We start from the raw sequence: 72,089 nt of genomic DNA on the forward strand, positions 1-72,089 counted from the left end.
ATTTATGTCGATTTGTGCGGGCCAATGCAAATAAAGTTTCTTGGTGGAAGCTTTCATTTCTTGCTTTTTACAGATGATTATAGTCGTTTGAGTTGGGTGTATTTTCTAGAAAGTGGCATTTGAGAAGTTCAAGCACTTCAAGGCAAAGGTGGAAAAGCAAAGTGGCATGTTCATCAAATCTCTTCACAGTGATAGAGGTGGAGAATTCTTGTCCAACAACTTCAACCATTTTTGCAAAGAACATGGCATCAATAGGGAGTTAACAACACCTTACACTCTGGAGTAAAATGGGGTAGCCGGAAGGAAGAATCGAATCGTGGTGGAAATGGTGAGAAGCATGTTGCAAGTAAAAGGCCTTTCAAATGTTTTTTGTGCTGAAGCAGTCTCGACTTCCATCTACTTACTGAACATCTCACCAATGAAGGTAGTCATGAATACGACTACGTTTGAAGTTTTGTGTGGCAAGAAACCCAATGTAAGTCATTTACGAGTTTTTGGTTGTATTTCTTTTGCTTTGGTACCCTCTCAAGTTTGTAAAAAACTTGATAAAAAATCTGTAAAATGCATTTTTGTTGGTTATTGTACTCAATCCAAAGCATATAGATTGTATAACTCTCTTAATCGCAAAATTCTCACAAGAAGAGATGTAGTGTTTAATGAGAATGCTAGTTGGGATTGACAAAATAATGAAGAACATGTTTCCTTGGTGGGTGGTGAATTGACAAATGATGGAGAACAAACGGTGGTTGAAAACTTGGATGGATCCTCAATGGAGACACCTCCATCGAGTGCTCCATCAACACCATAAAGCTACCACTCTTCATCAAGTCATAATGAAACATTGGGTGAACTGTCATCTCAAAAGTTCCGATCCATGAAAGATATCTATAATTCTTCTCAATTTTCTCTTATGGTTTCTGACTCGGTGTGTTATGATGAGGCAACAAGCAAAGAAGAATGACAGCAAGCAATGAAGGAAGAAACAACAACGATTGAGAAGAATGGAACATGGAAAATGGTAGACTTACTGAAAAGAAAAAGAGCAACTGGCTTGAAGTGGGTTTTTAAGACGAAATTTGCTGTAAATGGGAGTATAGAGAAGCACAAAGCTCGTCTTGTGGTGAAAGAATATGCGCAACAATATGGTATTGATTTCGAGGAAACTTTCTCTCCGATAGCCAGTTTATTAATTTGATGTCAAGTCAATCTTTCTCAATGGAGAATTGTAAGAAGAAGTCTATGTTGAACAGCCGGAAGGTTTTGTTAAAAAGATAGTGAAGAAAAAGTGTATAAGTTGACAAAGGCATTGTATGGGTTGAAACAACCTCATTGGGCGTGGTATAGTAAAATTAACGGGTATTTTAGCAAAACGGATTCAAAAGGAGTGCAAACGAGCCTACCTTCTATGTGAAAAAGGGAGGCAAAAATGACTTCATCATTGTTTGTCTTTATATTGATGATTTCATTTATACTAGTTCCTCTAAATCTCTTGTCGCTAAATTCAAATCACATATGAAGAATGAATTCAAGATGACAAATTTAAGTTTGCTACATTCTTTCTTGGTTTAGAAGTTTTTCAAATTGATGGTGGGATATTTATCTCACAAAAAAAGTATGTCAAGGTTCTTCTAAAAAATTTTGGTATGCTTAATTGCAAGCCGACAACTACACCAATGAATTTAAATGAGAAGCTGCAACAAAATGATGGTGCGGAGATGGTCGATGCGTAGCGATTTAGAAGCCTTGTTGAAGGCTTGATTTATCTAACACATACTTGTCTCGATATTTCGTATTCTATTGGAGTGGTTTCCAGGTTTATGCAACGTCCTTCAAGGGGCCATTTCGGAGCAGTGAAGCGGGTTATGCGATACATTGTTGGAACGATGGAATATGGCATTTGGTACTCTAAAGTTTTTTATATCAAATTATGCGGGTTCACAAACAGTGATTGGGCGAGCTCTTTGGATGATAGGCAAAGTGTTTCAGCAAATGTTTTCACTTTCAGGTCAGGAGTTATCACTTAGAGCTTGAAGAAACAAGCAACTGTTGCTCTATCATCTTCGAAAGCAGAATATGCTGCAGCAACTTCAGTAGCATGTCGGGCAATTTGGCTGCGAAGAATACTAACGAAACTCCAAAATGAACAAGAGGGAGCAACTGTGATATTCTGCGACAACAAAGCAGCGATCTCAACGACAAAAAATCCGATGTTTCATAGTCGAACAAAGCAAATTGATATTTGCTTCCATTTTATTTGTGATTTGGTTGCAAAGAAAGAGGTTTCTCTGTCATATTGTAGCACACATGAGTAGTGGGCTGATATACTTACAAAAGCTTTGTCAAAGGAGAAGTTCTGCTACTTTAGAGCTATGATGGGCATTAGCAAATTTGAATCAAGAGGGAGTGTTGAAGACTGATTCAATATGATGTGGTTATAATTTTAGTTTAGATCATAAATTAATGGTTTTTTTATTATTTCTATTAATGGGTTGTTAATTAAATCAAGTTTGTGGGTAAGTGGAGTATTAACGTGGTTTTTTTATTTTTAGTAAGAATCTGTTATTGTAAGCCTATATAAGGAATTTCAATTGTTTATTCATTCGATGATATAAAAATTTAGTCAAGTAATTTGCTTCTGTTTTTCAGTTGTCTCAAAGTTTCCAACAAGTTCTTGTGAGATCAATTTAAAACTTAGTGCTTCAAATCCTTGACTATTCAACTCTATTTTTTTTCCTTCTTTCGCTCCGCCGAACCAAATTTCGTTGTGAATGGCGATCTCAATATCCTAAAAGGTAAATTTCCTATCCCCATGCTCCTCCTTACTGCTTGTTGATAAGCGATATCTCTACCTCTAGCCTGTTATTCCAAGAATAATTAGTAATGCACATTTTCAATATGATGACATACATATAATAAACATTTGAAATATACATGCAGTAATTGTAGCAGTCCTAACAGCTACAGGTCTTTGAGCAGGTCTTTTTTCCAATTTTTTCTTCTACATAAAGCACATAATACATAATTTATAATAAGTTCAAACTCTATATATATTAAGAAATAATAACTATAATGACTAAATTACTTACCTTCTTTTTATTGCTTCTTTCTAAATTTTTTCTACTTCATTAATTAGGATAGTGATGACTACATCATCAAGCAAATCATTTTATCATCCCTGATCATCTTCATAATTAGTATGTAATATACACATTTTTAAATTACAAATAAAAGTATATAACTATCTAATATACCTCTCGTCCTTCATTTTCTGTTTCATCGTTTCCATCTTGATCAGAATTAAAGTTAGTATGCAAAATATACGTACATATATGTCTAATATACAGATGAATTCATAAATAATAATATAGAGATGAATAGAAAATCTACCTGTTGATTATTCTCATCCCTATCAACTTTACCTCGATCATTTGAATTATTTCTATCCCCTTCACCTTCATTATAATTGTCATTCATTTGTATGGTTTCATTATTTTCCACTGTTTCCCTTTCCTTCTCTTTCAACATATTTTTGAGACCTTCGACCTCTAGAATAAGTTTGTCAAATTTCATGTTTAAACATTGATTGTAGGCCATCATAATTTCTTGAAATTTGAGGAAGTATTCAGGAACTTTCTAATTGGATTGCTCAGGTTGCCATGAGCATTCACCTCTCTCAAATCTGTCATCAGTTTCCTCCCTCATTTTCGTTTCATGGAACGTGTTTCGTTCCATGAAATCATTCTCAGGAAACATGGCCTTGTATTGAAACTGTTTCAGAATTTACATTTAGATATGAGTTTATACTATATGCATATACATATAAAATATTCTCGGTAAGTATAAAATATGCAGTTCCTATCAAACCTTTTCATGGTTGAAGACCCTTTTTGCTAGTTCTTTTCATTTTATATGGCTGTCAACTACCCAATTCAGCATGCATATCTTATTGTCATCAATTCTTTGTGCACAAAATATTGAAGGATTGATCAACAGAAGGATGCACTCATACACCCATACTATAGAGAGTAAGCAAATCCAGAAATTTCAACAGCTAGCGCAGAAGGGTTTTTTTTTTTTTATAGATTTCTTAATAGAATCGATCAGTACGTTATACCCTATCCTTTCCCATGGATACGCATCAAATTGTTTTTCATCATCTAGTAGTTTGATGTGTTCCAAATCACATCCGGTGGTGAATTATTTTCCAATGAGGAAATTCTTTAAGAAGTATATTTTGGCCATTTTTATTTTATCTTTCTTCTTCAGTTTTTTTGATTCATTAAATAAAAATGAAACCCTTGACCTTGATATAGGATCTTCATTCTTGAAGTACTTTGAAAAAAAAAATTATCCTTCACCTTAGATTGGCAATGGACTACAATTCAAACCAGTTATTGCCTCGAATTTCCTAATGCCAAATTTGGCTATAGTTCCTTTGAAGTTAAACCACAATTCATCGTCCTTCGTCAATGTACATTGACGTCTAATTATGCGGTATATGAGTTGACTCTGGAATTTGGAGAATTTGAGGTCTAGAAAACTACCAAAATTCGTATTTCTAAATACTTCTATTTTCCTACTATTTAATTTTCTTTTTGTATTTCTAATTACTTCATAATTTTCCTCATACATCTGTTGTATTTTTCCTCTTCTTTTATCCTCAGCTGATTTTTGAAACAATATTAATAATGTACATTTTAAATTATAAGATCATTTGTTGGTGATAACTAACTGCACTTTACTCAACTTAAATATAATATACATCTATTTTATATACCTTTTTAATTGATTTTCTTGCTTCTTTCTTCACATTTGTATTTCATTGTTTTTCCTTCTCTTCTTTCTTATCACTTTTTTTTTTTTATCTTCTTACTATTGTCCTTCTTTTATTCCCTTGGTTTCACAACTTTCTCTAACTTCCTCTTCTTAGATACCTACATTTTATATAAACAATCAAAACGTTATAGTAATGTAACGATAGTTATTTACATACCTACATTTCTTATACGTACATTTACAGTTTCAGTTTCCTTCCCTTTCCCCTTCAGCACACGTTCAAACAATCTCCGTTTGGCTTTTGGTACATTGTTCTAAAGATAATAAAATATCATTAACGTTAGTTTCTATTCATATATAAAACTGAATATCATTTGTACAACAAACATTTATCAATTTGTATTCATCATAAATAAACCTTATCAGACTCCGACGAGAAGTTTAGTTGTACATCATACGAAGTTTTTCCTTCATTAATCTACAAATAAATATAATTATATCATCAGCAGAAATCATATAAAATATATATACATCAGTAAATATAACATATACTTACTGTTTTAGATTGTTTTCCTTTGTTGTTTTTTGGCATTTTTGCTTCTAGAGTTTCGAACACGACATCCGTTTTCTTGAACTTCTGATCTTGGTACACAACAATCTGTGTACCTATCGATCCTCTTAATTCTTCTTCATCATCCTCTGGATACACTACTAGAAAAAAAGTCTTTCTTGACGGTTTTTCAAAAAAAAAACGTCAAGAAAGGGATGATTTAAAAGAAAAACCGTCAAGAATTTTTATGAAAAGGCGGAGATAGTCAATTTTCAGCTTTCTTGACGATTTTAAACCGTCAAGTAATATGCACTTTTCCTTGACGATTTAAAACTGTCAAGTATTATCTATTAAATTCTTGACGTTTCTAAAACGTCAAGAAGTCGACATTCTTGACGTTTTTTAAAACGTCAAGTAAGATAGTTTTCCTTGTCGTTCAAAAAACGTCAAGAATTACTAAATAAGTGAAAAGAAAATAAAAACCTAATTTCTTTTTTTTAAAAAAACCTAATTTCTTTTTACTTTTTAAATGAAAACCTAATTTCCTTTTTTTAAAAAAACCTAATTACTTTTTACTTTTTAAATAAAAACCTAATTTCCTTTTTTTAAAAAAACCCTAAACCCCTAATTTCCCTTCTCACAACCCACGACCAATATCGCAGCCGCCACACTCCCATTCGCAATCGTCGTAGAACGCAACTCACCCATCATCCGACTGTCGAGGAATGCCGAAGAACGTCGAAGAAAACTGAAGAACTCAATGAACACCGCTGAGTGCCACCGAATCTGCTACCTTTGGAACGTCGACAAACGTTGAACGCCATTGGAACGCCGTCGAACGCCATTTGAAACGCCAACGAAAGTGCTGCCATTGGAACGCCATTGGAACGCCAACAAACGTTCTGCCATTAGAACGCTGCTACCTTCTGGTAATTTATCATTGAAACTTCTTGTTGATTGTTTAGGATTGATTGTCTGAAGTTTTATTGAAACAAATTTTAAAAAAAAACAAAACAAAACTATAAGGTGTTTAAGTATTGAAGACAATAATATCATTATATTGTAGCTAGATATATGTAGAGGTTGTGTGTGTTTGTGTTTGTGTGTGTGTGTTTTTTTTTTAATTTCACAAGAAAAAGATTGATGTGTTTTTATTCCTTGGATTGGAAGTTTAGTTAGAGAAGCTGAAGTAGTCAAGCTTGTATGTATTTGGTAAATTGAAAAGTTTAAAAGTGGCGGCCCTCATCCATTATACACTACATTAGTAAGTGTATAATCCTATTAGATGTTTACTTTAGATTTACATAATTTGTTTCAATATTCATATGTGTTACCAATGTATATTAGCTAGGATGAAACAAAAGTTTGATGGTGATGATGGTTATTATTATAATTATTATTTATGGAGAAGGAGCATTGTTGAAGGGAAAATAATAAAAGACGATGGGTTAATTTAGGGAAAAAAATATATACTAGTGCTTAACCATTGCGTTTGGTAATTTAGTTTTGTAAAAAGTGTCTGAAGAGTGCTTTTCTGGGATTCTCTCTAATAATCAATCACCTTTTATGCTTTCTATGGATGTTGTTTTGAGACATTTTTTGTTAAATGAATAAATTTTTGTTACCACAATTATGTATATAGATTATTTACATAAGAAAACAAATTACAAAGTAATAGTTAGAGAACAGAATTTATAAATTGTTACGACAGTTTAGGGACTTAGGAATAGAGCAAAGTATGAGGTGGCCCCTAAAGACACTGTAATCTTATTTATAAATAGTTTTAAGTTCTTTATTTGGTTAGTTGGTGGAAATTTAGTCTTATTAAGCGAATGTTTGTTTAATCTTCATATTTGTTTTCTCTTTAATTATCTCAACAAGACTTTTTGAACTAATTTAATTTACTTTATATGTCAATAGATTTATAATTATGGATAAATCATTGATGCACAAAAGTAGATTATCCAAAGAATATGAGTTGGGTGTGGAAAATTTCATCAAATTTGGATTTTTTAATACAAGTACCTCCTACATTCGTTGTCCTTGTTTGAAATGTGGAAACTGTGAAAAGCATAGTAGAAAGGGTATTAGAGATCATTTATATGTTAATGGTATTGATGAAAGTTATAAAATTTAGTTTTGGCATGGTGAAGAACTTCCTAACTCATCTTTCTATGGAGAATGTTCAAAGTTTGACACACATACATGTGAAGAGAATGATGTTCGAAGTGTAAAAGAAATTATTGAAGTTGCTCACGAGGAGTATTCAAAAGACCCAAATGGATTTGAGAAGTTGCATATTGATGCTGAAAAATCATTGTACGAAGGATGCAAAAAGTACACCAAGTTGTCTACTCTAGTTAAATTGTATAATTTAAAAGTTAGATATGGATGAAGTGATACCAGTTTTTCAGAATTACTTAAAATTTTGAAGGAAATTCGACCAACAATGAACTCCCAAATTCATTGTACGTAGCAAAGAAAACATTAGGTGCATTAGGAACGGAATATGAAAAGATCCATGCATGTTCTAATAATTGTTGTCTCTATAGGAAAGAATTTGCTAATACAACCGAATGTCCTCAATGTGGTCATTCGAGGTGGAAAAACGTTAAGGATAGAAATGAAGAGAGAAAGCAAATTCCCTTAAAAGTGATATGGTAATTCCCACCTATTCCACGATTCAAAAGGCTATTTAGAAGTATTGAATGTGCTGAAAACCTAACTTGGCATGCTAGTGAAAGAATTGAGCATGCTAGCGGACTCTCCAGCATGGAAGTTAGTAGACTTTAAATGGCCAGACTTTGGTTCTGAACCTAGAAATCTTCGTTTAGCATTGTCAGGCGATTGAGTAAATCCTCATGGTGACATGAGTTCTAAATATAGTTGTTGGCCGATATTGATGGTTATTTATAATCTTCCACCATGGTTATGTATGAAAAGAAAGTACATGATGCTATCAACGCTAATTTCAGGGTCAAAACAACCGGGGGATGATATAGGCACATACTTAGCACCACTAATTGAAGACTTAAAACTTTTATGGGAAAATGATGTTGAATGTTATGATGCTTATTGAGAAGACGTATTCAACTTAAGGTCGGTTTTGTTGTGGACAATCAATGATTTTCCTACATATGGTAACCTCAGTGGATGGTGTGTTAAGGGGTATAAGGCATGCCCAATTTGTGGAGATAATACAAAATCTATAAGGTTACGACATGGAAAGAAAATAGCATACCTAGACATCGAAGATTTCTAGCACGTAATTATTCGTACTGACGACAAAAAAAATCATTCAACGGTAAAAAAAGAACTTGGTACAATTCCAGAACCACTTTCTGTGGATGATGTGTACTAAAAATTGAAAGATCTTGAATTTCCTAAAGGAAAGAAGATCCATAAGAACCTATCGATGAACAGAAGTGAAAAAATTTGTTGGAATAGGTTATCTTCCTTTTTTGAGTTGCCATACTGGAAAGATCTTCATGTTGGACATTGTTTAGATGTGATGCACATCGAAAAAAATGTTTGCATGAATATCTTAGGTACGCTTCTTTGATATTCCTGGTAAAAGTAAGGATGGGTTGAATGCTAGACGTGATTTAGTTGATCTAAAACTTCGATCGGAGCTTGTCCCTATTAGTAGTGAGAAGAAAATATTCATTCCTTCTGCGTGTTATACTCTTACAAAGGAAGAAAAACGATGTGTTTTGAAGACTTTGTCAAGAATAAAGGTGCTCGAAGGTTACTCTTCCAATATTAGAAACCTTGTGTCAATGACAGATTTAAAACTTAATAGTTTAAAATCTCATGATTGTCATGTGCTCATACAATAGTTGTTTCTCATTGCGATAAGATCGGTGCTACCAAAACATGTTCGTTATGCTATAACTAGGTTGTGCATCTTTTTCAATTATGTATGCAACAAGGTGTTAGATGCGCAACAATTAGACAAGTTGAAAGAAGATATCGTGGTAACATTGTGTTTATTTGAAAAGTATTTTTCCCCTTCATTCTTCACAATCATGATTCATCTCACCCTACACATAGTTAGGGAAGTCAAACTTTGTGGCCCTATATATCTTCGATGGATGTATCCCTTTGAAAGATTCATGAAAGTCATCAAAAACTCTGTGAGGAATATATTTCGTCCAGAAGGTTGTGTTGCTGAAAGTTATTTAATAGAAGAAGCTATTGAATTTTGTTCTGATTTCTTATCTGGAGTAGATCCCATTGGGTTTGGGACTCGCAAGTCACAAGACCATTTAGATACTTCAAACATTGGTAGGTCATTGTCCATGGGAGTTCCATTCAAACCTGAACAAGAACTTCTACGTCAAGCTCATCGATATGTGTTGGAAAATACAATTGATGTTCAACCATATATGGAGTAAGTTTATTCATTGCTTTCTTCATTGTTTCATTAACTTTTATATAATTAATCTAACTATATTACAATGTTTGAATGATGACTACAAAGAAAACATATGAAGGCTTTGCAACTACAATAAGTCTAAAAATCAAAAATGGCTTCAAGAGGAACATAATCGAACTTTTATACATTGGCTACGAGAAGAGATATAGTATCGAACCTTGTAATTTAGTTATACATGTTATGTGTTGAACTTAAAATAAGAATTCTTGTGGTAGGTATCAATTGAGCTTGAAGTTGGAAATAATAGAGTTTCAGATAACTTAAGGTGGATTACTCATGGCCCTCATCCTTTTGTTATTACATATAATGGTTATGCAATAAACGGATGTCGCTATCACACAAAATCTTATGAGAATGATCAAAGTGTACAAAACAGTGGAGTTAGCTTAGTTGCAAAAAAAATGCAAGTGTCTAGTTCTAAAGATAAAAATCTCGTCATTAGAGATATGTCATTCTATGGAGTGATACAAGAGATATGGGAACTCAATTATAATATGTTTAATGTTTCGGTGTTTAAGTGCGATTGGGTTCAGAATAGTGGTGGTGTTCGGATCGATGAACTTGGTTATATTTTAGTTGATTTAAATAAAGTAGGACACAAGTTAGACTCATTTATACTAGCAAGCCGGGCAAAGTAAGTGTTTTATGTTGAGGATCCAAGTGATGTTAGATGGTCAGTTGTACTTACTCCACCACAAAGAGACTTTAAAGATAGATATAATGATGACGAACTTGGTGATACAATACTCCGGTGTGAAGGAATACCCAATGATATGCCAGATGTCGATTTAAACAATGACTTGGATGACAATATCTCAACGTACGTAAGATTAGATTATGAAGGCACATGGATACCTACATAATATTATAATGGTGTGTTTTTCACAATTTCAAACAACTAGACCATAAGTTTATTATGTTCATTTATCTTATTTCATTATTTATTGTTTAAAATTTGTATATCATGCTAATTGTTTCTTCATTTTTATTGACAGCCTTCGCATAATATAATATGAACGATCTTAATGAAGAACTTGGTGTCAGTGAGTTGAATGCAACAGTTGAAAAGATTGATACTAGAAATGAAATCCCAAAAGAGTTGAAGCGACGAGAGGACCTACTATTATGTTTGATGTAACTCGCATTAGAAGTTTGGGAGACAAGAAGGTGGTGAAGTACAATAAAGATGGAGCACCTATTGGTGAGAATGGAGCCAAGTTAAAGTCTTTCATAGGGTCTGCAACTCATTATCATGTCCCTATCACATATACGTCTTGGAAAAGTGTGCCTGCAGAAATGAAAGATAAGATATTCACTACAGTTGAGGTATATATAACTTTAATGTGCTTATTATATTGATAATGTTCTTGCTGTATGGACACTTGATTAAGTACTTTTAATTATTTAAGCTGCATTCGTCATTGATCCAAGATCTAGGAAAAACGTTCTCCAAACTGCAAGTATTTTGTTTCGTCAGTTTAAGAATTGGTTAACAATGAAATACATCATGCCGCATAAAGATGAACCACAACTACTTGAAGTTCCACCTGAAAAGTATTCCTTCATTGAAAAAAATCACTGGGAAGAGTTTGTAAGGTCAAGGTTATCCGAGACCTTTCAGGTATGAATAACTTTTATACATGAAAATCATTCGGAAGAATATTTGCTACTTTCTCATTAACAAATACATTTGGATATAGGAAAAAAGACAATTACAACAAGATAGACGATCGAAGAACAAATACAATCATAGAATCTCAAGGAAAGGGTATGTCAATCTTAAGGAGGAAATGGTAAGATGTTTAAGGAAGAAACTCCCATTTTTGTAGTTTGTTCTTTCTCTGTTGCCGAAGAAACCTTATAGAATTTGTTTTAGACCATCTCATAAGGGATTAGATTTTTGGGATGTCTGTTTACTATTATTTCCTTCTTGTTTGGTTTGATATCTGGTGTAATGCTCCTATTTGCTTGCGTGGTTGGGGGGGGGGGGGGGTTTGTTTATTTCTTGTAAGGCTTTGCCATTTGGGAGGGGAGGGGGGTTGTTTGTTTCTTGTAAGGCTTTGTCATTTAGGGGGGGTTTGTTTGTTTCTTGTAAGACTTTGTTTAGTTTGTGGAGTTGCATAAAAAGTTGTAAGTTTCCTTTATTTGTTTCTGTGGATGCATTGGCAACTAAAGATATACATGGCTGGTTTCTGAAAATAGTTTTGAACATACCATGTCTCCATAGAAGGACTGTTGTTTAGTTGCTGTTACTGTTTGCATTTTTTATTTTTACATAAGCAAGTTTGATTCTTTTTCTGGAATTAGTAGCAATAGCTAAAATGGAATACAAGCTAATATGTTTACCACTTGAACTCCATGTTCTCGAATGAAGAAGGAGGGTTCAAATGAAGTTTATGTTGATCGAGCTGAAATGTGGAAGAAAGCTCGAGTTAACAAACAAGGACAGTACGACAACGACGACATTCAGCAAGTCATCCATAAAGTAGTAAGTCATTACATGTAAATCACACATTTCAATTATCCATTACATAAGCAATCATTTCTATAACTTACATTAATTTTGCTATCTTTTTAGGATGAGATATCAATGAATACAGATTCATCGTCTGTGAATAGACATTATTCGAATAATGTGTTAACCCAAGCATTGGGTACAAAAGAGCACAATGGTCGTGTGCATGGGGTTGGTGGATACGTTACTCTGACAACGTACTTTCATTCAGTTAAGAAAACATCAAAAGATGAGGCGAACATTCTAGTTGAGAATGAAGAACTCCGAAGGCGAGTTAGTGAATTAGATGCATAAATTTGCTCAAACTTGTCTACACCATTGTCTGCACACGAGAGTTGTTCAAGGCCAATAATGTTAGAGGGGATTGAAAAGAAGGGTAAGAGAAAGAAGCAGAATCGATGGACAAACCAAAAGAGAATGAAAAGAAAGGGAAGGAGATGATGAAGATGAATGAACCAGAGTTTGACGTCTTGAAGGCATGTAATCCACTATTAAACTGGAATGTCTAATATTGTACGTCTTACTGAATGTGGATGTTCTTGAATTAGAAGAGGGACTTAATAAAAATGCCTACAAAAAAAGAAGTTGTGTGTGAATCGACATCAACTTTTCCATTGGCGTTGAAGTCGATTCTCAGATATGCTGAGAAGGTAATGGAGAAAGATTCCAGCATCACTTTTTCACTACCCGCTGACCTTTTTGGTATTAGTCGAAAGAGTTCTGTGCTTCGAGAGGATATCATTGATCTTTGTAACATGAACGAAGTCAAAACGTTTACATTGGTGACCTTGATGTAAGTCAATTTCATTCGTTCGCATCTAAATTTATGTATCTCATTTACGAGTTTATATATTCTGTAGGTACTTGTATTCATCTGTTCTTGGTTCGAAAGAAAATGTGCAGTATGTCTTCGTAGATCCATCCCTAATCTCTTCTGGAAACACACAAGAATCTCGAATTCGAAACTTGTCTAGTAGATTGATGGTGTCAAAAGCAAACTAAGTAGTTCTTGCTCCTTTTAATCCCGGGTAAGTTCAGTTAGGGTATCGGTTGCATTGGCAATAAAATAGTACTTAAATTTTTGTATAATTAGGGGTCATTGGACACTTCTTGCCATAAATGCGTATAAGGATACAGTGTTTTACCTTGACTCGCTAAGGACGACATCAAAAGCAACTACAAGATATGTAACCGACACGTAAGTTTAATCTTCTATATCATGTAGTGCTGTTAATTCTAATGCATGTACAATATTCTAAGATATGTGCAATCTTATCTTGGCAACACAAAGCAATAGCGATAATTCACTTGCAAAAGAACATTAATAAAAGCAGCGAACAGTAAAGGCAAGTATAAATATTTAAATTCATTGTATTTTGTAGATTATTAGCAATTAAGATTAGTCTGTTATTCTAATTTGTTGATTTTATAGTGCCCACTACAAGTCGGGAGCACTGGGTGTGGATACTATGTCATGAAGTATATGAGAGAAATTGTAAATAGGGGAAGCATTGTCATCTCGGATTCGGTATGTTATATATCAAACTATTACTTTTGTGGGTATAATAATTTTCATGAATACTAATTCATTTGTTTTGCATGTCTACAAATTGATACATGAAAATCATACTCGCAGACCGAGTTAGATGAGGTGCGGGTTGAGTTTTTGGGTTCGTACGTATGCTCTAGGACTTATTTGTCATCTCTGAAACAGGAAACTTTATTTTTTATGGCTGATTTTTTGAAATGTTCATATGGAGGGGGATGGGGAGAGGGGGGTGGGGGGTTGATTGATATACTTTTGAGACTTTGTTGAGGTTTAGAGTTTAGGTGAATTGTTGATAGATGAACTATTCACATGTAGGGGGATGCCATTATGAAACTTTATGTATTGAGGATGGTATATTTTTGCGCTAGGTTAGTTAATTAGATGATGTTTAGTTTAATTCTTGGAAATCTGCTGAAATTGTTTATATATATATCTATATATATATATATATTGGTTTTGTAAATGATATATGAATATGATGCAAAGTTTTGGAAATGATATGAATGGATGATGTTGAGTTGCCATTTGATGTATATTTGTCGTTTATATGTAGTTGAATTCTTGGACAAATGGGAGCATAATACAGGAACAATAATATAAATAAATTACAATTAAAAAAATGGAAAATTGCTTAACGGTTCTAAAATGTCATGAACAATAAATTTCTTGACGATTCGCAAATGTCATAAACAACGAAATTCTTGACAGTTCCAAAATGTCATTAAAAAGCATACTCTTGACGGTTCCCAAATGTCATGAAAAAGAATACTCTTGACGGGTACAAAATGTCATAAACAATCACTTTCTTGACAGTTATTAAATGTCATGAAAAATGCACTCTTGACGGTTTTAAAATGTCATGAATATTCGTATTGTTGACAGTTTTTGTCATTCATACTCACATTCTTGACGGTTCTAAAATGTCATTAAAACTTATAAACTTGATGGTTCTAAACTATCATGAAAAATTGAATACTTGACGGTTATAAACTGCCAACGTTCACAATTCTTGACGTTTTTTACAACTGTCAAGAAAATTGCCTTTCTTGACACTGGATTTAACGGTGGTTTTAAAACCGTCAAGAATAATCAATTTAAAACCGTCAAGAGAGTCAGTTTCTGTAGTAGTGATATATTATTTGTAGTGGTTGGTATTCCATTGGTTCTTCATTTCGTACTTCCTCCTACCATATATACACATATTATATTTGTGTTTAACTATTTGTACAATTTAAAATTTAAATTCAGTAAATAAGAAATATATCTCTGTATTATCGTCGATGACAATAGGTTCATTCTTGTTTGATTTTATATTTTTCATCTTCGATCCTAGGCCATCTTTCGCTTCTACAAACCATTTTGTTGTTTTCATAGAGAATCTGCACTTAAAATTGTACAGCATGCATAACTTAATTTGTTGTTTTCACAAAGAATCTGCACTCAAAATTGCTTGTTTAAACACTAAATCAACGCTTCAATATATACAGACTTCAAACTAGATTTAATCATTCAATATATACAACATGCATTACTTTTGAGATTTGTTTTACACAGACTCTCTACACTTTAAGTTGATTTAAAAAGATAATCATCACTAGAAACCTAATTTCTTCAACATTTTAAACACAGTGATGGAAGACTTTTAAATATACCCCCTTTAATTTCATATTAGAACAAAAAATAAACTCTCATTGAAAGGGAACCGACTTTCTGAATAGAGTGATGGAATCGACTTGCCCGAACGTTGAATGTCTGCAGAATAATGAGCTTTTGAAAATCCTAATTAGCTATTGATGATGTATCTCTGCGCACGAAAGGGAGTTCCATATATACCCCCTTTAATTTCAGAAAAGAATAAAATAAAAACACTCACCGAAAGGGAAGAATGCTTATGAACACAGTGATAGAACCGATTTGCCCAAACCTAAAATGTATGCGGAAGAACGAGCTTTTGAAAACCCTAATGATCGAACGTAGAATGTCTGCGCACGAAGGAGGTTTCTGATCATTCTCCCGTTATGCTCTTTCCATAATAGTTTCAAAATTTCTTCTTCTTTCACATCATTAACATATTAATTACCTATTTATTATTATATTTAATTAGTAAATTAAAAAAGGGAACATGGATAGTATAGTAATTTGGGCCAGACTTTTGTGTAAAAAATTAGCCCATTTATGACCTTTGTATAATATATAAGCAAATTAGGCCAATTGTGTAAATTCATGGGCCAAATTAGGCAATCTGAATTAAAACCCCATGTTATAATTTAAAAATAGGGGAATCCGTGGAAATGGCAAATATAAGAATAGAAAATAGAAAAATAGCAAACTGTTTTTTTATTATTATTTATGGCAAAAATAACTGCCTTAAATATTTTCCCACTTCTTTGGCCCGAAATTACCCTCCACGAATGACAATTTTCCATACACAAATACAGTGTATTTTGTGATATCGAAAAATCAAATAAAATATCACATATCAACATTACAGTGTATTTGTAAACGCACCACTTATGATAATTATTAACTAAATCAAAAAATTATTATATTCTTTGAGAGATCCCTAAACATATTCAATTGGTTTCAATATCCTCTAATTATCCCGATTTTTACCTTCAAATTAATCAAAAATAACTTCAAGTATTTAATATTTTATCTAAAGTATTATAGATTCAAAATTATGTAATGCAATAATTAATTATTATGATAAAAAATAAGAAATTAACGAAAAAGAGTTTCAAATATTCATTTTTTTCTTTTGGAATTATACATTCAAAAAGTGAATCCCTCTCTAAAATCATGGCAAAGATAATGCAATAATTAATTATTAACAAAAATATTAAAAAATTAACAAAAAATAATTTAAAAGATTCAAATTTTAAACGTACGTAGATACCGATCATTCTCTAAAATCATAGCAAATATAATGCAAATAATTATCTTTGGTTAATTAGTTAAGTTTAGAGTCAAAATTCAACCCTCCCTAAAATCATGTAAAATACAATGCAAATATTAATTATCTAGGATAAAAATGTGGAATTAAGGGAAACGAAATAAAAAGATTCGACGGAAGCAAGCATGGAAGACCATATTGACAATCAACCGAAACACTGATAGCCGCAGAATGAAAATTTGAACGAAGAATGGAGGAAAGGATATTGTTCTCGAAATTTTAACATATTTATTGTCTAAATTACTTTCAAAAAATAATTAATCTTGTCTTCCTAAGATTAGATTTATAAGATTATGTCATATACATCTTCTTCCTTCGTCCTAGTCTACCATATATTCTTAATACTCGATCACTACATCAAATTAAAACGTGAGCGCTACATAAAAAAGGAAAATCTATGAAAATAGCAAATATGAGAATAGAAAATAGAAAAATAGCAAACTTTTATTTTTTTTTTATGATTTATGGCAAAACTAACTGCCATAAATATTTTTCAACTTATTTTTATCTGAAATTACCCCTCCACGGATGACAATTGTCCATATACAAAAACAATGTATTTGTTTAGATCAAAAATCAAACAAAATATCACATCCACTTATGATAATTATTAACTAAATCAAAAAATTATTATATTGTTTCAGAGATCACTACACATATTCAATTGGTTTCAATATCCCCTAATTATCCTGATAAAATCAACAAATTAACAAAAATAACTTCAAATATTCAATTTTTTATTTTTCGAATTATAGATTCAAAATTATATAATGCAATAATTAATTATTAGGATAATAATTAAGAAATTAACAAAAAAGAATTTCAAATATTCAATATTTTCCTTTTTATAATTATACGTTCAAAATTGAATCCCTCCCTAAAATCATGGCAAAAATAATGTTTTAACAAAAACATTAAAAAATTAACAAAAATAATTTAAAAGATTCAAATTTTAAACGCACGTAGATACCGATCATTCCCTAAAATCATGGAAAATATAATGCAAATAATTATATTTGGTAAATTGGTTAAGTTTAAATTCAAAATTCAACCCATCCCTAAAATCATGCCAAAATTCAACCTCGCACTCTCATCATTTTTTATTTTCTAAATTATTTACCAAAAAAACACACATAATAAATTAAGTTTACATTCTCTTCATTTTAACATTTTTATTTTCTAAATTATTTATGAAAAATTATTAATTTTGCATTCCTAAGATTTTACCATGTCGGTGTATTTGTTAAGATAAAAAAATCAAATAAAATATCACATATCACGAATACGGTGTATTTGTAAACAATAATTCTTAACTAAATACAAAAATATTATATTGTTTGAACAAAGAAATGTCATTAGTTTTAACATCTCATAATTATTAGGATACAAAATATAGTGTATTAATTTTAGATTCTTAAGTTAAATTCCTAAAATTATGCCAAAAATAATGTACAAATTTTAGATAATTTATTTTGTTGGGTGTTAAAGTTATTTAAGTTTGGAAATTAAGGAAAAGAAAAAATTAAAAAATATATATAAATTTTATAATATTATAATATAATATAATATAATATAATATATATAATATGAATTATATTATTATTATTATTATCATTATTATATATTTTTTTAAAACCCTAAATTCATCATAATCTGAAGCGAGTGGCTTGTTCTGCTTCAACCTGTGTTTGTCCACGAAGCTCTGACCGTCGTTGTCGCATCTCCACAAATCCAGTCGCTGCCATCACGATCTCCCATTCGCATGGAGCTTGTTGCACCATCCGTCCTTATCTGTAGCACGCTATCGAACTAGGGTGTGCTCTCCTCACCATTGAAGAAGCCTCCATCCTCGACCAGTTATATCCCAAGTGTGGGTGCATAGTTTGTATTAATTATAAGATATTTATGGATGTGGGTTGGTGCATAATTTGTATTAATTATAGGGTATTTGTGGATTCTGTTACATATTTAGAAATCACATTTGTCAATTAGGTAGGAGCATTTAAGGCTTTGTTCTCCCATCTGTTACTTAAAAAAAAATCTATTTTACTATTTTTTCAATTTAAAAATAAAATTGTCGTTCATCCATAATATACCTCTAATTTTGCTTTGTTGTTGTAAGCCTTAAAAATACCGAACAGCTTGAACCCAAAACAACAGAAGTCCAACGTGTGGCCTACTACCGACGGCCCATATTACCCATTGCACATAGTCGGGCCCAGAAACAGTCGCGCCGAATAATATGAACAGAACGGATAATGCAGTTGCAAAATTCGCACTCATTGAATCCAAAATCTTCCTCTTCGGCTCTTTCGATTTCAATCCCAGTAGTCTGCGACGAAGCCGAGCTCAGCTCATGAAGTGGCAGCAAAAAAAGGATGCTAATCCTTGCGGGACTTCAAACCTGTAAGTATCTTTGCGTTCCCAATTCGTCATTCGAGTCTCAAGATTTCTTAGTTTCATCTAATTCCGTTAGGAATTCAGCATTTCTCGCCGTTCCTAGATTACCAGTTCAACGAATCTCAAACTCCAACTTGTGTTCCACTTCTAATTGTTCTGATAACTGTAATAAGTCTAAGAAGTTGACATTTCGAAGAAGAAGTAGCGTTTTGTTGTGCTCTAGGAACGATATTTTTGATAATTTATCGAGCACCCAGTTGCCGGATAAGCCTCTAGTGGATGGAATTCAAGAGATTGATGAGATTGGTCTGCTAAATAAACCTTCTCCTGCTCCTATAAGCAATGGGGTTTCATCAGAAATTGACGAAGAGGTTGAAAATCCTGACGAGAATGAAGCCTTAGCACCATTTATGAAGTTCTTTAAGAATAAAGATTCTGCAGATGAAAAAGAAGAAGAGGATAAAGCCCTACGAGCTTTTGAAGAAAAAATTGATGGTGATGACGAGACCGAGATAGCCAATAAGTTGAATGTTGAGTACTATGAGCCCAAACCTGGGGATGTTGTGGTTGGTGTGGTTGTCTCGGGTAATGAAAACAAGCTGGATATCAACGTGGGGGCGGATTTGTTAGGAACAATGTTGACAAAAGAAGTGCTTCCATTGTATGACAAAGAAATGGAATTCTTGATGTGTGATCTTGACAAGGATGCTGAGTCTTTTATGATGAATGGGAAGATGGGCCTGGTGAAATATGAGGATGCTTTTAGCCGTGGACAGGGGCCAGGGCGCCCTGTTGTGGAGAATGGAACGGTTTTATTTGCAGAGGTTTTGGGAAGGACACTCAGTGGTCGGCCATTGCTCTCAACTAGAAGGCTGTTTCGACGGTTGGCCTGGCATCGAGTGAGGCAGGTTCTTTTCTTGATTAGCTTCTCTGTTTTTTGAAGTTTCCGTCTTGGGGGCACAAAGAAGAAATCTATATATTAATTGTGGTTCCCTTGTTCGACAGATAAAAGGACTTGATGAGCCAATTGAAGTTAAAATATCAGAGTGGAATACTGGAGGCCTTCTAACAAGAATTGAGGTGTCCATGCTACTGTAGTTAGTATGGTTTTAGTTTGTATTTCTTCTTTCCGGTTGGCTTATGTTTCGTTTTTGTTTTGAACTTTTGTGTTATGCAGGGCTTGCGAGCTTTTCTTCCAAAGGCTGAGTTATTGAATAGAGTAAATAACTTCACAGAGTTGAAAGAAAATGTGAGTAGGTTCCGGTTTCTTCTATGTTTGAACTGTAATAAACATTATATCACCAAAGCATTTATGGTTCACCCATCATTTAGATGATATTTTCACATTTAATTGAAATCACTGTTGCCATAAGATTATGAATTTATGTCTATGAACATCGACTATATCTTTCTTTCATGAAAATATTGTTGTACTTGTCTTTTAGACTTCACTTCGTCCTTCCAGTGTCTACAACATTTGATGGATCCCTGCATTGTGCTTTCCATTTGTTACATTGAAAATTTGCTGAAGACCTCAAATCCCTCAGTACCATTCTAACCTCAGGTTTCCTATTGTAATTGGACAGAACATAAGACGGACTTTAGATCATAAGGTTTTCTATTCTCGAGTTTGTGGTACAGGTTTTTTTTGTTTTTTGAAAAAACATCATGGACGTCAATTTCTCTATGAACTTTGTTTGCCTGCTTTTGTTGTAAAAGTTCTGAAAGCTTGAAAAGAGGAGGGAAATTGTGATGCTCACTAGGTGAAAAAGACACGCCCATAAATAATTGCCTTACAATTTTTCCCTCTTCATTTTTTTGAATTCTCCGACTTAATAAGAAATGCTACTTCCTTATTCTAAATGACGTGGTCATCATTGTTGCCCTATTAGTTTGCATCCACATTCAGTTCTTATTCACATTTATTCAAATTTCTTCAAATTGGTGCCTTCTGCATCAGCGGCCTCTGTGTCTTGAACTGCACTTTTTTCTATGTCAATGTTAACAAACACTCTCTACTTGCTGCAACATTTGATTGGCATAATTGGACAAAAAGGAAGGTATGAATGATCTTAGCTCACTGTATTGGACCTATTGGTCATGAATTGTGCAGGTGGGACGTCGGATCTTTGTGCAGATCACACGAATAGATGAAGCTAAGAATGATTTGATACTAAGTGAGAAACAAGCTTGGGTCAGTTTCAATACTGCATTTTTCAATGTTTTCTCCTCAGACATTGCATGAGTACAGACACCAAGAAATAGCAGATTTTGTATGTCTCAGGAAACGTTATACCTACGTGAGGGAACACTTCTTGAAGGGACCGTGAAGAAAATATTTCCTTATGGAGCTCAAATAAGAATTGGTGATACAAACAGAAGGTGAGTTTCAATTTTGATTGCCTGCAAACTTCTCCCGAGTTGCGCAATCTTAGTATATTTGAAATAATTTTCTTAAAAGAATTAGTGGTTGATTATTCTATTACTTTCTTGTTACAAAAATGGCCAAACTCGACTGAGACAATGGCATAGTAAGTATCGCAATTTACAACAATGCTCAAAACCTTTGCAGACATAAATCTCTATCTTTTTTAAGTGACGGACCCAACTTACTAGTGATCTTCCCAAGCATGTTAGACTGCAGAGTTCTAACTGGATCCAATAGGATCCAGTTCTTATTTACTATTCCTCGAATCATCGGGTTCTTAATTAAGTGATGCATTTGCATGGTTTCATTTTTATCTTTTTAAGATATGTAGTGTATAATTAACATGAGATGTGAAGAACATCTTTAAGTATGCATTATCCTGACTAGAATAATACCAAAGATAATCTGTTCAAGGAACACAATCTATATATTTTTTGCTATAAGTCAGCTAGTAATTATTTCTGCTTTGACTGGGCATGGTATATTTTGCTGTTCTTATTAATATGTAGTTTCTGAAAAATTGTTGATGCTTTCTCCTGAATGTTTCTCAGTGGGTTACTCCATGTTTCGAACATAACCCGTGCCCGAGTTACCTCGGTGAGTGACTTACTTACAGTGGGTGAAAAGGTCAAAGTTCTTGTCGTGAAGTCGATGTTTCCTGACAAGATATCTCTAAGGTAATTCAGGATATATTACTCAATATAACAGAGTCGTGGTTGGTTTATGTGCATCTAATGACTGATCATTTTGGACTTTACAGCATTGCAGACCTTGAAAGCGAGCCTGGTCTCTTTATAACGAACAAGGAGGTAGTACTTTACTCATTAATGATCTTCCTCACCATTGAACATTTTCTTTGAAATTTGACTAAATTCCCCTTTTCCTTCTCCTTTTCCTTTATTAGAAAGTATTTTCAGAGGCCAAGATCATGGCAAAAAAGTACAGGCAAAGGCTACCTGCGCTTGACGGCATTCCCAGGCTCGACACTGCTCCAACTACAGATCTTCCGTTTGAAAACGAATCGAGCATGTATGCAAATTGGAAGTGGTTCAAATTCGAAAGGTAGCAGTTAAGTTAAACAATCTATCTTTTGTGCTTCCCAGCCATTATCTTACTCCAATGGAAATAATTGGTTATATATATTCAACTGGGCCAGAGTTCCCTTAGATTAACGAATTCTTTTTCGTTGCCATTTATCACTAGTCATTCCTATTCGAATTTGAGAAATGATACAATCCAGGGAACAGGGAAGTGTAAAAGATCAAATTTTGAACACTATTCTGCCTTGTTCAGCTGTTTAATTGATGTTCTTACACAGTAAGTTAAATTTTCCATTTTTGTTGTTGTCAGTGTCTACCTTTTCATTTTTACAAGGGCACTTGCAAAAAAAGCAAAACAATTTATAATAATTAAATTCATAACACACACATTATTTGTAAAAATGGCAAAAACAAAACTCATCTATATATACAAGATGTAAAAATATCACAAATGTTTTTGTTAGTGATATACGTTTGTTCTTGATATCCTTTAGACCTTGATGCACTTGATACTCTATGATAAACTTGATATGCTCTTGATGAACACTTAATAAACCCGATGCCCTTGAAATTTAATGCATGTATTTTTACTCCAAAATAATTTATTGATTGAATGTTTATTGTTGTAGGTTGTTGTAAGATATCGTTGATGTTTTTGAAATGTTGATTATTATATATTATTGTTGATACTTTCATATATTGTTAATGCATTTGAAATGTTACTTCAACTATTTACAGATTGATGTCTGATATATATCCTGGTATTTAAAATGTTTATATGTTTATTGTTTGGTGCAGGATAACCTAATTTGTTGATGTATTTAAAATACATGCACTATAATATTTAGGGCTTCTTGCACATTTATCATAATTTGTTTAACAAATTAGATTTGTAGCACACTACTTTTGGTTTTGCAAAAATGTCAAAATCTAAATCCAACCTAGATTTGAAAATGGAAAATTACAATCTTGTCTTCAAATGTGCTTCGCTAATAAGTTTGATACACTTAATATACTGTTGATAAGCTTGTTATACTTCACTAGTAAGTTCAATGAATTTGATAATCTTGATAAACGTGATCTTTTTGATATACTTAATGTACAATCGACGTATTTAGTATTCTTTACTGATATACTCAATTGATTAAATACATTTGACATACTTGAAGTCCTATTGGTACATTTGATATACTATTGTGTCAATTCAAGATTCGAATTTCAAGTCAATAGTTATATTCTAAACGATTTAGTTTTCATAATTGCATCAATACAAGTCCTCAACTTTCATAATTTTAATAATAATTAGCTATGATATTTTGAATAATTATATTAGATTATCATCCTCTTGAATATGGATATGTAGTGTATAAGTAACATTATACAAATAAAATGTGGTTGAAAAATAATGGAAAATGAGAGAAAAACAGGAAGGAAATAATAATAAAAGGAAAAGAATATGAAAAGGTATTTGGAGATGGAAGCTGAGCCAGAAATTCAGCCAGACTTGTCCAGTCCACAATAATATTTTCTCCCCACCAAACCCTTTTCTATTACCCTTATTTGCTTTTAATAATAATAATAATAATAATAGTAATGTTTCTTTTGGTATCTTTTGCTCATCTTCATGTTTTATACAACAAAGGGATTAAAAATATTTTTTCTATGGTTAATTTTGTACATTAATGGGCGTTAATTTAATGGAGGCTTGACTTTGTTCAACTTGATTTAACTTTTATACTTTAGTGTTGTAACGGCCGCTCATGGAATTGTTGAAAAATATGAAAAACAAGAGAACAAGAGATGGTCGTTTTTTCGGTGCTCTTTTGAAAATGTAGCAACTAAATTAAACCCAAAATGAAAGTCAAAATCGTAAAAAGATTTTCATTTCTTTTAGTTCTTTTTACCAATAATAACAATAATAATAATAATAATAATAATAATAATAATAATAATAATAATAATAATAATAAAATGTTTACATTTTATATTAAAATCCGTAAAGGATAAAAACTCACTACAGTTATTTTGTCCTGAATTGCAAGTATTTTGTCTAACTTTGATACTTTTTATAATTTCTTGATTAAAGGCATATTCAAACCAGAATTGTATCAAATGTTAGATGTTAGATAGAAGCACGTAATAAAATAAATGTTAAATTCTATTTTGATTCTTAAATTTTATATTTTGTTCTATTTTGATCACTCAATTTTTAAGAAAATACATATCTCAGTCTATGTCTTTAAATTTCCATTAACTCTCTGACAAAAAGATGAGATGCCTTCTATATTTTCTATTAAAAGAACTACTCTTAAAAATTTAGAATTTTAATTTGTAATTTAGGACTATATGGTAAAGTGATGTTTTATAGAAAAACTTAAAAAGTGATTGTCTTCATCATCACCATTTCCACGCTTTATTATTCTACTCTACTTTCTCAACTCATTTGCTAGATGTTATTTGTTTGCATGCAAGAAAATTTTCTCTTCCTCCGAATATTTATTTGCAATTTCGTAGAATTTTTTTTAATACATATGTTTTACTCATTAGATTTTTTTAGTTTATTTTACCCGTTGACATTAATATTAACATCAATATGTGAGTTTTACTATTTTATTCATTCTATTCAATGCCTTCCTTCTGATTTGCTTCAAGATTTCAATTTAAAAAAAAATTGAAAACAATCCTATTGATGTTAACCCCAAAATGTGAGATTTAAGTTTTGGAGAAACAAATAGCAAGATTAGTTTTTAAGTTGGGTTGATTTGATTATGTTTGTCGGTTGGCATAAAAAATTTATAGAATAGATTAGTAATTTTTTTGTTATTATCGATTTAATTAATATGATGAATAATCCAGAGCCTAATCATCCAAATATAGAAGTCGCATCATCATTTCATAAGAAGTCAACGGAATTCTAACAACATGGATCAAAGTAAATTTTCTTCAAAAGTTTGGAGACCAAAATAAATATTTTTAAAAGTTTATGGATTAAAATAAAGCAAGATGTAAAGTTTAAGTACCAAAAATAGAATTTTAACCTAAAATAAAATAAAAGCTCTCTTTCATTTAATCTTGTTTAAATAAAATTTAGGTGTGTTTGGGCCTCGATTTTAAGGGGAAAAGGATAAAGAATTTGGGACAAATCGTGTTTGGTTCAAGTGTTATGTTAAATGAGAATTGAAGTTATCCTAATCCTCATTTTACCTATCTTCTCCTACCCATTTTCCTTACTACAACCCCAGTAACCCTATAGAGTCATCCGGTCGATTTCCCTCGTTTTCCTTTTCTTTTCCGTTCCATTTTCCTCCATCTTCCTCTGACTATCTTCCCCATTTTTCGATCTCATCTCCCTTCCTCTTCACTCTTAAATGAAATGAAAGGAAATTTACATTTCCTTCCTTCTTTTTTCGAAGCATCGGCCCTTGTTGTTCGTGTGCGATTTTTGCCCTACTTTTCTCGATTTTTTTGTCCCTGCCCTTGAAACCCATTTCCGTTTTACAATAGTGGCATTTTGACGCTGCCTCCGAAACAAAACTCACCCTCTCTCACGGTTGTGTTTCGTTGATCGATTGCCTTCGTGTGTTACCTCCAAAACGTTTCTCATCCTTTCTCCATCTTTCCAATGAACCCTTGCCGCTTCCCATCCTTGACGGCCCAAGAACGAGTTCACTACACTTTTCTTTCGATCGAACGACCATTAATGTCACAGATGCTACACTTGCTTGGTGAACGAAAGCCGAGTAGGGGCACCATGGCAGGGGTCGTCGATGTACACCGAAGGTATGTTCAACCCATGATGAGTAAATTGGTGGTCAGTCACTAATGTTTTTTTCATGTTGGTACATTTTTTGGGTCCAATATACATTTGTTTTTCTATCGCCAGTATATGTTTCAATTTCAGTTGAAACTTGTTTTTTCAATGGTTCTTCTGTATTTTTGTTTCTTTACTTTAGCCACTATTTCTTTATTTTAATAGTTTTGATTTAGCCATATGGAAAATTAAACTATGGAAAGATTTGTTTTATCTTCTGTTTAAAATAAAAATATGGAAAGATGGAACCATCATTTCTTTATTTTAGCCACTGTTTCTTTAGTTTAATGGTTTTATTTTAATGTCTGTATCTTTGTTGGGCACCCATTCTGTTTCATATGTTTATTTTAAACAAAGGCTAAACGTTTATGTACTTCTGCATTTTTGTTTCTTTATTTTAGCCTCTCTCCATCTTTCCACTTGTTTCTTTATGATTTTGATTTGCCTTCATCCCCATTCCATGTTATTATGACTGCATCTAAATTAAAAGAAAGGTTCATTCCATTTATTCCTCACTTGTTTTTTTGTTTCACTCTGTCTTCCTCACATGTATGGATTTGTTTTACTCTGTCTTCCTCACATGTATGGATTTGTTTCACTTGTTCTTTTGTTTCCATGGTTGCATTGAATTGTGGTTATTGCCTCCTTGTTTATGTTGAAACTGTCTATTCCTCTAGCATTCTGTTTTTATGTCAATAATGTAATTACTATTATGTACTTGTGTTGAAAATTATGTCCATGGCTACTTTCTTAAACTTTGACTGTCACTTTGCAGAATTGTCATCCTCATTTGTCAAATCTCCTATTTTATGAGATTCAATTTGATCTTTAATGCTTGTTGCCTTATTTATTACTATGTTCCCTTTACTATATATTTGGTTCTTCCCCTTCTTGCATTCCATTCCTGAGTGTCTTCCAAATTTGGTGTATTTTCATTACTCTTTGGTATGTGCATCAAATGTTCCATTCTTATTAGTTTTTCACAAGAGAAGACTGCTTCACTTACTCTGTTTTCTCCCTATTGGTTTCCTCATTGGTTTGAGGTTCGTATTTTTCTTAAAGTACGTACTTCCAACTAGCCGACGTAAAATCTTGTCATTAATCATCAAATATACGTTGCAAAATTGCCTTGGTGCATTAGATGAGACGTATATCAAAGTCAACGTTCCAGCAAGTGAGCGGGCTAGGTATAGAACACACAAGGGGGAGGTCGCTACAAATGTCCTTGGCCTGACACGAAAGTAGATTCCGTTTATGTACTTGTCGGTTAGGAAGGATCAGCTGTAGACTCATGCATCCTTCGCGATGTCATTTCAAGACCTAATGGCCTGAAGGTGTCCAAGGGTAACTACCTACGAAATTGTACGTATAAATGCAATTTAGAAATTAATAACTACAATATTTTAATCATGCAATGTGATCACAAGCTATTACTACCTAGTTGATGTTGGGTACCAAATGCAGAGGGTTTCCTGACACCCTGCAAAGGCCAACGCTACCACTTGCAGAAATGACGTGGTGCTGAAAATGCACCTTTAACGTCCAAAAAGTTCTTCAATATGAAGCATTCGTCTGCGCATAATGTAATCGAAAAAGCATTCGGTGTCTTGAAGATTCGGTGGGCGATACTGAGGAAAAAGTCATACTACCCTATAGAAGTCTAATGTTGCACAATACTCGCATGTTGTCTGCTGCACAACCTTATCAATAGGGAAATGACAAACTTCGATATACTAGACGACATAGATGAGGTTGATTCGATCCACGAGACTACTGCCAGCGATGGCATACATTACGTAGAGACCTCCAACGAGTGGAGCCAGTGGAGGGATGAGCTTGCTGATAAAATGTTTAGTGACTGGGAGTTGCGTAACAAGTAGAACAATTAGTGTACGATAATTGAATGTTTTTAGCATTCATTTTCATACTTAAGTATTGATTGCACTGGGTCTTATTTTATCATAGTTTTTTAAATATATTTGTTTCGAATGTATTGATTACGCAAGTAAATGAATGGCAAACTATTTTTCAGTAGAAGTTGAATGTACTATGTATTTGTATTGTAATCGTAGGGAAATTAATGACACTAATATTTTTGCATTTGATTTATAGCATGACAACTGCATCAAGACTACCTAAGCACAAAAGAGGAAGAGGTAGACCTCGTCGAGTTAGTAAATTCTGGTGGCTGGAGGTCTGACAATAGAACCTTTCGTCCCAGGTACCTAAATCAACTTGCGAGAATGATGGCCTTCAAGATCCCAAATTGTAACGTTCATACTTCAACGATCGATAGGTGAATAAAATTGTTGAAGAGAATGTTTCATGTGCTAGCCGAGATGCATGACCTGACCTATAGTGGGTTTGGGTGAAACGACGAATAAAAGTGCATCGTCGCAGAGAAAGAAGTGTTTAACGATTAGGTCAAGGTGCATTATTAGTAATTTGAACCATTACTGTAGTATATTTACAAAAAGTACTAACCATTTATTATTGCACTTGAACACAGTCATCCGGCAGCGAAGGACCTCCTTAATAAGTCGTTTCCCCACTATAAAGAACGACCGTATGTTTTTGGCAAAGGTCATGCGACGGGAGCCCGGGCCGAGATTTTTACAGAAGTTGGGTCTAATGATCCTGCTAGGTATGAGGCATTTGCCGCTAACGCTGCACCAGATATAGAATTCCAGCCTATGTACAATCAGGGATTGGTCATGTCATCTGACGAATTAATGGGAACAAGAGTCGCTCGGGTAAGTAAGGATAGACATGTTTCGAACGGGTCTAAGTAGAAACGTGGAGGACAGCTCACAGACAGTGGGGACGTAATTCCGACTGCGATTGAGTACGTAAATGTACAACTTAACTGCATTGCTGACGAGCCTGTCCTAGTTGGAGGCCAAACATGACAAGAGTTCATCTGACAGTTGAGGGTCATCCCTGAGCTGACATTGATGAATAGGTGTCGCTTAATGCGTATAGCGATGTGTAATGTGGACGACATGAAAGCTTTCCTTGACGTTCCCGACAAAATGAAGTTCCTGTACTACAACATTATTCTTAAGAAAACTCATGACCACTTTATTTTTTCTATTTGTATCAGTGGTTTTTCAAACTTTGACTATTTGTTCTTCTTATTACGTGTTTTTGTCTTCTTATCGTATGAACTTCTCTTTGTATTCAAGCTTTTATGGTATGTATTTTCGTTCTACTTTCATATGTAATAGTATCATATTGTTCTACTATCGTATAAATGTACCGTTTTTGTTGAATGTTAACTAGAAGTTCTATTGAAAGACTATTTTCCAATTACGTACACGTGGACAAAAATTGTTTCAATGCGCTAATGGATTTACAAGTTAATTTTGCATGATAGAACACAAGAAAAGAAAAAATAAAATTAAATAGGACTCATCTTAACGATTTAGAAAACAAATATTTTGTTACTCACGGGGTACGTAAGAAAAATATTTGAAAACGTATATTTGGGTTATTATAATTACATAAATGAATATTGATAATTTACAAAAAAAAAAAAGATTATATGATATGTTTTAAATTCTTATATTAATATTCCTTATTAAAAAAATATCATAAATCCAATTAACGTAATCCTTGCGCAAACGAGTATTATCATATACTACACTCATAACTTTTCCCTTAAACACATTTTATAATAATACTACAATAATAATTTTTCCCCCGTTATTATAACCCTATTATCATAATTCTCCCAAACGCATACTATTATAACACTACCTTTCATATTCCTTTCCCCCAAACACATATCACCATGACACTACCAATAATGACCATTATCCCAAACATATATTATTATAACACTATGATTATCATAATCCTATGATTATTATAATCATTTTCTCTTATAACTCTTTCTTTCCCCTAAATGTACCCCTAAATTATATTTTTTTAGTCATTTTAAAAATATTCAGATAACTCTTTTTGTTATTATGAGTTTAATGCATTCTTTTTCATTTTTGTTTTTAAATAAACATTCATTTTCTTGTTTGTTGTTGTTATTACTATTATTAATAAATAAGATCGCACTGAGATTATGAAGAAAAAGAAATAAGATTAAAATTTATTAAATTATAATAATGTCCAAAAGTTGTCACCTCCTGTATGTCTTTTTAATAGGTTTGGGGCTCCAGACTTTAAAGCTATAAATTGCCAATAACTTTTCCCCTACATATCCCCTAACTTTATCTTTCTTTATCAATATTTAAATCATCAATTTTATTCTATATTTAAAATAATATCAATTTGTGGTTGTTTCTTTTTTTAATTTTTTTTCCAACATTTTACTCCAATAATTAAACAATAATTTAATCAGATAATTAATACTTATTTGTGTCTTATTTTCTCTAAAATGTGTTTTAAGTGCAATTTGGATAGAAGAATTTGAACTCGAGACTTTTTGTTATTGAAAAGATATAGATGTCAATTAAGGTAAGTTCATGTTGACATTTGTGTACTATTTCATTGTTCCTTGAGTCAAACACGTAGAGTAAAAAACGATATTAATCGATAATTTTAAAATATTTAAAAATTGATTAATTCCACATATGTAAAATTTAACCTAATCCTAATTTGCAATTTTATATTTAATAAGTCGTTAAATTTTTTAAAATATAAAACAGATAAAAATTTATTAGACACAGAATGAAAAATATTTGCAAAATTCATGTTGTCTCAAATCTATTTGCAAAAGTAGTGTTAATTCTTTTTGTCTTTATTACTTTTGGTCTTTTTGAAGGACTGAATTCCCATTTTTCTTGCTGAAAATCCAACTAAATTTGTTTCCACCTTTTTTTTCTCCTTTTACTTAAAAACACCTTTTTCTTTAGTTTTTTTAGTACCTTTGAATATAATTTATCGAAATCAATTAATAAAATATGAATTAATTTCAAATTTTGGTCCTGCAATCTTAAAATTAGTTATTATAAATTTAAAACCTAATATTTAATTCTTATAGTTCCATAAAACCTCTTATAAATTTGTATTAAATCATATTCTATTAATTGATTTCAATCAATTAAACTCAAATATATGGGAAAAATGTATTTTTGAGTAAACATAAAACAAGTCATAACTTTTGATATTATACAATGACTTAAAAAAAATGATTTTCAATAAGAAAAATAAGAGTTGAGTCTTCTATAAAAACTGAATTCTTCTAAGTTCGGTCTTGCAAAAAGATCGAAAATAACGAAGATAAAATATTAATATAACTTTCACATATAGTTTTGAGAGAAGCATGATCTTATTTCAATAGTTGATCCGTAAGAACCTTTATATATATACTAGATTAATCTAAGTCTAGCTCTATCTTTTCTACATGTTGGATGAGATCTCAAAAGTAAAAAACATAATTAACAAAAACGGTAACCGTAGGGTAAAATACATACTTTTTTTTTAAGGTATTGAATTCATTAGTAGAATTGAGAATCAAACTTTCAACTTTAAAGTTGATTATACAAATATAGTTGAAATATACTCATTTTAGCTAGCATATGTTCATTTGAAACACGATCATTTTAGCAAGCAATATTAGTTTAACTTAACAAATGGATATTTTTCTAAAATTTAAATAAACTAGGAAGGAAATAAGTATGAATTAGTTTTAATATTTAAGTTTATGAATATAATTAAATAACTAATAACGTATTAGTGTTGATTCAAATATTTGTGGCTAGAATTTATAAATCTTAATTTTAAATGTGTATTTAAATATAACCCTCTTCTAATTAATTAATTAATTAAAAAAAAAGGAAGAAAATTTAGAGAAAAGGAAAGAAATTGAGAGAAGTTAGGTAATTGGTGGTTCAGTTTTAGCTATTTATATAAATTGGTTATTTAATGTATGTGATATCTTTCTTCTACAACTAAAAGAGAATTACTTAAAAGTAGTGCCTACCACACTTCTTCAAAAACTTCAGAAAATAAAATGTTGAAAATGAGGTTACTAATAACCATAAATAAATAAATAAATAAATAATCGATAGTGCTACAAACAAAATTTCTAACAAAAATGAAAGGAAAATAATTAGAGTGAGTTAAAAGAACTAAATTACTAAATTTAATTTTTTTTTTTTTTGATATATTAGCTATCGGAGAAAATTAGATTTCAAACCCTATTTTTTTTTTATTTTAGATTCAAAACAAATATATCTACAAATTATAAAACTATCAAAAATATCATTCGAATATAATATGATGAACAAAAATACTTACAAAATATAACAAAATTTTAGATTATATTAACGAAATATTTATAAATATAATAAAATTTTAGATTATACTAGTTAGTAACACGTGAAATTTGTCATTTTGTTTTAGTATGTAAAAATTGTGAGATTTGTATAAATAACATAATCTAAATTTGTATTCAAATATAATAGAATCGCATATTGTATTATTTTTATTAATTTAAACGTGCCTAACTCTTGAAATTATGTTATTAGATATAATTAAATGTAAAATTATTAATTATTTAATTGATATTTAAAAATTTAAATAAAAAATTATATGCATTTTACTATTTCATCTTCTAACTTTTTTATTTTTTTATTTATTAAATAATTAATAATTAGTTTTTTTAAAAGAATGAATGAGAAATTGTATTAATTAATTATAAATATAATTAAATGAAATAAAATAAAAAAGATCAATTACAATCAAACCAAAGTTGTAACTAAGTAAATCCAACCTTTGGAGAAGACAAAATGGAGTGAAAAAAGCTTCTCCATATAATTAATTTTACATACAGTATAGATACATGTGTGTGTGTGTGTGTATATATATATATATATATATATATATATATATATGAGTTATATGAGTTGAGGATGGATGGGGGTTCCAAACTTTTATTGGAAAAATAACACCAAATAATTAACTGTTTTGAGCTTAGGAATTTGTGAATGCTAATCACATCAACTACATTTAAATTATCAAACCTTTATTAAAATAAAGTAAAAAAAGTACATTAATATTTTTAAAAAAGAAAAGAAAAAGGTAAGTACATCTAAATTAGGGTTCTTAATCTTTTGTTTTCTTTTACCCTCCTCCTATATGGAGCACAACACCCCATTTATCACCGCCGCACACAATCTACATTTTAACTGTTTCGTTTTTGTTTCTGTATTTTTAAATGTCTAATTTTAGTCTTATATATTTTTTTAAAAAAAATTAAATTTAATCAATTATAAGTTAATATTTAGTAAACAATCGCACTAGTTTTCATATTAATAAATTTAATAACAATAATACCTATTCAAAATTAGTGAAACATTTCACTAATTAGATGACAAAAAGGAAAAAATCAACCATAACAAGCAAGAGGAGACAAAATTAATATTTATTAAAAATACAATTAACTAAAATTAAAGAAAGTTAAAAAAGATATATGAGTCAAATTATATTATTATTTAAAAAAAAAGACTCACCAACACGCCCTAATCCTTCACTATGCCCTAAAAACTCTCTCTCTCTGTTTTTGTCTCTCTCTAGCATGTGAAATTTGTAAAAAATAAATATTTTATTTTATTTTCCTCCGTTTCCAAAACAATGCCACCAAGTTAACCTCGGTAACATAAACTAACCTGCACCTTAACTTCATATTTTCACCGACCAAGGTAATTAATGACGCAGTAAAAGGGGGGGGGGGGGGAGATCTTAATTCAATTTATGTGGGAAATATCGGTTATACCCTCTCAGCGTTGGAGCTGGAACTGAGCTTGAAATTCGAATCGCCCCTTTTGATGCTACCCTCCATTAATAATAATAATAATAATAATAATAATAATAATAATATAGTCCTAAGCCCGAGTTTGGGGGATTGGATAAAGTGATTAATTACGAAAAAGCCACTGCCCTTAAAAAGTTTTCACAATGTACGAAGTGCCCTTATTACGGGCTTGGTGGTGTTTTTTTTTTTTTTTTTTTTTTTGTTCTTTTAAATTGTCTTTCCAATGCCTAGGCATACCCTCCTCTCTCTCTCTCTAACTCTAGGACATGGCCCTGAAATCTTTGATTCTGTTTTCGGGCTGCCCTATGCTTTAATTCCTATTCTACCCTTAAGTTGCGTTAGTGTGTACACGTACCACTTTACTTTTTTATCTAATTATTTAGGGATGGCTGGTAAGGTTATTACTGTTTAGTTGGGTTATGCTAACCAACTTAAGGCTTACCATAACTCCTCTTCTATCTGTTTCCTTTTTCTTAAATCCTTTTAAATTCTCCATAATCTCATTTCTTCCACTTCCCTGTAGTTTTACTATTTCATTTATTTTTAAAATTTTACTCTTTTATTTATTTAATATCATTTTTTTTAATTAATTAATTGAATGATCTTAAAAAGAATATTGTTTTTTAATTTATTTTATTTATGAAATTAATTTTAATTAAATATTAATTGTGATTAGTTTACGCATTTAGTTTTTATATATAACTTTTTTTAATTTTTTTAATTTTATTATCTCATATCTTTTATTTGTTTTTCAACTTTTTCAAATATTTTATTTTAAAACTAATCTATCTATATCTAAATTATTTTTCATAAATTTAAGTTAAATGAATTTCTAAAAAAAAAAAGCAAATTTTATAAATTTATAAAAAATCAAAACAAAATCAAATCAAACAATTTAATATTAAATTAAATAACTTTTGAATTCTTATATAACCTAAAAAAATATAAAAAATATTTTAAAAATTATTTAAACTTTAAATGTATACTTTTCCTTAAAAAATTCAATTTAACGGTGAGATTTGATTTAAGATTTATTTCAATTAAATTTTGAATCTAAAATTTTTACCAAAGTGTGCTCATACTTTTCAAAATGTAGTATTTTCTCCTTCTTCTTCCTTATTTATATCTTCATTAATTCATTATAATTTTTATTTTAAAAAGAAAAACAGTAATTTATTCAACCATACCGATTATTTAAAAAAAGTTGAAAATTTCAGGTCGTATTTAAAGAAATTAAAGTAAATTGTGTTTACGAAAACCTGGACGATTTGTTGAGTTAAATATACTAAATTGTGTACTAAATTTAGAATATGAATTTTAAAAATAATTATTTTCACGTAACAATTACTAGAAAAGATTTAGCAATTTGTTTTATGAAAACTAGGACTATTTCGTAAATTAAATATACAAAATTTGTGTATTTGAGAGAATACGAATTAAAAGAAACTAATAATTTATTTGCACATAACAATTACGTAAAAAAATGTCGAAAATTGACGTGTTTAAAGAAATTACTAAAAAAAATTTTACGAAAATATGACAAATTGGTAAATTAAATATACGGAACTTGTCTATTAGATTTAGCATACAAACTTTTAAAAAATGAATAAAAAAATAAATTTCATAACACTACCTACATAACCCTAATACTATCATAATCCTTTCTCAAACACATCTTATCATAAAACTATATTTTTAAATCTTTCTATCAAACACATGTTATGATAAAACTAGTGTGATAAACCAACCTAGTTTTATCATAACACTAGCCTTTCATAACCCAACCCTTTCCTCAAATGGCCCCTTAGTTTTTATTTACTGTTATTTAGGTCGTCTAATGTTTGAAGTAATTGGAGTTATTAGAAATAAGGGAGAGGTATTTAAATGTGTGAGGAATTAAGAGTGCAGTGGAAATGAGAATTGTGGGAATGAGTTTGATATTACAAATAATTGAGTCGAAAACACTATCATCCCATGAGTTTTTAATTACATTACATGCATCCATAACCTCTTTAGAGTGTGTTTGGCCGAGTCGAGAGTAGTAGTATGGAAGTAGAAGTTGTAAATTTCATTTATTGTTTGGTCGAAAGAGTTAGTTTTATTAAAAAGAAACAAACATCAGGATGTATATACTTTGTTGTGCTCCACTTCTTATTTGGTCTAAAGAGTTGAAAAGTTCCGCTACTAAAAAAACATCAATTTTTACATTTTATCAACTTCTTATGTAGTGGGTTTTTAAGAACTTCATAAAACTCCATTACTTCTTACTTTTTTTCATTATTCCAGTTCATACTCAAAAGACCTTTTAGATTTGTTTAGTAATCATTAGATTTTTTTAGTCAATGAGAATTAGCATTCTTTTTCTAAATTTTTTACATTGACTTTTATTGTTATTGAGTAAATAAAAGTTAAAATTCTTAGCCATATTAAAAAAGCAACATTTTTTTCTTTTTAATTATTAAGACTTTTTTTAATATCAACTGGAAATGCTTTACAAAGAAAAAAAAATAAAAATTATAAAAAATAAAACATTTGACAAAATATTTACACAGCGATTTTATTCTAGTGTAAATAATTTGTTAACTTTTTTTTTTTTAAAAAAATACATTTATAATCCAACTAATTTTGAAAACTATATATAAAAAAGGTAATAAATTTAAAGTATTTAATTTTATTTAAAAATTTTGGTTAAAAATCCACTCTAACAAAAGATGAAAATTGTTTACGAAATTGAAATAAAATAAATCAAATTTTTTAAAAAATAGCAAATAAAGAAAAACAAAAATAATTGCAGAGCAAAACATACATTTTCTTTTGCAATGTTGGTTCAAATTAGAAAAAGTTTGTTTGGTAGACTTATCTTTGCTTCATTGAGTATAGTGTTAAATGATGAAAGGTCTATATGGAATTACAACCGAAGTGACTCGTTTTTTTTTGTATTCGTTAACGTTTGTGAATGAAAAATGATTGATTGAACTTTCCCATTCAGCTATTTTATGGAAAGAAAAAATTTGAATGATTCCTTAAATGCATCTATCTTAATTTCCTGTCATTGTGGAATTAGTTTCGGTTATATATTTAATTTATTAAACTCGAATTACGAAAGTTTTTATTTAAGTAAGAGAAATGGAAAATCATTAAAATAAAATTGACGTTTGGAAATCATTTGAAGTATGAATTAGGGTTACATGAATATAAAAGATGTTGCAATGAGAAATTGAGGATGAATTGTTCGAAATCGCATCGATTAGAGTCGTTGTGTAAGATTGTAAATTTAAACCACATGGTGTGAATGCGTACATGTCTATTGAAGTTGAGGTTGTTTTGGAGGGTGTCAAAGCAATTGAGTTGGAGTGGGATGGAATAATAACCCCACTAGAAATCGATTTTGATGCTTTGAAACTTGTTAAGTTACCTACAAACGAGGAGTATTCTTTTGCGAAGATTGGGATTTATATCGAGGATATTCTTTTTGTATATGACAATATTAGTATTTTATGTTTTTGTCTTTTTTTTTTCTTGTCGAAGATCTAATATTACGACTTTGACATCCTCTCAAAATTGTTATGAGATATAGAAAGTTTTTTTCCGTTTGTATTTTTCCTCCTTGTGAAAACAAAATTTTTATTTTAGTATAACAATTGTAAGGTGGATAACTAAATCTCTAATTTTTTTTTTTAAATGAGTACATGTAAATTATGTTATACAAAACAACCTTTTGATTTTGGAGCGAGTTTCAATTTTGTCTATAGACTTTAAAAAGTTCAATTTTTTTTTTCAATTAGACTTTGAAAGTCTTGTAAAGAGATGAAAACTATTGTAACGACAAATATGTGATATATTCACTACTACACACCAAAGATTAGGACTATTGTTACAATTTACTTAATCTAGATGTTAAAATCATTTCCAACATCCGTGTACACATTATATCAGTTATAACTATAATAATTTAATTGGATAATGATGTAACTAACTTTAGTATACGTTTATATGCTTTATTGGAAAAATTAAAAGGCTATCCAAAGGTATTTTTGAAACAATTTTCAAGGTTGAATTATAAAATCAAAACTTTCAAAAAAATCTAAATTTATACTTAAAAAGTAAAACCTCTATAATAGTTTGAAATATTATTTATAAATTTAAACTTGTAAATAACCTGGAAAAAAAAAATTTATATAGGCGGACAATGTATCTATACCATAACCATGTATAAAATGGACCTAATAATATGTACAACTCCTAATAATAATGATAGTAATTTTTTCTTTTTTTGTTGACATGCCAGCATTTTTATTAAAATTTTTACATTTTCACAAATCAACGTAGACATTTTCTTTAATTTATTAAAAAAAATGTACAAAACATTAAAAAAACAAAACATAAATAACAAATCATTTTAACATGCTAAAAAAAGTATACAATGTTCATTCACTAATTTAAATAATTCATTTGAATTTCTTTCGTTTTATAATTTTTTTTCTCACAAATATCTATTAGGGTTGTTACATAAAATTTAAATTTAAGCTCTTTGACACTCTAAAATTAACTAATTTACAGAGTGTAAACTAGAGATAATTATTTTTCTACCTCTTAACTCTTGTGACAACATGATCAAATAATTTTTCACAAAAAAGACAAGAACATCCTTGATAAACTACCAATTTACTAGAGAAAATTATGTTAAATGGTAAAATTTTGAAAAATGTTAAAAGATATTTTAAAAAAATAACATAATAAATCAAAATAAACTAAATAGAAAAGTTAGGAACCAATGAAATTAATATATAAGAAAAGAAAAAAGAAGCCCAAATCAGCTAATGACCGCAGCAAAATAAAGTCATCGTCGTTATTTCAATTTAAAAAACATCAAATAGCAAAAAAAAAAAAAAAAAAGAAAAAAAGAAAGGTATTTCAATTCCAAGTCTCGATACTATAACATGCACACTGCCACTGCCACTGCCCCCTTAGCTTCCTCCTCTCTCTCTCTCTCTCTCTCTCTCTCTCTCTCTCTCTCTCTAACATTTTTCTCTCTTAAACCAAAGCTCCAACCAAGAAGCCATTGAAGCTGCTCCACCAAGCTTCACAAACTCTCTCAACTTTCATCCACTTGCTATGCCCTTCTTTGTTAACGACCTTCAAGCTCCCCGGAGTTAGCCTTTTCGTCTTTCCCTGCAACTTTGCTCCGACTACACTGGCTCTGTTATTACGATTCCGGCACTGAAGTGGCCACCGCCGGCGATATCACTGATTCCGGTGGAGGAGGCTGTTTCCATGGTGGGTTACAGTCTACCGAGCTTTTGATGGTGATCATTAATTGCTTTTGATTGATTTGAGGCAGTTTTTTCCGGTGTGGGGTTGCTTTTGGATAATATATATATATATATTTATTTATATTTTGAGTCTGATTTAAGTTTCCGTTTTTCATATTCCTCCACCATTGGGATTTCTTTCACATGCATTTTGTCTCTGAAGGTGGTGGGTAAATATATCTTTTATCCGCCATTGAAGCAAAGCAACCATTGAGACGACGGCCTTAATTAACTTTACTGAACCTACGTTTCTTAACGTTATTCGTTTTCAATTTCAAGGTTAGGCTACTTTCCAGAGCTCTAATGGAAGGGGTAGTCCATGGATTTCTTGAACGGTGGTCATTGTATGTTGTAGTTATGTGCTTAAGCTTAATCTTGGGTTGTTCATCAGTCTCTTCTCTTTCTCCTGATGGAGAAGCGCTTCTCTCTCTCATTGCTGCTACTGGTCCTTCTGTATCATCGTCCTCTTCTGTTCTTGCGACTTGGAATCCATCAAGCCAAAACCCTTGTGCTTGGGAAGGAATCACTTGCTCTCCTCAGAACAGAGTCATTTCAATCTCTCTCCCTAAAACATTCTTAAACCTCTCGTTTTTGCCTCCTGAGTTGTCTTCTCTCTCTTCTTTGCAACTTCTTAATCTATCATCCACCAATGTATCTGGTTCAATCCCTGCTTCTTTTGGCCTACTCACCCATCTTCGATTGTTGGACCTTTCTTCCAACAATCTCTATGGTCCTATTCCACCTCAGCTTGGTTCTCTTTCTTCACTTCAATTCCTTTTCCTTAATTCAAATAGGCTGTCTGGTAAGATTCCTCCTCAGCTTGCTAATCTGACTTCACTGCAAAGTCTTTGTCTCCAAGATAATCAGTTTAACGGGTCGATACCGTTGCAGTTTGGTTCTTTGTTGTCACTCCAAGAGTTTCGAATAGGAGGGAATCCATATCTTTCTGGAGACATTCCACCAGAAATAGGGCTGCTTACTAATCTCACTACATTTGGGGCAGCGGCTACTGCTCTATCTGGGGCTATACCCTCTACATTTGGGAACCTAATCAACCTCCAAACTTTGTCGCTCTATGATACTGAGATGTCTGGTTCAATACCTCCTGAGTTGGGACTTTGTTCTGAGCTAAGGGATTTGTATTTACACATGAACAAGTTGACCGGTGATATTCCTCCTCAGCTAGGTAGGTTGCAGAAGCTTACTAGTTTGTTTCTATGGGGTAATGGTCTATCAGGGGCAATACCGTCTGAAATTTCAAATTGTTCGGCTCTTGTTGTTTTTGATGCTTCAGAGAATGATCTTTCTGGTGAAATCCCAAGTGATTTGGGGAAATTAGTTGTTCTTGAACAGTTTCATATATCTGACAATTCAATCTCGGGTTCGATACCATGGCAGTTGGGCAACTGCACAAGCCTAACTGCCCTTCAGCTTGATAATAATCAATTATCAGGTGTAATTCCTTCGCAGCTAGGCAATTTGAAATCCCTGCAAAGTTTTTTCTTATGGGGCAATTCTGTATCAGGAACCGTACCATCTTCCTTTGGCAACTGCACTGAGTTATATGCCCTTGATCTTTCAAGAAACAAGCTCACTGGGAGTATCCCAGAAGAAATTTTTGGCTTGAAGAAGCTGAGCAAGCTATTGCTCCTTGGTAATTCTTTAACCGGGGGGTTGCCTCGAAGTGTTGCAAATTGTCAATCATTGGTGAGGTTAAGGCTTGGAGAAAACCAGCTTTCAGGCCAAATTCCAAAGGAGGTAGGCCGGTTGCAAAATCTTGTCTTTCTTGACTTGTATATGAATCATTTTTCGGGTGGTCTTCCGTCTGAGATTGCTAACATTACAGTTCTTGAGCTACTTGATGTGCATAATAATTATATAACTGGGGAAATTCCTCCCCAGCTTGGAGAATTGGTGAACTTGGAGCAGCTTGATCTCAGTCGTAACAGCTTCACCGGCGAAATTCCTCAGAGCTTTGGAAACTTCAGTTATTTGAATAAACTTATTCTTAATAATAATCTACTGACAGGATCAATCCCAAAGTCTATTAAAAACCTGGAGAAACTAACTCTGCTTGATTTGAGTTGCAACAGTCTCTCTGGCACTATACCACCGGAAATTGGTTATATGAAGAGCTTGTCTATCAGTCTCGACTTGAGTTCAAACGGGATAAGTGGAGAAATTCCTGAGACGATGTCCAGTTTGACACAGTTACAATCACTCGATCTTTCCCACAACATACTTTATGGAAATATTAAGGTGTTGGGTCTCTTGACTAGTCTCACGTCCCTTAATATCTCCTACAACAATTTCTCAGGTCCCATGCCTGTAACACCATTTTTTAAGACTCTATCAGAAGATTCGTATTATCAAAACCTGAACCTCTGTGAGTCACTTGATGGGTTTACTTGTTCCTCGAGTTCAATGCACCGAAATGGCTTGAGGTCTGCAAAAGCTGCTGCTTTAATCTCCATCATTCTTGCTGCTGTTGTCATCATACTTTTTGCTTTGTGGATTATAGTTTCACGAAATCGGAAGTACATGGAAGAGAAACATTCTGGGACATTATCCTCTGCATCGGCTGCCGAGGATTTCTCTTATCCATGGACCTTCATCCCATTTCAGAAGCTCAACTTTACGATAGATAACATCTTGGAATCCATGAAAGATGAAAATATAATTGGAAAAGGTTGCTCTGGGGTTGTTTATAAAGCAGATATGCCCAATGGTGAATTAGTTGCTGTGAAGAAACTGTGGAAAACAAAGCAAGATGAAGAAGCAGTTGACTCGTGTGCTGCAGAGATTCAAATTCTTGGGCATATTCGACATCGTAACATAGTGAAGCTCATAGGTTATTGTTCCAATAGAAGTGTCAAGATCCTTCTCTACAACTACATTTCGAATGGTAATCTGCAACAACTCTTGCAAGGGAACAGAAACCTGGACTGGGAAACAAGGTATAAGATTGCGGTTGGGACGGCTCAGGGTCTAGCTTATCTTCATCATGATTGCGTGCCTGCAATTCTTCATAGAGATGTCAAGTGCAATAACATACTTCTAGACTCAAAGTTTGAAGCCTATCTAGCAGATTTTGGCCTGGCAAAGTTGATGAACACTCCAAATTATCACCATGCGATTTCAAGAGTAGCCGGCTCATACGGTTATATCGCTCCAGGTAGATTGCCTTGCCAACTTGTTATTTCACAAATCCATAAAGCTTCTATGTTTATAATCTGCAAAATATGATCTTTCCTTGGATTTTCCCCAGCTTGCGAACTTTTTTCGTCAAGGCTTTACCATATTTTTACATCATTACTAGTTAAAGATTTATCACTGCATCTGTTAGATTTTCATAGAGGATTAGTTTGATCGTCTTTTACAAATTTATTTCTAAAATTTCTCAAACTTAATTGCAGAATACGGATATACCATGAACATAACCGAGAAGAGTGATGTGTATAGCTATGGAGTTGTTTTACTAGAGATACTAAGTGGGCGTAGCGCAATTGAAACACAAGTTGGAGATGGCCTTCACATTGTTGAGTGGGTGAAGAAGAAAATGGCGAGTTTTGAACCCGCCATAACGATTCTCGATACAAAGCTACAGGGTTTGCCAGATCAGATGGTGCAAGAAATGCTTCAAACTCTTGGAATAGCAATGTTTTGTGTGAACTCTTCTCCAGCAGAAAGGCCAACAATGAAGGAAGTGGTAGCATTATTGATGGAGGTGAAGAGTCCTCCAGAAGAATGGGGAAAAACTTCCCAACCTCTAATAAAGCAGTCCTCAAATATAAGTTGAAATAATTCTTTTTTTTTTTTCACAAGAAAATTGAGGTTAAGAATCAAGGGAAATGATTGAGATGGAGATCTTTGTAGTTGTAGCATCAAATTGAACTTTGCAATTTTTGTACAGCTTTAGTTTCATGAAAGAGATTTCACAATTCTGAACCCTTAACCTTCAGTTAGCTAAAAATCAATTCATTTTTGTAAATTACTACTGCTTCATTTTGGTGTTTCCAAAATTCTTGCCACATTTGATAATAATCTTTAGGTCAATGATTGCATTAAAAACAATACTTAGGTAAATGATAATCTTGAAAATAACCTTTGGATCAATGACTCATTTTGAAAATAATTTCTAGGTCAATGACAATGTGTATGGTGGAGAGATGGGTGCATCCATCCATTCTATATTTTTACAAGTTGCAGTCTTTTGTTATTTTTAGGTTAAAATTCTATCTGTCTTAGACCGATTAGATTGACATATTAATTATTACGTGTACTTACGAGTTCTACGTTATTAGTTTGAAGTAAATTATCCAACTATACAAAATAACAACACCATATCCATTTGAGAAAAGGCAGCATATGACAATATTTATGGAGAAAAAACTGAGACTATTTTTTTTTCCTTTTCTTTTGAAAAAATTATTCCAAAACTAACTTTAGAAATCAAATTTAAGATTTTATTTTTCTTAAAAACAGTACAACCCCACGAACATGACACATCAAATATTTCCATAGATTCAAATTTGGCATAAAGAACGAATCAATATTTCATTATATCTTAAAAAAATACACAAAACATAATAAATAAGTAAGAAAATCTTACTAAAGTAAACATACTCTGAATAATAAATATCGTTTAAAAACCATAAAAGATTTATTTATTAATTTATATTTGCTTTCTTTTGAATTGTTTGTTTTCATAATTTTTTTTCACAAATATTCAACATCCTCAACATATTAAACCTTCTACTTTAATTCTACTTTAATTCAAACGGAATAAACTCCAAAGTCCCTAACTAAAGTGGTAGTGGTTACCCTAATTTAAAATTATTACTATCAAACAAGAATTTGGACATTTGAAATCGAGACAGAATGTGAAAGCACCTTGGCATTGTTCTTCAAAATTTCCCAACATATGAAGTGAAGGATAGGACATGTCTTGCAGTGAAAAAGAAGACAGTTAGTGGAGGGCATGCTTTCCCTTACTGTGGAGGGCACATGCCTTAAGAGACAATTCTTGTCACCTCTCCACAAGCCATAACCTGATATTCAGCACCCAAGTCAAAAAAACAGGTCAAAAAGTTCCAAACCCTATCATTTATATTCTTTTTCATGCTTGGTTTTGGTCAACCATGAAAAACTATTGATTCCTCAACTTCTTTCATTTTCCATTTCAGCCCTTCAACATTCATCCTTTATCTTTTTATTGAATTATAAATTCAATTCCTCTGGCAAAAGCTTGAATATAACACAAATATGTTAATTTATATAATATTACAATTTACACATTCTATATATTGAAAGAAGCATACTATTGAAGACATTGCAACCTATTTTGGGAAGTCCAAAAATAGAGTTCGAAGGTAAGGTAAGAAATAGTTAATGGAGATGTTAACTTGTTCTAACAACTTGTAATCCAATCAATATCTCCTCAAAATAGACTTGTACTTCTCTATTTTCTAGTGCGAAATTAAATTCATTACATTAGTTAAGTAATTTAAAGAATATTATATATATAGATTCCTTGTGCGCACTTGTAAGTATTGTGTGTTTATGTTCCTTGTGAGAAGAACAAAGTCGTTAAGTATTGTGTGTTTATGTTCCTTGAGAGAAGAACAAAGTCGCTCATGCCTATGTAGTTTTGGCATCCTCTTAAGGTTGCACTCTAGTATGAAAAGATGCTTTTCCGGTTTGCTTCCTCCCTCTCTTCAGGATGAGGCCGTGAGTTTGTAAGTTGTTGTTTCAGTTATATTTTGGCCAAAAAAAAAAAAAAAAGAATTGATTATCAAAATTCATCAGTGTGACAGAGATCAAACAGAGAATTAGTGATCCAAAGAAATGGTAATAGTTAGATGACCAAAGATTGATCGAGATCTTAAGTAAAAGTTTTCGGACATTGAAAACGTAAAAATTTTCAAATAATGAACATCAAATATGGAAGATCGCAAAACCTCTAGAAGCAATGAAATATGTACCGAAAAAGTCAAGGAAGTTTGAAAAATATGCAACACAAATATAGGAAAATCTAATAGGATTCATTTGGATCAACTTTCCAAATGTTTAATAAGTGCTTTATAAGTTTAGAAAAAGTGTCTGTAATCACCTCGAAAGTCAATCCAAATAAACTAGTATCCCTATCCTTCGTAATCATCCCATTAAGACTAAAGCAGCAATAATGCGCACAGCTAAAAGTTTTATACGACATATGAAACCACCACAGGTACATCATCAACCTTTTCCAACCACGTGCAGATGGCTTGAAAAAGAGTCATCATAAAATGCATCTCCCATGGAAAGGTATTTTTCTTTCCCCCTTTTTGAATGGTTGATGATTAGAGATAGTTCCACTGCATCAATCAGATTAAGTAACAGAAAACCCAGAGATGCGAAGTCTATGTACAACTTAGAAGATCTTTTCACTCAATCATTTCAGAACTTAAAACCAAAAAAGCCACTAGAGAATAATTAATGTTAAAAACATAAGTTCCCAATCATACCTGATTAACAACTTTTCACAAAGTTCATAAGCTAAAAGGAATAATAGATGAAATTCACCTCAGTCTATATTAACTAATGAAATGCAGCTTTATGACTTCGAGGAAACTATTTTTTTTGAGTACATGTCCATTGGAGGATTACTAAATCCTTCACCCGAAACAAGTTCCTAACCTATCAAGCTAAGAAAAAGGCCAAAATCAATAGCAATCATAAAATTATAAGATCAGGGTCTACAAAAAAATATATTAAAAACATACAGTTCATTTTGTGCAAAAGTTGGTGTAATCATTTCTAAAAGAAATAGTTGGTGCAATTATGACAGATCTTAACCAGACGTTAGAAGATGAATCAAAAGGACAATTGGTAGCCCAAAACGAGTATCACTAATCTTATTTCACCTTCACTGGAATAACTTAAGCTTCAGAAAGTAACAACAAAAAACAAGGGAGAGGAATAAAAACAAGTCAGGCTTCCCTGGCAACAGGTCACACTGCTCATCGATGCAAGAAATTTGAGAGTAAAAGAAATACATGACCTAGAAAGAAATTAGCAAAATATTTGAAAAGGCATGAAATCAGAATATAATTTTGGGTATGCAGAGTTACCTATGAAAGGTACGTCAATTAGAAATACTTAACAGAAAATTAAGAAGTTATACATCAAACTTTATTATGCAGTTGAAAGTAATAACTTCTAAATATGTTCCCACTAACTACTCTCCAAAATTATTCACTGAGATTCAGCAGCCAGTGTAAGCTACACTTTTATGATTGTAAGTCGTCAAGGAATTTTGGGTACATCCTAAAGACATTCACTTTCTAAGTTCAATGAATGTCTCCTACTTTTCTTTCCTACATACATATGGATCCATGATCTCCCTCAGTTTCATGCATATTCCTCATTGTAGGTCCTTAACCACTTTTCTTTTGCTTGGGCGTCAACTCAATCACTCTGTATGGTCCTTCAAAGAGATTCTGTCCCAAACTGCTAGAAAATTGGGGAACCAAAGTCTGTGCCTAAAGTTGTAGAAGATGAAATGGTCTACAAGCTCTTCAATTTCTCTTTACAGATAATGACATGGAACTTCAACTTGGGACAGAAGATCCAATTATATGGTAGTGAATTAGCCAGTTAGGAATAACAAATATTGATTGTCAAACCTTTATTCCTCAAAGGAGTTTTAAGACTATTCTTAAACGTCTTGTGGAAAGAAACCAAAGCAAAGTTATTGGCTCGTCTTCAAAATAAGTCTATAAGGGTACTTAGAGGTTTAGAGAGGATTAGTATGGTACTAGTAAGGACACACGAGATATTAGCTATAAAGGGTTTAGAGAGGATTAGTATGGTACTAGTAAGGACACACGAGATATTAGCTATAAAGTTAGTGTATTTGGTTATCAATAGAGAGGATGGAGAGAAGGTAAACAATTGTTTAGTGATTTAGGGCTTTGGTTAGCATATTCTAGACGAGTGGTTCAAGATGCCTTATATTTGGTTTTTTTAGTAGTTCTTGATCCTTTATATTTCAATATATTTCAGTTCTTAATTCCTGTTAGATAGTATAGTACCCTAACAAAGTCTAGCCCAAATAAGGCATGGCTGACATGTGGTGGACTTCCACCTTGCAGCAAAGTGATTCAAACAATGCAGCTGCAGGGATTGGGAAACTTGTGTGTATCGCTATTTCAGAGAATATGGTCTTGCTTAATCCTTACAAAGAAGAGTCAAATAAGCATTTTAGGAATCAGGTTCTTTTAGAACTTTTGGAGATTCAAGTACAAAATAAGGACACGACTAAAAGCATGTCAATTTTTCTAATCCAAGTGATCCAAACATTTCTCTTCACTCCACATTTGGAGTGCCAGCTTATCAATATCATTGTTGCAAGTTATCTACTCGCATGTAGTCAGTTGCCGAAACTACTATACACCAGTACTATCAAGTAATTGGTAGGAAAAACTGTAGTATTGTTGTTGTCATGTTATGCACGCGAACAATCTCCAACTTTGAGTTATCTATGAAGTTTTGGTTCTTTGTAGAGGCAACCCAAAACTAAAGCAATCTTAGAGAGAGCAAGATATGCACTTGGGAATAATCCACCATCACTGTCTAAAACCAATACAATTCTGCTATTAAGATGATAAAAGAAAGTTGATCTTATTCCTGTCTTTACCCTCCCTTGGATCAGCAGAATTGAAAAATATCCCTTCTATATGTCTTGACTTAGTTTGCATAGGAATCTAGTCACTGTTTACAAATATTGCAGCAAAGGCAGATCATTTTCAAACAAATTATTTCTACTTCATTTATGACTAAACTTCCACTTTGCATTAAAAACTTATGTATCTTTAACCCCAAAAGCAAAATATTTGATTGCCAATCTCACCAAATTCCATAAAATTCAAAAGTACGGATTTCAAACAAATGAACCAAGTATTTCAGAAACTTTCTGCCTAAACTTATTTTTTTTTTTCAATTTTCCCTACAACAGATCACAAGTCATCATACTCACACACATAACACGTGCACACGTGCGCGTGCACAACTCAAAAGTATTCACATGGATATACACTAACGCTTGGGCATACATACAACACACCTGCCCACGCACAAGCACACAGCTTTCCATACATGGACACCACATAGTCTTTAGCTTCCTAAAGAACCACTCGCTATAGAAATTTCGTACCACAAATAAATCTCAAACAAGAAACTAGTCATTTCAAAGAAGACACGTTCAATAGGACGTTTCCATGTAACCCCAAAGGCCGTACTGAATTGATATGTACAAAGACAATGCTTTCATGGGTTAGTTCAGTTATCAATTACAATACGATAAACGAGATTCCCGATCACCAATGACCGAACCATTTATAATAATTGTCAAATTGGAAAAAATGAAGTACATCTTTTTTTAATTTCTGACAGTAGCATCTTTTCGCAAAGAAGAAACAACTAAACAAGTTCCTACTCGCCGTTCCAAACCCTAGAGCTTGAGTTATTAACGCCAGATTTGCTATCCCAGTCACAAGCAGCAATCAAGTATGAACCTGAATGGGAATTTGATATGTTGAAAATTGAGAAGAATAAAATAAAATACATGAACCTCAATTACTCGTCAAGCTGATTAAGCTCAGCCTTCAGCTGCTCAATCTTAAGCCCCATTGACCTCTGCAACGCCTTCCTTTCGCTGTCAGACAACTTCGCGAGAAGCCCCTCGTACAGTTCTAAAACTTCTTTCACAGCGTCCCGAGCACACTCAGCCTCTTCATCAAAATACACGGTCTCTTTAGACTCCATAGCTGACTCAATTTCTTCTCTAGCTTCGGCGAACTTGAGATTGATCCTGTCCACCTCTCTAACCTGATCGAAATCGGGCTCCGACGAGCCCGAAGCAGCGCTGAAACTCCGAAAAGACTGAAGAGTTACGAACTGACTATTCGAGCTCATTAGATACGAAAAATGGAGATCATCTGCCCGCCATGGCTTCGCAGAGAAGTCCAGAATTCGGCGGAAGCAAGAGGAAGATGAGGAAATTGAAGGCTGAGATATTCCAAGAAGGAATCTGTAGAGGGGAAGGCGTGAACGAGGGCTCATTTTTAGGAATTGAGGTAATAGAATGAAGATGTGAGAAAAGGAACTAACGAAACTTAAAAGTTAAAAGCTAAAAAACCCTTCAGTTCAAACGTTATAAGGGTTTTACACGTAAGACGCAACACAACCAAATATTTTCGCATAATGGCATCGTTTGTTTTGGAATACTTTTGAACGCTTAATTTCCATTTTTAATTTTCATGCCACGACAACAATAAATAAATAAATAAATAAATAAGAGAGAACTATAATCTAACGACCCAACTTCTTATGTTAAGCCGAAGTTATTACTAATTAAAAAGGGTAAATAAATTTGTAAAATTTTTTTTTTAAAAAAAATAGAATAGGACAAAAACCTCAAATTTTCATTAAAAAAAACATAAACAAGGAAAATGTGAAATAAGTATAAAATAAAATCCTAACTCGGGCCCTATCTAGTTTTAAAGAAATAAAATAACCAATAAAAAATGAACTAAAAATGAAATACTAAAATCCGAATCTTGACATAAGCGGTATCCCTATGGCCCGCCACGATCACTTCTAGTCAGTCGTCAGTTTGCCCTTGTTCTTACCTCTATCTCTGCCCAGAAAAATGGAAATGGAAAGAGTGAGTATAAAAATACTCAGTAAGGGACCCACTACTAGTCCCACTAGATGCCTGATAACTTCCTATTAGAGTCCTGAAAAGTGGTACCCCTGAACTGGCACGTCCCCGAACACGTGCAATCTGTGGCCCCGTAGGAACAAGCTGGTCTTTGGTGATTCCCAAGGGAACACCTAAGATGATTGGGTTGTGAGTGGTCCCCTCGAATCACTCACGTCATGTCAATGTCAGACTGGTAATCCCATCAGACTACGTAGTCATAAGTGTGAGCGGCCCTGTCAGGTCTCTCCATCATGTATGTGTCATAATAGTGGTGATCCCGAAGGACACCCATGTGTCTACGACTCTAATAAGAAGCTAACATACATCCTACCCATAGCATGCACACAACATCTCAACAATCACATCATAACTTATCATAACATGTCATAATCACGTCAAATCATGCTATAACATATCAAACCATTATATCACGTCATTCTCAACCACAAAAACTATGTCATTAGGGCAAAGGCGATATCGTCAACGTACTAATCACGCTAACCACAGAGTCAAACCAGTAAGCACAATTTCAATATCAGTCTCTCTCTCAATAACCTCGAGTTATATACTTAGCTATCAATCGTGCGTGACCATATATTCATACATGCGGTCTTTGTATTGTAATTCGGAGGTCTAGTAGGAGAATCTCTTACCTGGAGATTTGCCCAACGAGTCCTAATTGCAAAGTCACGCTTCTCCAGCAGCGAAGTCCTACTGGTTAGAAACACCAACTTTCATAACTTAATCACCAAAAGACCAAAGACTCCAGACATTCAGTTGAAGTAACTTACCCTAGGTCGTGGTTGCAATGTTTGAGCCCTTAACTGAAGAAATTCCACGCTTCAAAAATCAGTTGGTCCAAGATATTCCTTAAGAGAAATAATTTAATTTAACCCCAAAATTAAATTATTTGAGATCCAACAAATTCAAATCTTAGTTGGGTATTCTAAAACACAATCAAACTTACCAAACTAGGTGAAAAGGACCGAAAGCAAGCTAGCGGCTCAAAGACAGGTGAAACGGCTAGGCGGCTCGAACAGGCGGCTTGCACACGTGTCGTGCGAGCGCGACCCGGGTCGCGGGTCAGTCGCTTCACGTGGTGAAAAGACGCGGGCGCGCGGGTTGGGTTCTGGGTTTGAGCGACGACTGAGATGGTGGGGCTCGGTCTTCCGACGACGCGGCGCTGACCAGGTGGCGGCGAACTCTGCTGGTCGACGACGGAACGAGGCGGCGTTTGGTGACTGGTGCAGACGACGACAGATCGGGGCGGACTGTGGAGGAAGGGACGCGGGCGTGCGGGTCGGGCTCTCGGCTTCAACGGACAGTCGCATTCCACTTCCGGCGACGGTTGTACGAACACAGCGACGACGGGTCTAGCGGCTAAGGCTGTGCGATCGGCTGACGGCGGCGAATCTGGCGGCTAGGGTTTTTTTTTCTTTTTTTTTTTTTTTCTCTTTCTTTCCTTTCTCAATGAAGGTGATGATGCTTATTATTATTCTTCTTTTCTCTTTTCCTAATTTAATCAATTAAATCCACTTAATCTCTTTCTTATTTAAACCCAACAATCTCCGTTAAAAAAATCAAAATCAACCAATCACCTCAATCTTTTTTCCAAATAAATATCACCATTACATATTTTCTTGATGTCTAATAAAATCAAATTTTCATAAATCACCTAATTCAAAACATCCAAAATTAAAATAACTACACTTAAGATAATAACTTAAATTCCAAATCTTGGGGCGTTACATATAATCACTAAACCTTTGGTTTGGTTTAGATTCGTAATTTTAGATCTTGTCATTTGAAATTCCAAAAATGATTTATTTTGTTTGAAATACGAAAGTTCGGGAGAGTTGTATTAAATTTTTTTATGATAATTAAAAAAGAAAAAGATATTAAGAATTTACTAATATAGAAAATTATAAAATGTCAGTATATAACTTGCCTTTAAACCTGATGAAATATTATTTTTATATGCAATAACAAATAACAAAATTCATTTGAAATCATTATGCATTTAAATATTATTTTTATTTTTATATGCAATAACAAATAATAAAAATTCATTTGAAATCATTATACATTTAAATATTATTTTTATACGCAATAACAAATAACAAAAATTCATTTGAAATCATTATGCATTTAAATTTAGCAAAACCCTAAGGTTCTAAATAGAGCATAATAGTGTCTTTTCAGGTAATTTTAATATAATAAAAGTAGTTTTAATTTTTCAAAATAATTCTTAAATAAAATTTTGGACAAAATGCACTTTTTTCGTGAGAATTGAAATTTATATCTATTTAGTTCTTAAAGTTTCAAACTTAACATTTTAGTCTCTCACGTTTAAAAAATACTTCTAAATAGCTCTAACTTAACTATAAGATAACGACATACTTATTAGATTATTCTGTGCTGACGTGGAAGTTGATTCCAATAACATGTTAATTCCGTTTGATTATTTGGCAAAACATTATTTTAAATAGGAAAAAACAACAAACTATAGTAGCAAATTACGTTAGATACCTAAAAAGTTCGACCAATATTTAAATTGTAATGGATAATGTAAAAAAATTGCTTTAAAATTTTTTAAATATGATACTGAAATTACAAAAGAAAATTTATGGAAACAATGACACAAAATCAAATATATATACAATAAAAACAATATTTAATTACAGTCAACTATTAATAAATTTGTAGGAGTTGAGTTCATAAAATAACCCAAAAGTTAGGAACCCTTCATTAAAAGTTCTCATTCTCAAAGAACGCAAACTTAAATCACAATCTTACGAGTGGAAAGTGATCACCAAAACCACAAATCAGGTCAACAAAACCTCAAAGACCAACAGCTCCACTTCAAAACTTGTATAAATTAATGCTCCCTTCATAACAAGTCTTCAGACAAAAACAAACTTTCTAATTGCTTCAGAAAAAACAAGCTTAGAAATTACCCCAAGATGGCAAGGCAACTGCAAATCATACATTCTTCACAAGGCACAACCCAGGTTGGCATGGCTGGTGTGAGCCTTCTCCTCTGTGCTTTTGCATTGTTCATGTGTGCTTCCCATGCCCGAAAATGGCGCCGCCGTTGGAATGCTTGCTTGGATTATGGATACGAGTTTGAGGATCCTGTCATAGAGTTGAACCAAGAAGCAACGGTTGTGACAACGGGACAAGTGAATGCCACCGAGCCAGAGAATGACAACAATGAGATGTTCTTCAGTAGAGAGCAACAAGCTTCTATATGGCACAAGAACATTCTCATGGGTGGGAAATGCCAGCTACCGGACTTCTCAGGAGTCATATTATACGACCCCAATGGAAATGTTGTAACCCCTGCCAAAACTCCACGTCCTTTACTCACCTGGAAGTGAAGAGGCCTATTCAAAATCACAAGGCGAAAAGCCAAGGATAAAATATGCAGCTCGAAATTTATCTTTTTCATTTGTTTTCCTGTCATCTCCAAGAGCTTATCACTGTATGCAGATTTGTATCTTTCAAACCCCTGGATTGTATGCAGTCTTGAAATGAAAATGATAATTGTATCACCAAAACACAAAAACTGTTCATTTGACATAATCTTAAGAAAGAACCGGCTGATGATTGTAAACGTAGATATGACGACTTTAAAAAGTTATTTTCAATCGTCCAAAACAAGTATTTATCAAATTTTAAGTTTCCTGTGTAGATGGACGAAGTGACTCGACCACATCAGCAAGTTTAGATTTCAGAGCATCTGGAGATTCCATAAGATGGAATGCCTCTTCTTCCTCAATTTCTAGGACCATAGCAGCAATCTCTCCCGCATCACCACACCTCAGAGACTTGACAAGGGATGAACGTTGTTCATGCATCATCTACAATTTACAACACAATTTGTTAACTCAAGAAAAAGTTAAGAACCTATCGCACAAAAGAACTATGTCAAATAAGAGACAGAGTAGACCAAATAACCTTTATCAAGGTCGAAGTAACGACAATGGATCGACACTTTTCATTGCAGTGTCTTACTGAAGTTAAAATCTTTTTAATGTTGGGGCCAAAACCAAGATCGAACATTGAATCCAACTCATCAAATACCTGTTTCACAAGGAAAATTATAAAAACATTATATATAATGCCAATACTGATGGTTTCGTAAGATTAAAAACTCAGATGCACAAATAATTTCGTCTTAAAGATAAACATGGTAGGGATTTAAAAATGACAAGGGTCAATCCATCAAACAGTTTTTGACTTGATGTAGGCTATAATTGGAAGAAAAACTAAAAAATACGCTATCTCAGAGCAAGGAACAGATTTTCTTTAAAAAATAATAATAAAAACAATTAAAAACTATATTATATCATACCAAATTACCAAATACCGTGTAAGAAAAAAGGTAAATAAAAACATCTTTAAAGAGGATGCCGTATGAATATTTCACCACACACCAAGTAATTGATTTCATCAAGAACCACACTACCCTCCTCAATGAGTTCGGAGATTTCATCAGGGGTGCCAATTAACAAACCAATTGAGACATCGGATGCACTTTTCTGAAGCTCTAATTCACCACAACTATTATCCCTTGGAGTTTTGAGCTGCCTGTAATTGCTGATGTATTTGGCCATACAAAACAACTGCAGGGTGCATCCTGTGTCAGCTAAATTGTAGTTGATCTTAACATCTTATTCATGAAGGTCTGAGAAAGTGATAGATAATACCTCTTCAGATAGCTGCGCAGTTGGGCACATAACAAAAGCTCGAGGATGCTTGGACCTTGTTCCATACCTTTTTTCATCCCTTTTTAGATTCTAATAAGAGCAGATGATAGACACACAACAGCGAAAACATAAATCATGACAGAGAAGACAGCATTTTAGACTTTTGGTATTGTACATTCTTCAAATTTAGATGGAAAATCAAAATTCAAATTACTCCAAGAGTAGATCAATTAAGAAGCATGGGAGGCGACTGCAAAGCCATGATAAAAATTTTACAATTCAAGAACAGGAATGAAAATAACGAGCATACTAAAAGATTACATTTATCCTAGGGGCTTATTAACCTAAAAGCAAAAGGGTTTAATGTAAATTTAACATGGCATTAGGTGCTAACTTCAAATTTCCTACCAATCTAAGGATAAATCAAGTGTTCAAAGCATTATATAGTTAAGAATTACGATTCCCCACCCATGGCTAAATGTACAAAAAGTTCAAACTTCCCAATGCAATTTCTAATTTTCTACCATGTTTCATATTAATATTCCACACATGGAGTCTCATTAGTCAAATTAATGTTCAATCACACGTAATTCAAGCGCACATGCTTTGGTCCTTCAACTTTTAAAAGTATGTAACAAAAATGAGCTTAGCTCAACCGTAATTGACTTGACCTTCCATTCTAGAAGTGAGAGGCTCGATTCTTCGGTCCTACAATCACTTGTACTAGAAGAGAAAGAACTTCCAAAAGTATGTAAAAGGTCCCTGGACTATAAAATTTGTGTCTAATTAGAGTCCAACAAATTTGAATTCTATACCTTAAATCATGTGTCTAGTATTTGTAGTTTTGAAAGTTTAAGGAACTGAATTTCTAATTTTAAAATTTGAGAAACCAAATATATACAAACCTCAAATCCAAGGACTAAATATATAATTTAACCAATATTAAAACTAAAAGATTACATAACCTACCACTTTGAGGCTACCTATTAGGAAATTGATTTGACAAATTGTCATTGTCGGAAATAAGGGGCGTTGTATTGTAAATAAGATATCGAAAGGAATTGTTGTGTCATGACGACCACTACTCTAAAAGCAATTACAGCACAACCGTGGTGCCAATCAAGATGCCAATTGCTCCCAAGGTTAACACAGCTCCCCTATTACAACGTGCACTCGCTTGAATAAGGAATAGAATCAAGATGAAGAACAAGCTCAGAACGGAATAAAATGAACACAAACCGAGAGAGATCTGGCTTTGAATGCCCAGATTTGGAATGAGGAAGGTGATAGATAAAGAGGAAGAAAAGAAGAAAAGAACAACTGCCGGATGGGGTTTTCCAATGGGTAGAAATAATAATTACAAAACTATTTGTCAAATGGGAGTTATAAAATTAAATGTATAGTAATAGAATTTATTTCCTTTTTGCGCAACCACAATTACCCGACCTGACCTAACCTAATCGGACAAATGAACGGACAGCGGTAGTGCGCCTATGGTATCAGGATTATGCTATCACCACCAACACATTTTAGTCTCACACCTAGCATGCCTTGATATCTATACCCTGTTGGCATTTCAAAATTCTCCGATGTGAGATAAAACATTGTTCTTTGCTTATGGGCCTAAGCCCACAAGTCATTTCCAACCATCTCCCACAAATGACTATTATGACAGATGAAACAAGTTATACAAATTTTGTTCTAAGTTAAGATAGGATATTATGCTTAAGCAACAATATCTAATGATTTGAATTGATGCATAGTGAAGCAAGGCAAGAACCTTGTTAGAGAGAGTGAGTTACCTCTTAAACTTTCAATAACATTGGTTGAGACCTTCCCAACACAATTCACTCCTTGTTCTTTTCTTGATTTTGCAATATAAATCTGATCTTAATATGACCATGCACATAAACCTAGGGTCATCGTGCTCTTTCATAAAAGGCGGTCACACCTTCATTATCACGTTATATGCTTCATCAAGTTTGTTAAAATAAACCACTCAAAATAAGCTATAAAGACTTCATCATCGTCAATTAAAGATTATGGAACATTCAAAAGGATTTAGTATCGTCCATCTAAGGACTACCCACACAATGGACTATGGACCATCAAGTCCATCGCAATAGACCACCCAAATCAAATGCTATGGATCACTATAGGGTTTCAACCCCATAGTTCACTAAGGAGTCTAGAACTATTTTTCTAGTTGGTCCTTTGGATAAAAAATCAACCAAGTTCTCAAACCTAGTATATTCTAAGGAAATAGTTCCTTCCTTTAACAATTGTTTCACAGCTCCATGTCTAAGACGTATATGTCTTCTTTTGTCATTATAAACTCTATTCGCAGCAAGAGCTAGTGGGCTCCATTGGAAGACTTGCCTTAAATATATTTTCCTGATTTATCTATTTGTACTATTCTATTTATTCCCCCTCTTGACCTATTGTATTTTATCATAAGATAATAAGAACAAAAATATCGTGGGTTTTCTCTTGGTACTTGGGTTTCCATTACATAGGTGTTTCATATTTTTATTGCTTTCAATAATAAACACTATTCTTGACAATACCTATGGTAGCCTGTAAATCACAGTGTATCGAGACCGGTACAGATGTCCCCCACAAAAGTACATCTCCCATAAGGCTTTTAATCCACTCAGCCTCTTCTTCTACCAATTCCAAAGCAATAAATTCAGATTCCATAATGGATCCAGCTATGCAAGTCTATTTTGCAAACTTCCATGATATTGCTCTACCTCTAAGTAAAAACATATAACCACTAGTTGAGTTGATCTCGTCATTATCCGTAACCCAGTTTGCATCACAATAACCTTCTAATACAACAACAAAAAAAAAATTTATAGTGCAAACCGTAGTTTATCCAGCCTTTAAGATATTTCAATTGACGATGAAGAGCATCTCAATGAGCTTTATCAGGATTATGTGTGCATCAACATAATCTATTGACAACATATGCAATATCAAGTCTAATGTAATTCATCAAATACATAACACTACCTATGATCTTTGCATACTTGGATTGAAACACACTATCTCCTTTATTCTTCTTAAGATTTATACTAGCCTCATACGGAGTTCTCACTAAAGGGTCATCAAAGCAATCAAACTTTCTTTAATAGTTTTTCGATGTAATGTGATTAACACAGAGAAACCATTTTCCGTTTCCCTTTATTTAACACCAAGTATTACATTAGCTTCCCCTAAGTCTTTCATTACAAAATGTTGCGACAAAAATAATTTGGTATTGTTTATCGACTCTATGTTTGTTCCGAAGATCAGCATATCATCAACATACAATTCCCATGTTTGATTCACGATTAGAGAATCTAGTTCACTCTTAATGGCTTCTTTCCACATGATAGAGTCTACAAAGTTTAAAGCCTCTTGGTAAGTTTTAGGATCTTCATCTATTAGATACATACATGCAAAATGGCAGTCGATATTATCTTGTCTTTCAACTACAAAGGTGGTTAAAAAATCAGGACCAAACTCTTTCTTAGTTCTCTGCCATTACTCCTAGGTTCTACTTCAAGCATTACACCAGGATAATTAACAATCTCAAATTCATAAATTTTTCCAGAAGCTATGTTATCCCCAGTTTCATGCATGCTATTAGATGAAGGGATAGAAACAGACATATATTTAATTTCCCTTTTCAATGGAAAAACATGCTCAAAAAATTCTGCATCCCCATATTCACATATGGATTTATCATTCAATCACATGAATCTGTATGTAGCACTATTTTGAGCATAGCCATAAACACACAATCAAAGGTTTTAGATTGTTTCTTGAATGCAAGATATGGTACCTTAGTCAAGCATCCCCAAACCTTCAAGTAAGTGAGATTATCGTAGCCTTTCCAAAGTTTGTAAGGAGTTTTATCTAGTTTTTTGTGAGGTACCTTGTTGAGAATAAAACGTGAAGAAAGCACTGCTTCTCCCCACATATTATCAGATAATCCAGAACTTAGCAACATAGCGTTCGTCATTTCCATAAGAGTTCTATTTTTCCGCTTAGGTATACCATTCTGTTGTGGTGAATAAGGGGCAATAAATTCGTGAATAATGCATTTGATTCACAAAATTCTTTAAGATAATCGTCACCGTATTCACCACCTTTATCTGACCTTAACCTTTTTATCTTCTTATCTAATTGATTCTCTACTTCTGCTTTAAATTTCAAAAACATATTGTCAGCTTCATATTTTGTTTTTATGAGATAAATCTTAGTGAATCTAGAATCATTAACAAAAGATATATAATAATTTTTCCCACCTCTACTTGAAGTGTTTTCTAAATAAGCTAGATCAGAATGAATTAATTCTAGTTATTATGTGGACAGATTTGAACGGTTTCTTGATAAATTTAGTTTCTACACAAACAGGACATTTACTAGATTCATGCGTTTCATATGCATTAATTATTCTTAATTCCTTAAGCTTCCTAATCAATGATGATTCACATGACCTAGTCTATGATGCCACATATCAGTAGATTCAACTACGTAAGCAGAACTAGAAGTACTTGCATTCAACATAATAGTATTCAGTACAAAGAGACCATCAGACATATACCCCTTACCAACAAAGTCTCCGTTTTTTGTGAGGATAACCTTGTCACCTTCTAGTACAATCTTAAGACCAGCCCGATTCAACAGACTCCCAGACACCAGATTCCTACGTAAGGAAGGTACATACAATACATTACTTAAGGATAAAATTTTTCCGGAAGTCAATTTCAAAAGAATCTTCCCTTTCCCAAGTGCTCTTGCAGTGGTTGAATTTCCCATGAACGAACATTCTACATCCTCTGTGTTCTCATAATCATGGAGAAGCTTTCAATTTGTGCATAAGTGTCTCGAAGCTTCAATATCAAGAATCCAGTCAGTTTTATTTTCCACCAGGTTGACTTCCACAGCTGTAGCTATTACATCATCTTGTTCAACAAGATTGACTTGAGGTATGGGTCACTAGTTAGGCCTTCCTTTCCTTTGAAGGCATTGATAGGATTTGTGTCCTCCTTTTCCATAGTCATAGCAACTCAGCTTCTTCTTTTCAACTTTTCCATCGACAACTTTGTAGTGTCCCTTCTTTTGAGAGGAACTATTTTTCCTAGATTCTTGTAATTTTTTAACTTGTCTTTGTTAATAGTAAAAGATTCAACTAAGTTAACATTAACTGAATTTGAATTTTCAGAAACTAGCTTATCTTTTTCAGCCTATTGGCTTCTTCCATGCGCATATGGCTTATTAGCTCCTGGATTTTCAAGTCCTTTTTATGTTTCAGATGATTTTGGTAGTCGTTCCACGATGGGAAAAACTTCTCGAACAGAACGTTTGCTTAGAGTATCTCACACATCGTCATTCCTTAAGACATTTGCCACCAAATTTTCATACACATGAAATTTGTTCCACCAAAGATTTGTCGTCTATCATCTAAAAAAGTAGCCATTTTCCAACAACATATTTCTTGCGGCCTGCTTATCTCCACCATACCGTAATTCCAACGTACTCCAAATTACCTTGGCGGATATTTCGACCAAGAACAAATCGAGCATCGCATCTATCATGTGATTTAGCAAGTGGCTACGAACTGCCTTATTGTCCTTCTCATATTTCTCAAGATCAATCGTAGGAGTCGGCTTCAATTGATCAGAAGCATTAGGAGGTCCCTTAGATGATTATGGATTAGTTGCTGCCTTTTCAGTATCAGATGACAACTCTAAGCTAAGCACATAATCGACCTCTAGCTGCTAAAAAAAAATCAGCAATTTTTTAGACCAGCGATGGGAGTTTGCTCCATCAAGCAGTTAAAGTTTGGACAAATCAGGAAAGACCTTGGTATTCTTGATTGACATCGGTAATTGCTTCCAGATTGTTGTAAATAGGATGTCAAAAAGAATTATTGTGTTGTGACAAAACACTGCCTTGAAAACAATTACGGTGTGACCGTGGTGCCAATCGAGATGTCAGTTGTACCCCAAGGTTAACACAGCTTTCCTATTTCGGCGTGCACTCATCAGAATAAGGAATAGAATCAAGATGAAGAACAAGCTCAAAACGGAATAGAACAAACACAAATAGAGAGATTTGGTTTTGAATGCCCAGATCTGGAATGAAGAAGATGATAGATAAAGAGGAAGAAAAGAAGAAAAGAAAAACCGCCGGCTAGGGTTTTCCAACGGTTAGAAATAATAGCTACAAAATTAATTGCCAGATAGGAGTTATAAAATTAAACGTATTGGTAATAAAAATTATTTCCTTTTCGCGCAAGCACAGCTACTCGGGCGGACAGATGGCGACAGCGTGCGTGTGGTGATAGGGTTATGCTATCACCGCCCACACATTTTAGTCACATACCTAGCATGCCTTGGTACTTATACCCTCTTGGCATTTCAAAATTCTCCAACATGGGACAAACATTTTTTGGAGAAATCATTTCCAACACTTTGCTTATGGGCTTATGCACACAAGTCATTTCCAACACTTTGTTGATAGTTTATAGTCCTGAGAGCATTTTAGTATCTTACTTTAACTAAGTTTATTTCTGTTTTTTCTCCCTGTTTTAGGGTTGTGTTCTTGTTTCTACCGTTTAACAGTCCCAATCAAAATTCCTACAAAGATCAACTTATGGGTAATTCTAATCCAGAAATATTCGTATAACTACGCTAAGTACACTTCTGATTGATACTATGAACTCAAAGCCATCATTGATTCTGCTAAAGAAAGTGCCAAAGGATTGAATGTATTCAAATGAAGGAAAAAAAAAAGAACCTGTATGAGAGGCAACAAGTAAGCCAAAGCCCTTTCGGGTCCATTAAGATATCCCAACACCACATTCTTTCCTTCCAAGACAGCTGGAATCGCTGCACAATCCAACTCAGAAGGCGCCAAAATTCCCATTTCTTCTACAGCCCCGGCCAATTCATTGCAAAGCCCCAACTGCCTGAAACCTGTCATCACCTTCTCGCCTCCGTTAGAACTCGACGAATGTTGCGAGATTTTCGACAAGCCTTTGAGTTTTCTGAGCCTGAACTTTTCAAGAAGCGTCGAATCTCTGTTCGATTGCGGCGGCTGATCATTTTCCACGGGGGTGCCATCGGCGGAGGATCTGGAAAAGGTAGAGGAACAAAATGGAGAAGCTAAAAGTGCGTTTGTGGAGAGTGTGAAATTGGGGAAAATAGAGCGCTTCGTTGGAGATAAAAGGATGTTTGCGCAGTGAGAGAGCTCGAGAAGAGCTTTTCTTCTGCTTCCCATGGCGGTGCTGTTCGGAGTTCGGAAGTTAGCCCTGCCCCACACTCGAACTCAATTTGTATGTTACGTTTGAAATTTCCAAATCATAAATATAAATTAAGAAAAATATCTACAGAGTTTTTCAATTTTATTTCGTGGGCTTTGTTGTTGTAGCAACAAAGCTGAGGACATAATTTTCCACAAATTATTTTAAATTAAAAACATTATTTAATCTAACTAAATTAATCAAATTTACATAATTTTACACGAAAAAATTATAATTATAATTTAACTTTATAAAATTAAAATAATCATTTCAATATTTTCCAAATTCATCATCTTCTTCTTTTAAGTCTCTTTGTTTTCTCGTTGATTGAATGTTGAATTTGATTTATTTGTACAGTTTAAATTTCATGTCTTAACATTTTACGTTGCAAACTTAACTATCTAATTTGTATATATCCAAATAAAATAGAAAATAGAAATGTTGTTAGTTGTGTAATAACATATGTATAAAAAAAAAAAGTAGAAGATAGCATTATGTAATATGTGGAAGATGGAAAAGTTATCCCTAATAACATAGAACATTAACTATTAACTGATATCGATTATAAAATCAAAACATTTTTTTAAATAAGGAGATGAAAAGTCAAGGAAGTATAACTTCTATCTTATTGCTAAATGTGAAAATGTCCACGAATATGTAAATGAGAAAATTGACATTAAAAAAAAATTATAATGAAAGGGTACAAACATCCACCAAAATCATATTTTTTTTTTAAATTATAAAATTTCAAGACTTTAATTTATTGCTTTACACATTTTATTACATTTATGTATATTTTACAAATTCGAACAATATTTACATTGTTTTAACAAAATCAAAATATAAATCATCCAACCATTTCACTAATAAAATAGTTTTGATAAAAAAAATTAAATAAAGAAGAAATTGCAAGAGTCCCATGGTTACATTAAAAAAAATTCCCAATATTACTGACTTAAAAACATAAAGAGCATGGATATATGTATACGCCAACCAAGAAGTTTGGTGGTTCGAGTTTCCCCAACTTTTGTCGTGTACAAATAAAAACCTATAAATGAAGGAATATGCACAACATAGTTTTATATACAAAAGAAATAGGCAACAAAATAAAAAATAAAAAATAAAAAGAAGAGAATAGAAAAAAGCATGATTTGATTTCTTCTTCACTCTTAATATTTTGTTGAGACTTGTGAACATGAATGAAAAAAATGAAATATTTATACCTAAAGATTTGAAAATGAAGAAATTAAAAGGTTGCAAGAGATATAAAAGATAAAAGAATGTGAATAGTTGGGAGAAAATTAAGAAAGAGGAATATGAACGAATTTGGATAAATTTAAATGACACAATTAATTTGAAAAAAAAAAATTTAAATTTTTGAAAAAAGTTATAATAAGAAGATAAAAGTTGACAAAATGTAATGTCTATCTTCTTCTTGAATATGAAAATGATCGCAAACATTAAATCTATATAAATGATAAAATTGTCGCTAACGTAAGATTAAAAGAGAATTATAATGAAAGGGTAAAATAGGGTTTGAAAGTTTTTTCGCTTTCATCCTTTTATATATACTATAGATTAATTATAGACTTTCCTGACTATTACTGTCAATGTCTAACGGCAAGAGAAAAATAATTTTTTTTGTAATAAATAGGTATTTATTATGATGTGTTAACTTAAAATTAAAAGAATGATGAGATCATTAATTTACTTTTAGTTTTGTGAAATTACAGCATTTTGATAGAAAAGATTTTAAGTAAAAACATAATTTGAAATCATTACAAATTTTAAAACATTTCCCTTTCTTACTATATAAAAATCTTGAAATATCAAACACCACTTTGTTAAATTTTAAAACTTATATGCATCGGTGAAGGTTTTCAAAAACAGAATGAAAAAACAAATTATTTATGCTCAACAAACAAATAATCACTAAAAAATATTCATTACAATGCAGTGTAGGTATTTTATCAATTTTTTATTTTTAACAATTTACCACTTTAATAATCAATTTTAATATTGAACATTGAAAATACATGAATTAAAATAAATTTCAAAGTAGAGAGAACAAATTTGTATTATAACCTATTATTTTAATCATTTTAGGTATCACAGGAATAAAGAAAGGTATTATTAACTTTTCAAATTTAGCCCAAATAAAATTTAGAAAATACATCAAAACATATTCAAGCAAATTTCCATTTTTTATCATCCATATTAGTGCAACATCATTGTTGAATAAGAAATTTTAGAATCAATCACAAATTGTCACTTTATTTACTAAAATAATTACATTTGGGATTAATTAAAAATTAACATGTGATAAGATGTTGAACCGTGAAGCTCACACCAACTCAAATGAAGAGGAAAATGAAACACATGCTGGAAATTCATGGGAGAACATTCAAAGTCAAACCAATCATTATGACTCAAGATCCAATGACAAAAACTAAAACTAAAAACTTCAAGATGGATTAAATGCTTGTTTACAAGCTAAATTTTCAATCTTCAATAAAGAGTTGGAATTTCAAGAGTCACTTGGACACCCAAGGATCATGATAAATCTAGAAATTATGATTTATTCACATCTTTAATACATTTTTAGATTCATTCACATTTTTAATACATTTTAAGTTCATTTACATCTATAATATGTATCTATTTAACGGAATGTACTCTCATTTATTAGAGTAGTTGAAAGGGCATAAAAATAAATGTTGTGTCCTTTCATATAACATTTGAAACTAGTATAAATAGGATTGTAGTTTTCACATTTGAAACACAACTTGAATTTGAATGAAATTTTCTCATAGAGTGTTTCTCCCAAGCTTTATGTTTTTCTTTGTATTCTTGTGTTAAAATGCATGCTTAGAACTTTCAATCTAGTTTGATCAATTAGATTGTGGAGAGTTCGAAATCTTGAAGTTAGGAACAAATTCTCCTTTTTTTCTTGATCTTTGATCAATCTTTCCAAGCCAAATATGTTTAGCTTTCTTAGGGTTGTTAACTAATTGTTTAGTCGAGGTTATTCTTATTACTGTTGTGAGGGTTTACCTAAGATAAAGGGAGTTCTCAAACATGATTAAGATAGTTTCGTTTATCAACATGTGTCCCAAATTATAATTAAAGACATAAATGGGTCAATTTTGATGATGTCACATGTCTTTATTATACAATTGGATCAAATTAATTATTTTGGTTCAATTAAATATTATTTACTTAGGCTAAAATTCAATTGAGCCCAAAAATAAACTTAATTAAATATGACTCAAACTCATGTGGTTGATTCCATGGGTCTGGTCCATGGATTAGGACCAAGTCCATAAAGGTCCACTAGAAAACTCTGTAAATAGTAGTAGTTCTCTTCATTTATAGGGAGGGAAATTTTTTTGACTCCATCCAACTTCAAGAACATCATGTGTTTCACTTTTTCAAATCAAACATAAGCATCAAGCCGAGAGAGAATCAAATGATCAAATTCTAGAAATCAAACTACATCACATCAAATCAACATAAATAGAACATCAACATAAGTTCAACTCCACAAATCAAATATTTTCGAAAATCTCGTGTGACCAAATTGGCATGCCCAGTGGAACCTCTCTACCTCTAATCTCTTTCTCATCATCTAAATCTACAAGCAAACCAATGACATCAAAGAAAGATGCATCCAAATCTTCTGTTGCAAGCGACGGTTACATGGAACCTGTCACTTGCAATCGTTCAAAACGGATCATCTAAGAGCAAGATCAAAGTTCTATCATCGCATAGCATCCTTAAGCAACTGATAGAATCTCCTAAAGGCGGGATCATCATCGGAGAGAATCCTTTGTTCGAAAAATCTACTCCTGCTTCTAATCCATCAGAGCAAGAATCACACCTTGAAGTAGTGTCCGTCATGATGACAGGATGTAATAGCTAAAGGTAGCTATGACAGAGATGGAGATGAAAATAAATTTCCTAATGAAAGCTGTCGAGGAGCGAGATCGTGAAATCGCTGCCTTGAAAGATCAAATGAAGGCTTGTGAAATGGTTGAGTCGAGCAAAACTCTTATTGTCAAAGCTAGTGTAAGGAAAAGCTGTGTTGCAGGAAAACTAGATGCAATAGTCCATCTATGTCGCTTCCCTATCAGTTAAACATGTTGCAGGAAAACTAGATGCAATAGTCCATCTATTTCGCTTCCCTATCAGTCTCCGACCTCGACGGTTGATAACTTTGATGAAATTCCTCCCAAGAAACTTCCTTGATAATCATCTAAAGGAAGTATTAGAAGCTACTACATGTTATGCTGTCAACATAGTAGAAGTTGACAACAACTATGCATATTCTGAATAAGTCGACAATTCAAATGAAATTAAGCAAATGACTTTTGTCTTTAATCGTATTAAGCCTTCCACCACTCGATCTTCAATTATTTAAAAATTGAGTATGGCCACGAAAGAAGAAGAAAATCAATGTCCAACGTCCACTTCTGCTCGAACTTCTGTTTTCAAAAGGCTAAGTATCTCCACATCAAAGAAAGATCAAGCTTCAACATCTGCTTTTAGTCGTTTAAAAATGACAAACGATCAACGTGAAAGAGAGATGAAAACCTTAAAGGCAAAACAATTTCATGAAGAAAACAATGACAATAAAATTCACAGTCGTGTCCCATCACGGATGAAGAGGAAGCTATCTGTTAACATAAGTACAGAAGGTTCCTTCATAGTGAAACCAAGACTTATTATATTCACCAATCCTACAAACAGAGGTGGAGAAATTTTTGATAAAAATATGAGCTGCTAAACATGCGAAACTCCTTATCGCAAGAGCCTAAACCGCATGATGCTTCTATCCCACAAGAGCTTAAAAGGTAGATGGCGAAGAAAAAAAAAGGAGGGGTTGAACTACGTTATGACTTGATCCCTGTATTATAAAGGATATGTAGGCAACTTACGAAAAACTTTAAATTAAGTCCAATAAAAAAAAAATTGAACTACGTTTTGACTTGATCTTATATTATAAATGGTACGTAGGCAACTTAAAGGAAACTTTAAGCTCAATCTAGTAAAAAGAAAAAAACATCAAGTTGAACTACGTTATGACTTGACCCCTATAAGAATAAGTAGCCAACTTAAAATAAACTTTAAGTTTAGTCGCACACAAACAAGAACAGTGTCATAACCACATAAAACATGGCACTAGGCAATTGATAGTGCTCATTCTCATTAAAGAATATCAACTTAAAGTTGAAGATGTCCTGTTGGGGGCAACGTAACAAATCAAAGAGTTGTTGCACTATGAAAAAAATACTGCATAGGGGCATCACTCCCTTGAAGTTCAACACACCATCTTCAAGTTTAGATCAAGTTCTTCATAATCGAATTCTGAGACTTTGTTAATGTTTTTTCAAATTCAAGTTTAAAGATTTCATCAAGACTCGTTCAAAAGCAATACTGGAGACTTCACCAATGCTTTATCGACTTTGAAGATTGCATTGTTACTTTTCCATGTCCAAGCTCGAAGGTTTCATCGATGCTTCCTCATATTCAAGCTCGAAGGCTTCATCGATGCTTCCTCATATTCAAGCTCGAAGGCTTCATCGATGCTTCCTCATATTCAAGCTCGAAGGCTTCATCGATGCTTCCTCATATTCAAGCTCAAAGACTTTATCGATGCTCCCTCATATTCAAGCTCGAAGCTTTCATCCACGCTTCCTCATATTCAAGTTCGAAGGCTTTGTCTTCCTCGAACTAAAAAAAGATCTTCACCGTTGCTTCTTTAAGCACAAGCTCGGACGCTTCATTGATGCAGATGCGACTCTGCCTCCTCTCCAAAATATCGATACAGCAAACTCTGCCTCATCTCAAATATGTTATAGCCAAGAAGATTGTCATCTCAAATATGTTGCAGTCGAGAAGATCATCATCTCAAATATGTTGCAACCGAGAAGATCGTCATCTCAAATATGTTGCAACCGAGAAGATCGTCATCTCAAATATGTTACAGTCGAGAAAATCATCATCTCAAATATGTTGCAATCGATAGAAGGTCGTCATCTAAAAAACATTGTAGCCAAGAAAGTTGCCATTCCAATATGTTATATCGAGTGGATCATCATCTCCAATATCGACCATCGAAAAGATCATTCATCTCTAATGTGTTGCAGCTCCGAGCATGATAAGGATAGTACATCTTAGTCTCCAACTCTCCAAATGATGATGGTACAACTTTGAGAGAATGACAATGGTGCAGCTCTACCTTCGCCTCTCCAAGATGACAACGACGGTGCAACTTCACTTCCACCTCTTCAAAGATGATGATGATGAAGCAACTCTACCTTCGCCTCTCTAAGATGATGACGACGATGCAACTCCACCTATATTCTCTCCAAGATGACAACGATGGTGCAGCTTTACTTCCGTCTCTCTAAGATGACGATGATGATGCAACTCCGCCTCTCTAAAATGACAATGATGGTGCAGCTTCGGTTTCGTTTCTCTAAAGGCGACATCGACAATGCACCCCCGCCTCTCTAAAACGACGATGATGGTGTAGCTCTAATTCTGCTTCTCCAAAGACGACATCGACAATGCAACTCCACCTTCATCTCTCTAAAATGACGATAATGGTGCAACTCCACCTTCGCCCCTCCAAGATGAAGATGGTGTAGTTTCACCACTTCCAAATGACAACAAAGCATAACGAAGATGTCTGATCGATCCTACTAGGGCAGTGGATCTGACAGCAAATGCCCGATCATCCCCTGTATAAGTTGGATTGCTGCCGGCGAAACACAACGAAGATGTCTAGTCGCTTCTACTAGGACAGTGGATCTGACGACAAATATCTGATCGTCCCCCAGTAAAAGATCTGACGACAAATGCTCGATCATCCCCCAGTAAAAGTTGGTTCGCCGACGACGAAGCATAACAAAGATGTCTGATCGCTCCTAATAGGGCGATTGATCTAACGGCAAGTGCTTGATCGTCACCTAGTAGAAGTTGGATCGTTCACGACGAAGCATGACGAAAATGTTCTATCGCTCCTACTAAGACGGTGGATTTGACAGCAAATGTCTAATCGTCCCCCAATAGAAGTTGGATATCTGACGACGAAGTACAACGAAGATGTCTGATTGGAGCTACTAGGGCAGTTATGACAATAAATGTCTGATCGTCCCCCAATAGAAGTTGGATCGCTAATGGAAAAGCACAACAAAGATGTCTGATCGCTCTACTAGGGTAGTGGATCTGACAGCAAATGCCCAATCGTCCCCAGTAGAAGTTGGATCGCTACTGGCGAAGCACGACAAAAATGTCCAATCGCCCCTACTAGGGTGATGGATCTGACAACAAATACTCGATCGTCCTCCAATAAAAGTTGGATCATTGGCGACAGAGTCACCTTTATAAACAATTGCGAAAAAAAAAAAGAAGAAGAAGAAGAAGAAGAAATCCTCACCTTTTGAAAACGTGTTTTGAAGCAAAGAGAGGTACAACAACTCTAGTTCCTATAAAAAGAGAAAAATAAAAATGGACAGAAAGTCAAAAGTTAAAAGAGAGAGAGAAAAGAAGAAAAAAAATGAAAAAAAAAGAAAGAAATAGAGAAGAGAAGTTTTTTTTCTCTCCTGCCTTTGTTCTACTTACGAGAAAAAGAAAGAAGCCTTAAGGTATGAGTCTATTTATAAGGTCAACAAATCCAATTCCTAACAGGAGTTGGAATGATTTTAAATATTTTCTAAATAATAAAATTAAATTAAAATTCAATTATCTTATGTTATTTTATTTTATAATAAAATCTCTGATTTCACTCTTGAAGTATTTAAACATATTTTAATATTTTATTTTTTAAAAGAATTAAAATCTAATTATCTTATGTTATTTTATTTTGGAATAAAATCTCGAATTCTACTTTTTGGGATAAATAAGCATATTTAAATATTTCCAATTTCAAATTTTACCCCAATTTTAAAATTAAAATTTAGGTTCAAAATTCAAGTCAAATTAACTTACATATATGACCTCCATTTTTATCTCAAATTTAAATTGTAAAAATAAATCTAGCTTTATCCCAAGAAGAAGTCAAGAGCACTATTAACGAAGAAGAGCAATTGACACCCAGGGGTGAACATATAGATAAAAAAACCAAACCATTCGACTAAAGCCAGCCGAATCAAAATCAATTGGTCAAAATGATGAGGGGTTCGATCGATGTTGTTTTAAGAAATAATCCAAACTGACAACATTTTTAAAAAATTTCAAATGCTCAAATCGGCTGATCAACTAAACAACTAAACAATTGTATGTTTGTGCTCTTTCATGATCAAGATGAGTTTGAACATCTACTAAACCGATCATAGTCGGTTCAATGATGGTTTGGACGAAAAACCAATTCTGACGAACTAATGCTCGGGTTGGCTTTTTCAATGCCACCCATTACAAGAAGAACGAGAGGTCGAATGTCATGCTAGAAAAAGAGAAGAATAACAAAAACAATCGATAAAAGTTTGCAGAGAAAAAGAAGAGAAGGAACGAAAGATGGAAAAAACGGGAAAGAAAAAAAAGGTTAAAGGTCGCATTGGGAAAGATTAATAATAAGAAAGAGGAAAAACTAATTCAAAACCACATTCGTAACTTCACTCAACCATGACATTCTCATAAAATCATAACGCTTTTTCAAAAAAAAAAAAAAGGGTCATGGTCTCTAAAATGCTGTCCAAATTTTCAAATTTTCTAAAATAAAATTAAAATAATTATAAATATAACAAAATTTTACTTCCAACATGCAATAAACTCAAATAGATATCCATCTAGTTTTAACATGGTCCATCACTAATAAAAAAATGAAAAATTTTGCTATATCAGTAAGTATTTTCGACCATTTTGTCAATTAAAACAATTTTCTAAATAACAATCCAACATTTATAATACCCACCTAATATGAAAGGAATTTATAAAAGAGCCCTTCAGCTTTAAAATCCAAAGCACACATTTAAGCTATTTCTCCACTATTGATAAATAAACTAATGCAAAATTTTCGCTGTGAACTTGTTGCCAGTCACTACTTCGTAAAGACACAAAAGTGTGAAAATTTACCTGAAAACCACAAAATTGTGTCCCATTGGTCATTGACCCGTTCAACTTTTTTTTCAAAATCCACAAATCCATAGGTCAAAAGATTGCATGATGCCTTGCCTTTTCAATAAATAGAGGGTTTATAGTCGATACTCAAAGAAAGACGAAAAATAATTACTAGATTTAAATACTACTTTAGTCTTTTACTTTTTTCAAGTTTGATCCATTTTGGTCTCTTGCTTTTCAAATATTCATTTTGGTTATTATGGGCCCGTTTGTTAACGTTTTTGTTCCCTGTTTCTTGTTTCTGTTTCCATTTTTTAAGAAACAGAAGTGTTTGATAACGTTCCTTGTTTCTCGTTCTAAAAAAAAAGTAGAAACGTTTCTCATTTTATAAGGAATTATTGGGAACAAAAAAAAGTAGTTTCTTCTGTTCCGTTTCTCAATTGCTTCTATTGGTTTCATTTTTCTCAATTTATTTCTATTTGTTTCGTTTTCCTTTTCTCAATTACTTTTATTTTTTTCCTTTCATTTTTCTCAATTATATTTATTGGCTTTTTTTCTTTTTCTCAATTATTTTTATTGGTTTCATTTTCATTTTTCTCAATTATTTTTATTTCTTTTCTTTTCCTTTTTCTCAATTATTTTTATTGGTTTCGTTTAACTGTTTCTCAATTATTTTTATTGGTTTCATTTTCCTTTTTCTCAATTATTTTTATTGTTTCCTTTTCCT

At 32.8% G+C, this 72,089-nt stretch overlaps 5 protein-coding genes and 1 long non-coding RNA gene across 8 annotated transcripts; 4 read left to right on the plus strand and 2 right to left on the minus strand.

Moving 5' to 3' along the window:
- Positions 1-18,992: 18,992 nt before the first annotated feature.
- LOC103496585 (protein PIGMENT DEFECTIVE 338, chloroplastic) lies at positions 18,993-22,943 on the plus strand. 2 transcript variants are annotated; one of them, XM_017046478.2, is made up of 9 exons: positions 18,993-19,187; positions 19,258-20,089; positions 20,187-20,261; positions 20,359-20,430; positions 21,295-21,375; positions 21,466-21,563; positions 22,161-22,286; positions 22,370-22,418; positions 22,514-22,943. In XM_017046478.2, exons 1-9 carry the CDS (start codon positions 19,024-19,026, stop codon positions 22,673-22,675), a joined length of 1,659 nt encoding a protein of 552 aa, XP_016901967.2. In that variant the 5' UTR covers positions 18,993-19,023; the 3' UTR covers positions 22,676-22,943. The 2 variants fall into 2 exon arrangements, with proteins under 2 accessions (XP_016901967.2, XP_016901968.2); XM_017046479.2 differs by having other exon boundaries at positions 19,043-19,187; positions 19,266-20,089.
- Positions 22,944-25,848: 2,905 nt separating this feature from the next.
- On the plus strand, positions 25,849-29,679 carry LOC103496663 (uncharacterized). 2 transcript variants are annotated; one of them, XR_007819578.1, is made up of 5 exons: positions 25,850-26,429; positions 27,602-27,804; positions 28,573-28,616; positions 28,682-28,889; positions 28,970-29,679. It is a non-coding gene; the product is annotated as an uncharacterized LOC103496663 (long non-coding RNA). The 2 variants fall into 2 exon arrangements; XR_007819577.1 differs by having other exon boundaries at positions 25,849-26,429; positions 28,573-28,889.
- A 9,598-nt stretch (positions 29,680-39,277) lies between these two features.
- Positions 39,278-43,719, plus strand: LOC103496584 (LRR receptor-like serine/threonine-protein kinase RGI5). The gene is made up of 2 exons (XM_017046487.2): positions 39,278-42,718; positions 42,960-43,719. Exons 1-2 carry the CDS (start codon positions 39,847-39,849, stop codon positions 43,340-43,342), a joined length of 3,255 nt encoding a protein of 1,084 aa, XP_016901976.2. The 5' UTR covers positions 39,278-39,846; the 3' UTR covers positions 43,343-43,719.
- Positions 43,720-48,770: 5,051 nt separating this feature from the next.
- Positions 48,771-49,728, minus strand: LOC103496582 (embryogenesis-like protein). The gene has a single exon (XM_008458501.3). It carries the CDS (start codon positions 49,645-49,647, stop codon positions 49,162-49,164), a length of 486 nt encoding a protein of 161 aa, XP_008456723.2. The 5' UTR covers positions 49,648-49,728; the 3' UTR covers positions 48,771-49,161.
- A 3,525-nt stretch (positions 49,729-53,253) lies between these two features.
- LOC103496580 (uncharacterized) lies at positions 53,254-53,870 on the plus strand. Its single transcript, XM_008458499.3, has one exon. It carries the CDS (start codon positions 53,254-53,256, stop codon positions 53,668-53,670), a length of 417 nt encoding a protein of 138 aa, XP_008456721.1. The 3' UTR covers positions 53,671-53,870.
- LOC103496581 (DEAD-box ATP-dependent RNA helicase 39-like) lies at positions 53,819-62,370 on the minus strand. Its single transcript, XM_008458500.3, has 5 exons — positions 61,795-62,370; positions 55,003-55,092; positions 54,730-54,918; positions 54,251-54,376; positions 53,819-54,153 (listed from the first exon to the last, which is right to left on the minus strand). Exons 1-5 carry the CDS (start codon positions 62,275-62,277, stop codon positions 53,968-53,970), a joined length of 1,074 nt encoding a protein of 357 aa, XP_008456722.2. The 5' UTR covers positions 62,278-62,370; the 3' UTR covers positions 53,819-53,967.
- Positions 62,371-72,089: the final 9,719 nt, after the last annotated feature.

The sequence above is a fragment of the Cucumis melo genome, chromosome 3 (assembly GCF_025177605.1).
Source record: "Cucumis melo cultivar AY chromosome 3, USDA_Cmelo_AY_1.0, whole genome shotgun sequence".
Classification (NCBI taxonomy): domain Eukaryota; kingdom Viridiplantae; phylum Streptophyta; class Magnoliopsida; order Cucurbitales; family Cucurbitaceae; genus Cucumis; species Cucumis melo.

Excerpts from the sequence above, each read along its gene's own strand:
- LOC103496585 (XM_017046478.2), top strand. The coding sequence starts at position 19,024 with ATGAACAGAACGGATAATGCAGTTGCAAAATTCGCACTCATTGAATCC. Across the intron at positions 20,431-21,294 it reads TCACAGAGTTGAAAGAAAAT|GTGGGACGTCGGATCTTTGT; the intron begins GTGAGTAGGTTC and ends TGAATTGTGCAG. Across the intron at positions 21,564-22,160 it reads ATTGGTGATACAAACAGAAG|TGGGTTACTCCATGTTTCGA; the intron begins GTGAGTTTCAAT and ends AATGTTTCTCAG.
- LOC103496584 (XM_017046487.2), top strand. The coding sequence starts at position 39,847 with ATGGAAGGGGTAGTCCATGGATTTCTTGAACGGTGGTCATTGTATGTT. Across the intron at positions 42,719-42,959 it reads ATACGGTTATATCGCTCCAG|AATACGGATATACCATGAAC; the intron begins GTAGATTGCCTT and ends ACTTAATTGCAG.
- LOC103496582 (XM_008458501.3), bottom strand. The coding sequence starts at position 49,647 with ATGAGCCCTCGTTCACGCCTTCCCCTCTACAGATTCCTTCTTGGAATA.
- LOC103496580 (XM_008458499.3), top strand. The coding sequence starts at position 53,254 with ATGGCAAGGCAACTGCAAATCATACATTCTTCACAAGGCACAACCCAG.
- LOC103496581 (XM_008458500.3), bottom strand. The coding sequence starts at position 62,277 with ATGGGAAGCAGAAGAAAAGCTCTTCTCGAGCTCTCTCACTGCGCAAAC. Across the intron at positions 55,093-61,794 it reads ACTTGTTGCCTCTCATACAG|AATCTAAAAAGGGATGAAAA; the intron begins GTTCTTTTTTTT and ends TGCTCTTATTAG. Across the intron at positions 54,154-54,250 it reads TTACTTCGACCTTGATAAAG|ATGATGCATGAACAACGTTC; the intron begins GTTATTTGGTCT and ends TGTAAATTGTAG.